We start from the raw sequence: 71,606 nt of genomic DNA, 5'->3' as shown, positions 1-71,606 counted from the left end.
CGGGGCCGCTACTCACCGTGTCCGCCTGCCCTCCCCGCTCGTCCCCCGCCGGGGCGCCTCCTCTCAGGGCCCGGCCCGCGCTGCCGCCGCCGCCGCCGTGATTCCATCCATCTTGAATTTGACGTCATCCCACAACCGAGGGATGAGGTCATCGCGGGGAGCGCTCGTCACGTGCGCGGCGCCGCGATTGGCCGGGCCCGCGTGGGGGGTGGCGGGGGCGAGGGGCGGCGCGGCGGGGGCTGGGGGGTGTGCGGGAGTGCGATGTGAGGGGACGGCGGCGTGAGGGGAGCGGGCTCGGGGTGCGGATCTGCCCGCCCCGAGAGAGGGGAAACTGAGGCAGCAGTCCCGGGACGGGGGACGGGGTGGGTGCAGAGGGGACGAAGGGCAGGTCCCTGCCGTGTGTCCCCCGCCGGTGACAGTGGCGCTGGGGTTCGGGAGGTGCCGCTGTGGTAAAACCCGCACCCCACCGTGGGGGGGGCGAACCCGCGGGCAGCGGCAGTTTGCAATACACCCAGTTTAATCGTACTGGTTGGTGGGGGTTTTTTGGGGGGGTTTTTTGGTGATTCTTTTTGGTTTTTTCTATTTTTTAGGGAAGGAGGGAGGGTGTTAATATTAACTTTAATTTTTTTTTTTTTTTTTTTAAGTGTAAGGGGAAGGTCCAGCGTGGTTTGGAAAGAAGCCCTGTGATGTCCAAGTGGCACAAGTGGCGTCCTCATAAGCCACCCCCTCCCACCCCGTTCCCCTTGAAAGGCACCCACCGACCTCCTCAAGCCACCCACTGAACCCCTCATAAGCCACTCTCTTGCCCCCCTCACAAACCATCCTTCGTCCCTGCCACAAGCCATCCATCGAATCCTTCATAAACCACCTACTGTCCCCCTCACAAATCACCCACCGTCCCCCTTGCAAACCAGCCCACCTTCCTTTACAGGCCACCCACTGAACCCCTCACAAGCCACTCCCTTGCCCCCCTCACAAGCCATCCTTCGTCCCTGCCACATGCCACCCACTGTCCCCCTTGCAAACCAGTCACTGTCCCCCTGACAAGTCACCCACCGTCCCTGACAAGTTCACGCTAGCATCCCTCACAAGCCAGCATCCCCCTGACAAGCAGCCCCCATCCCCTCACAAGACACCCACTGTCCCACTCATAAGCCAGCCCACCTCCCTGCCTTATCATCAGAGAGGCACATGCCCAGATCCTGTTGGGTTTTGGCTCGGACTCTCTGTTAACTGCTGTACTCACTCATCTCGACGCGATTTGAAAAATTATAATGGCCATTATCATTGCTTTAGGCTGGCTTCTCGTTGCAATTATCCGCTTTGAATTAAATACCTGAATAGGGCTTTGTGTGTCAAAATACTACTATTAAAATAGAAATTAGAATTACAAGATTCCTCTTGTTTTTGTTGAAAGCTAATCTGGCACGTTATCTTTTCATTAAGGACAGCTCTGGAGATTAACATCTAATCCTACACATGTTTTCAATGTGCTTTTAGATATCCCACCTAAGTCACAAATACTCCAGAACAGCTACTAGAATCCCTGAAATGCATTTAGTGATGTGTTTAAGCCTTTTTTTTGCCAAGGATTTTTTTGCAAATGGGCTAAACCCAGAGTAAGAAAAATGGCAATGTACCTCACTGGATCCAGCTCCTCTTTCCCCTCTCCAGCTGAATTTTTTTTTTTTTGTCACTGCAGTCTCTTTTGGTGGTTTTGGAAACTTGGGAAGCTTCCTGTGAAAGGAGTGGGTTTTTTCACCCATGGTCTTGTGCCCTGACGTGAGTGTGGCTGTGTGATGAGCCAGAAGGAAAACCGAGCAGGCTGCTTGGTGTCATCTGGAATAATTCCCTGCTCTGGTTTGCCAGACAACGGGTGTGTAGACAACTGCTCTGGCACAAGGGCCTGCTGTGGTGATGGGAACAAACAACTGGGAAAGCAATTGCATCTGTTCCCATAAACCAGTTTGTGCAGTGACGCTGGCTGTGCTGCCAGGGACGGATTTGGGAAACCAACCTGAACTTGGAAATCTAGCAGAGCCTTGTTAACTTTTTTTTTTTTCCCTTCATGTGTACTCAGTTATTTCTCAGCCAGGCAGAAACAAACTGCTCTTGCATAATTTCTCATCCATGCTTCTCCAAAAGAGCCTGTGGCACAGATGGAGGATCTCCGTGCTGGAATTACCCTGCTGATAAAAATTGTATTCTTTAAGGTGTACACACGCGTGTGTGCAAGTATTTATCAGGATTTTTAATTTGTCAGGTTCCTCTGTGAAAGTGCAGCCACTAGAACAGAGCCCACATGGTGGCTTGTATAATTCTGTTGGAGCAAGTCCAGAGGAGGCCATGAAGTTGATAAGAGGACTGGAGCACCTCCCTTAGGAAGGCAGGCTGAGAAAGCTGGGGCTGTTCAGGCTGGAGAAGAGAAGGTTGTGTGGAGACCTCAAAGCAACCTTCCAGTTTCTGGAGGAGCTACAGGGAAGCCAGAGAGGGACTCTTCATCAGGAACTGTAGTGACAGGGCAGGGGGGCATGGGTACAAACCGAAAGAGGGAAAATTTAGGCTAGGTATTAGGAAGAAACTCTTTACTGTGAGAGTGATGAGATACTGGAAGAGGTTGCCCAAGGAGGTTGTGGATGTCCCAACCCTGGAAATGTTCAAGGCCAGGTTGGATAAGGCCTTGAGTAAAGTGTTGTAGTGGAAGGTGTCCCTGCCCATGGCAGGGGGACTGGGACTAGATGATCTTTAAGGTCCCTTCCAACCCAAACCATTCTATGTTTCTCTATAGTTCTTACCTTAAACAGATGATTTGAGAAAATTTTGAATGTAATTCTCCAAGATTTCCTGATTCAAAGGGACATAAGACTCAATCTGACTGCATTTCATTATCAAGTCTGATTGACTTGTTTTTGAAGTTTATGGATGCCTTATTTCCCTGTAAATAATATTTTACTTGATTCTAATGAAATCCAGGCAAAGAATCCAGTTCTGTAGAATTATTTGGGGTTTCAGTTGCCTCTAAGTAGGTTAGTTTTGTCAAAGGTACCAACTCACAATTATTTGAATACATTCTTGTTCTTCAAGAGTAGCTTGTTTATGAACATTTTCCCCAACATTTCTAATTTTAGGTGCTTTGATGGAGGGCTTAGTTTGATGTATTTTTCATCTATGTGTGTGTGGTTGCAGCTGTTATTACCAGATGCATGTTGGTTTAGTATAAGGTTTGTTTTCCATTCAGAGTATCCAGTAACTGCTCAGATTCACTTTGCCAACAAGCTTAATCACTGGGTTTTTGTTAAAAACTGAGTCCCTGCAAAGAATAGAATGTGAAGCAAACTATTTTAAAAAAAAAAGGGTGATTATACATGGACTTTGTATTGGCATGTAAAAACTAAAACACTTGCATTGGTTACACATGTAAGTATGAGAATTACTATTTTATGTAGTGTAAATATTGCACCAAAGGGCACAGTTTTGTACTCTGAATAATTCAGCTTTTTTAATGCTAACATTTGTTTCACTTTAAATATAAAAATACTTGGAATAAAGTAATATCCTGGAGCTAGTCTCTCTTTTTCTAGATCTGTAGTTTCAGCCCTTTTTTGATGTAGAGACCCTACATTTTTTTTCAGTGAAGGCTTGGACCTTGTGTGATTAATTTAAATCTAATGACATCAGGTTATTTTCTTTTAGAGAGGCTTAGAACTATCTCACATGCCCTTAGGCAGTCCTGTATTAGCAGCTGAGAAAGAGTTTTGCAGAGAAGAGCTTGGTTTTGGGGAAGGGAGACTCTAAAGAAAGAAGATTACACCTCTGAAGCTGTTTCACTGTGGTGGGGGAACACTGACAGAGATGTTAAAATTATGATCTTGGTACATTTTATTCAAGTTTTATGTCCATATAGAGAGGTCTTTTCTGTACTTTGGTAGCTTCAAGACAATTTCCTGCTGCAGGACCTCTTCCTCCTAGGCAGTGTGGCTTTTCCAACTCCAAGGTTCTCCTGTAGCTGCTGTAAAAGCAGGAATACAACACCCAGGGACAGGGTTATGCCTTCCTTGTTTCCCACCAGAACCTTTGGAACTATTATTGCCAAGGACATGTTGCAGAGGGAGATAATTAATCTCTCAGAAACTGCCTCCTTGCTCAGCTGGCCCTGAAAATCTTACCAGTGGAGCAAATGCTGATGCTGAGGAGCACATCGTGGCTGTTATCCCATTCCTTCAGATACCACCTTCTATTCCAGAACTTCTGGGATGTGGAGCACTGTTACTTGGGATTGTAGAGGACACTTGAATGAACCCATTCCTTTCAGCCACTGTTGGGTGCAGCAGATGTTTCTGGGAACTCCAGAGCTCTAAGCTTTGCTGATTCCAAATATTCTGCCAAAAATTAACAACTTGCCAAAATACAAACACATAATTTTATACCAGCTCTTCACTGCTGACAGCCGTGCACGGAAAAGGGTGCCTGGATTTTTATGTGTTTGGGTTTTTTTCCTATTTTTAATGTGTTCATATGACATCTCCCATAACAAAGTCTAATAGGTAAAAAGGAATTTTACTTTTTCTTGTTTAAATGTCTCACTTGTCACAAAAGTATGGGCACTTCTCAGTGTTCAGAGAGACAACCAGGCAGTGAGATAAACAATGAGAATACTACAAAAATAACAAGTGTTTCCATTACTGATGTGGTGCAAAGTAGACAGACAAGACTCTTCCTGAAGATTTACATTGCTTACCAGGGAAATAACTATAAAACAGTCGAATGTAAAACTGTCTTCATTCCTGGTATTGCAGTTCCTGAGTGCCAAGTCTTGTGCTTTTTTAGCTGTCACCCTCATTCTTCTGCAAATAGCACAATTTAGTTAATATTTTCCACTTGGAACCCACATGCAACAGCTCCAACAGTTTCAGATAAATTCTGCAAGACAGAGACAAGCTGCATGGTAATATTAATCCAACAATCTGTGAAGTATAAGTAAACCTATTTAAAAATGTGATTTACCTACTTAAAAAGGTGATTGTTCCACAGGTCAGGCAGCGACTCAGAGAAAATAAGGTGGTGTGTTCTCTAGATGGTTCAGATGGTCATGGATACTATGCTTGTTATTTAAAAAAAAAATAAATCTTCATTTCCAACTAATAAGGGGTTTCAAATTCGTGGATACTTCTAAAAAGCATTGTTGATAAAAAGCTGCAGGAGCAACTGAAATAGAAAATCTGTCCCAGCGCAGCAGACAGGGTTAAATTCCATCTTAGTGGTTTTCACAGCTCTGCATAACTTCAGCTGGAGTTTGGTGTCTGTGCCTTCTAAAATTAAAAACCCGGGTATTCTGATTACAGTGGAAGTGTGTAAGAATATTAAAAAGTGGCTTTGGTTTCCTGGTTACAAGTGTGTTCGTCCCGGCTCATTATTTTAGACAAATTGCATGTGAAGAAATTCAGGATGAAGCAAACGGAGAGATGGATGACATGGGAAGCATTTTCTATAATTCTGTCCAGACAATAAGTCCAAGCAAGGAAAAGCAAAGAAAACTGAAGTGTCTGGTGCTTGTTATGAAATAAAAGGAGGCTCATGCTTTTGTTCATGTTCAGCAAAGTTTATTTTCAGGAAGAATAAATGGAATGATACTGCAAAATTTTGCATTAGTACAATAATTGTGTTTATTGTCCTGTTTTCCTGTAAATGTGGCTTTAAGGATCAAGTTTCTCAGCAGAAAGCAGGGCTGCAGCCTCAGTTCTCTAGAATTTTATATAAGTGAATCAGAGAGAGCACCAAAGAGCTGTTAGTGCTATGGTATATTTTAAAAGTGAGCATTAATTCCTCAGTTCAGTGTCAGTCAGGCAGTTTGGCCTCAGAAAACAATCTTCTGGGGTTGGAGATTACACAGAGATGGACAGCAATTTACAGAGTTGCAAGCAAGACCATTTGTGCTTGTGCATGGCTAAGATGCTGGAGAAGTGTGGTGTATGTTGAGGATTATTTTTCTTTTCGAATCTTTCTTTGGATGCAATTGCATCCAAACGTTGGAGGTGATTTGTGGTAAGTTCTCATCAAGTAAAAAGTACAAAAGTTAGGAAGTAAAGCTTTTGACTTGCTGAAAAAAATGGTGTCTGCATTTCTTTGTTTCATCAAATAGTGCCAGAAATGTTTGGTATGGTATTTTTAGTTTAGATGTATTTAGTATTTTATGTTTAGATGGTATTTTTTGGTTTGAGCATGTACTATGCCCAAGGGTGCTGTTGTGTCACCAGGTCATTTCATATATGGTGTTAACATTCTGGTTCTGACACCACAAAATGTGTGTACTGAGGAGAGGTTGCAATTTATAACAACTTTAAACCTATTGTCGTGCCTTTCTGTGCACTATAAAGACATGGCCACAAAGTGCTTTCAGACAGTGAGCACAGAAGTTCTGCCCTGTGACAACTGAGGGTCGGCTTTGTGCCTCTGTGGCCTGTGCAGTCTTACAGATGTCACATCTGCACTGGTTTATTCATTATTGAGTGGAAAGCTCGAGCGGCAAACCAAAAATAACCAAGATACCGAATTAGTGATGTCTTTATATTCAGCCTACTGACTGAATTTATTGTCGATTCTGTGCTGTGAAATCACATTCTTCGCATGATGAGTTCAGACCCACAGCAAGATGGGGATTTATTTAGTAAACGCTGCTCTCAGTTCTGAAGGACAGAAACAGCGCACTGGAAGAGGCCTTTTCGCCTGACCTGCTTTTCTGTCAATTTAACACTCTTTCCCCCCCAGTTCCCTGTGGCACTTCATTATATTGGAGCCAATGATACGTGGACAAGAGAGAGGTTGATTGCCTCTCCAGCAACTAGCATCCTGCTGGGAGCTGGGAGTGGCTTCCATGTGTTATATTCCAGGGATTTGAATGCTGAATGTGAAGAGGCAAAATTTGGCCGTGCCGTTACGCAGTCAGCTTCCCCTCTCTCACTTACACAAACTTTATTTCTCTCCAATGTAATTCTCCTAGTTGTGTTCACAGAGGTCGCAGTTCTTAGATCACATGCGACTGGTACAATCAGAATATGTCCTGGAGAGCCCCAGGACGAGTGTTTGTGTTTGGAAACAACCCTGATGGTAAAATCACACACATGAGCTGCACTGTTCTGTTTGCCAGACTCCTCATGGTCTGATGACTTCTCACAGCATCTCCCTTGGTGTTGTGGTGCACCTTCTTGGGGGGAAAAAAAACCCCACTACTTGGGGGGAAAAAAAAAAAAAAAAAAAGAAAGAAAAGGTCTAATGGATAGAACTTACAAAAAGGATGAATGGGCAAATCTGGCTTTAAGCTTTCTTATTTTTGTACTTTGTGATGTTTGTTTGTGTGAAGTATTACTGCCTGTACTGCACATATGAGAAGACATTGTACTAGCTACGACAGCTGATGGCTCAGAACTAGAGAAATCTTAAGCTGACATTGGACATTGAGGTGAAATTGCCTACAAGGCTGGGCAGGTATATTTTGATGCTGAATTAAAAGGTTATGGCACTTATCTGGCCAATTAATGGCTAATTAAAGCACTGAAAATACTGAGAGTCTCAAAGTGGCACAGAAGGACCCAGCTGTTGCACTTCGGTGCAGTCTCCTCTTATATCCAAAGTAGCGCAAAGTTGTATTAAAATCATCTTTAAATACAAAAAGGAAGTTGGAGAGAACCCAATGAACATTCAAATTTCCCCTTATATGTGGGTGATGGAGGTAGCTGAAGTGGGAAAAGGCCGAAGGTCTCATATGCCAGGATGGCATATCAGGGAATTGCTGCTGGAACCTGACACACAGGAGACATCAGCATTTTCCAGGCATTTACCAGAGTAGCTGAGGAATCTGACCCCTGCAGTCTTGTCAGTGGACCCTGGACTTACTGAAGGGGCATATTTGTTCCCAGAAATCTGCAGAAACCTGTGATGTGGAACAGGAATTCTCCCCTCTCCTCTCTGGCAGGCCACTCAGCTGCCTGGATATGGGGTTTCCCCCCCCCCCACTTTTAGCAGGACAATTTTTCATTTAAATTAGGGCTGTAAATGTTCTGTGAATATGTGAAGTGTCTCTCTGTATCACAAAATGATTCCCCACTGCTTCCCAACTGCTGCAGACCTGTATTGCACCGAGAGCTGGTCTGTTCTCATTTTATTTATTAGGACAACGCTAACCTGGAAGAGAGAAAATGAGAAGGGATTCTGTAATTTGTTACATATTTGACATCTTATTTTAAAAAGCTGATAAAACTGATTTTTAATTTATTTTATATCCTTAACTGGCAGTTCACTCTTGGAGATGGGCTGGCATGTGTGGTACTTTGGTTGTTCCCTGGCTTTTGTGCCTGAGACCTGCAGAAGGGCAGACCTGTCCATTTTAGCTTGTACTAGATAAATTCTCCACTGTACCTGGATAAAGCTGTAACAACCAACACTGTCTTATGGTTTCTGTTGGTGAAACATTTTTGAAAGATTATGCCTGGAATTATTTTGCTGTAAAAGCTAAAATGACACACTTTCTTCCCTTCTATGTTTCATCATTCCCTCTATTTTAGGTCAGATGATTCATCTCTGCATTACTGTTTCTGCATTTCCATTGCCTTAATTGGGTCTTTTGGAGTTATTACAGTCTATATAGAATTGTCAATGCTATTTCTAACAACATACAGATTTGTTACCTCCCTCCTTCTCTTCATTCCTCCCTTACATGCCAGGGAGGGTTGGAACTGTAAGATCTTTAAGGTCCCTTCCAACCCAAACCATTCTGTGATTCTGTGATCCCTCTCTTCCTCCATCTCTCTTCTCTGCTTTCCCTGATTCCCCCTCCCGACCTCCCTCAGTTGCAGGTGGTTTCTTTCTTCCTGTCTTTACTTCACCACAGCTTTTCAGGGAGCGAGCTGGAGGGTTTCTCTCACTCTCCTGCTAAAAGCTGACTTGTTTTCTTTAGGCATGATTTAGCTCAGAGGAAAGTCCTCATGACTTTTCATGATGTTTTAAGGTACAGCCATGTATCTGCAAAAAACCCTTGCAGGTAAAGGATGCCAGGAAATGTCCTGGACCAGCCCATTTATTGAGTATTTCAGATATTACACCAGTGGTTATTAATACTCATTTTTAGCAGCAGGTCCCAGTGCCCAGAGGTTGCTTTTCTTCCCATTATGAACTTTTCCCAACAAGGTGTGTTCAGCCACCAAGCACAGCCCTCACCCAAGTGTGTACCAGCAAAGGACAGCAATTGCTTCTGTGTACAGTGATTAAAAACTGGGCTCAGCCTAATTGCATCTCTGTATGTCAGTGGGGTGCAGCTGGTGAATATGGATTGCTGTAATTAAAAATAATTTAACAGTAGTTTAACAGATTACCACTGGCCACCTCAAACTGAAAAATCTGACTGGAATTTAGCCAGTGGTGAACAAAATAAAGTACTACTTAAGGATGGTGAACATCAAAGTGTTTAATACTTACAAGTGCCATCTATGATGCCCAGTTGTTCCTAGGTTTGTGTTCAAAGATTGTGTGTGCATTTACGGTTTGAAGGAAGCCTTTGAAAAGGAAGCAGTTTGTCATTATTACTTACATGAAAGCTTTCTGTTTGGGATTTTAAAATCCTGACATTAAAGAGGACTATTAATTATAATCATGTAAAACATCTCTGCAGTCAAATAGTACACAAAGCCCTTCATTAACCCTGCACTGAATTTGTAGCTTCTTGTAGAGCTTTGCCTTTTCTGCTCACTTGAAAGTCTTGAACCTTTCAAAATCATCTCCTCTCCAATTAAAACTTAGGAAACCAATGAGCATTTGCTCTGAAAATATTTTAAGAAAAAAAAAAAAAAAAAAGGTAATTAAAGTTTCCAGCTTGGGAGCTGTAACTTCAAGAAAGAAGGAAAAAGAAGGTTATTTTAACAGCAAGGATTGCTGGGTCCCTGTCTGGAGGTTGTGCCACAGCTGGTACATGTGTCCAGTGTGTTCCCACAGGTATGGTGCTGTGTCTAGAACCTGGGGAAAATTTCAGCAGGGAATTTACCCCCACAGATCTTCTTGAAGCTCCAGATGTGGCAACCTGGAGGACAATGGTGAGTGTGCACAGCCAAACTCTTAATTCCTTCTAAGCTGCATCCTGATTGTTGTCACTCAATAGCTAGAGAGTTTAATGGACTACAGAGATCTGAGTTTTTCAAACTGCTGAAATTTCTGGACATCTGTTTAGCTTCAATTGTGGGCTCACTGGAAAAAAACCCAGGCAAAACTTTGCGTTGTGTCACTAACGGTGACCTAAAAATAATAAATTCAGGGCATTCTCTCAAGATATAGCAATAATTTCCTGTTGCCTGGCAATGTCTCCGGCACTGAACACAGAACTGGGAGTTTATTTTATGATGCTGTGCAGAAAAATTTGTTTACAGTTTTCCACTGTGATTCCCCCAAGAGGAAGAACCCGTGGCTCATACAGCGAGAGCAAACATTAATGACACCTTCTATTCATCGTGGCAAATTTATGACCAAGTTTCTGTTCCTCTTTCTGGATTTCCATAAATATTTACTGACAGACTTGTCTCTTCTCAAATTCATCCCACTTATTTTCAGTGGGAATTAGCTTGAACTTGCCCTAAACAGCTTATTATGGTGTAATTTAAATTTTAGTTTGTTTTTAAGTATTTCTTTTTAAATAATCCTACCTTCACATGGCATGCAAAACTCTTTTTGCATTTCTTCAAGGAGGACTGAGGAACTTTCTAATGTATTTCTAGATGACGTTTGATTACCCATACAGTTTGTCTGGTATGGTATAAAGGGAACCTTATACATGCACAATGTGCTGTGCTTGATTAAAGAGTGTGAAGACCCAAACTTCACAGTATCCTTCAGGGGAATAAGCTGCTGCATCCCCTCCTGAACAACAGTATTTGCTATAATTTGTATGACTAAGATATTTCTGTGACTGAATTCAACTCCAGCAATAAAAAGGGCAAGCTGAGTGCTTTTGTTCCCCTGGAATATACTGCTAAGAGCAGGACAGAAATCTCCATGGTTTCGTGGGCTGGGATAAGCTTTTCCTGTGACCTGGGAAAGACCCAGTGTGTGTGCCTTCAGTCTGCATTTTTTGGGGGGAATACATTAAGACTGGAATTAGGCTTGTTTGAACTGGCTCCATGAAGAAGGTCATGAAATAAATCATGCAGAGCCCTTTCAATGGCAGCCACAGTGGACCTATTGCACGTTTAGAAAGCAAATCCATGCTGAAATCACCAGTTTCAAATACTTTGAGTTTCTTCTCTCCACTGGTATTTTAAGACTTGGTCAATCCCTCTGGTAACTGTAAATCCCCAAATCTCCTTTTTTGGTCAATTCATATCAGAGAGGATCCTGCTGATGAAGGGAGAGCTAATCAAAATTAGGCTTAGCTGGTGATGAGCTCAACAGAGCGAGTGAGATTGTGTTCTTGTTTTCCTTTTGTTTACATGGTAACTGTCTCTTTCCTTTTCCTGTACAAATGGATGTCATGTAGCACAGCCGAGATGTGCTGCCCTTTAGTCGCCAGAAGAAGTTTCTCATAATTGAGCCACTTGACTTTTCAAGGCAAACAAATATTAATATGCTGCCAGTTGAACTCTGTGGCATGTCAAGACCACCCTGTCGCTCCCACCTCCTAAAAATACTGAATTCTTTTGTAACTCTAGGAAAGGTGATGAAGTTGTCCAAGTCCTCAAAATTCACTGTTTGAGTCACAGTTGGTTTTTTGTTTGGTTTTTATTTTGGCTTTTTTGTTGTTTGTTTGTTTGTTTGTTTTGTGTGTGTTTTGTTTTGTTTTTAAAGCATCTCTATGGTTTTAAGCATAACCTCAGCAGTAGCTTCTTTTCACAGCACAGGAAAAGTAATTCAGACATGAGACTGGTCCTAACTCAATCTATCAAATGCTTTTTGAAGGGGGTAGATTTTGAACTGATCCTTAAACAGGGGAAAACAAAGTGAGTTTCATTTGTTTTCATAGCAGCTAATTGCATAATGTGATTTAGCTTGAATGCAGAGGGCTGGAATGAATAAACAAGTTAATAAGGTGCTGTGGGACTTGCCTTTATGGTGCACATGTAAAGACTTGTTAAGGATAGAGGCTTAAACTAAACTGATGGATAAAAGCTTCTGGAGGGTGTTTACAACATCCAGCTCAGGCACCCAATGTGTAGGGAGCATTTCTCTCCTCACTGATTGCACTCAGTTGCAAGTTACTGCTTCTATTTCTTTCTTTTTTTTTTTTTCCTTTTTTAAATCCTCTGTCTCATCTACCTGCACCAGAACTGTTCCTTCCTTGTCGCATTTGCTTTCTATCTAAATTGTGATGCTTAAAGAGCGAAATAATCATGGTTGAAAAATGGGGTTTGCAGGATCAAGCTTCGACAGGCTGATACAGTTCCATCATTTTTAATTTAGATATTGACAGTGCTGAATCAAATGCAATTCCACTGGCAGTGGCTGTGTCTTTGCATGAGTGTGTTCATACACTTAAATACGCTTTTTGTACCTGAATGTTTTTGTTTATATATGCAAAACACAAATTTTTGTGTGTGAATATAGACAAGTATGTATATAAAAATAAGTGTATGTAGTGGCAGAGACGTGTTAAGGAACAAACCCAAGCAAAAGATTTGTCTGCATTTAGTATTCAGACCAGTAGAAATGTAAAAGGGGAAAGACAGGAGAGGACCTAAAAGTGAATTAGATGAAAAAGACCTTTCTGTTTAGATAATCTTCAGTGCTCTTTGTAGGAATGCGGAAGAGATTTTCGAAGTGGACACTGAGTTATGTGCATAACCCTTACCCTTTTGGGGAAACAGTCCTCTCAAATCTATTTTTAGACAACTCTAGACTGAAAATCAGACCATTTTGTTAGGGACTAAGTAGTTGCATAATGTAGGCACATGACTCTTCAAAATTTAGATGTTGGCTTTTAAAAAAAGAAGCTGAACTTCCCTTTTTTACTTGGAGCAGCAAAAGGAGAGGGAGCACCAGCACTGGTGGAATTTGCCTTTGCCTCCTCCTGATCACATCTGCCCTGGAGGGTGTTTCGGCAGCATCTTACAAAGCAAGACTGTTCTGACTAATCCTTCTTTTCTCTACCTCAAGGATCAGAGAATTACGCAGAGCCCATTTTTCCAGGTGCGCATCACCCTTTGTTCCAAATTAAACTCCAGGTAATTTGCTGACTCTCTGGCTGCTTCCTGGCACTTGCTGCGGCTCCTCAGAGTGCAAAACTGCCTCAGCCATGCCATTTTTTGACGTGGAAATGCTGCTTTAGTTGTGGATCATGCGGTAAATCCTTCCTTACTGGCCCCTTGTTATCCGTAGAGAAATATTTGTTACCACGAGGACACTTTTCTGTTTCCTTCCACAGCATGAGGTTCCCACCTTGCTGGTAAGGAAACCTACTCACCACATCCTGAGGAAGCCTCAAATTCCAGCACTGACATCAGGGTGATTTTCTCAGACTGATGATTAAGGTTCTACCCATCTGCTGCTGTTTACAAGCCCTTGGGGCTCATCATGTGAACTTTTCCAGTGCCTGAAGTTGTGTTAAGTGTTCTTGTCCCTCTTGCTTCTGGAAGGACAAGGTCTATCAAAACCAGATCTTTTGCAAGCAGGGAATGATGTTGCCCTTCAATGTTTTTTCTCTTGCTTAGAAACACGGGCTCATGGGTAAAGCATTCATCTACTCTTGTCATCAGCTGAGCTTTAGCTTTCTTATTTAAGAAATAAATTGCAGGTGAGGCATGGAAGTTCTGTAGACTGTCCTAAACTCTTCTGTGCCTTTGCCAGTGGGTCCCAGTCCATCCATCCCATGAGATCTCTTGAGAAGAAGAGAATAGTGAACCAAGCAAAAACGTGCTAGATACAACCTTATTTCATTTGCCTCCCACTTTTTAAGACGTGCACACACATTCTCTTATCTCTCATTAAACTGATTTTACTGATGCACGTAATTATATCAGTGGTGCTGCCTTTTGGGGAAGGCTGACACACCCCGGGCTCCCACATTTCCATGGGAATTTGAAGCACTAGATCGGTTTGTGAGCTCCATTTCTCGACTAGGACAACACTGAGTAGTTTTTAGAACATAATAGAAATTAATTGCAAGGATGGAGAGGGATGGAATATGTGTGCTGATATTTATACTTGGCATTTTAGCAATAAATGAATGTTAATCATGCCAAAAACCATGTTCTCATCATCCTGCAGTGGTAGCATTATCATTATTGTATCCATAAACTGAAATTCCTATCTTTTACAGCTGCAAATAACAAAGAAAACCCTCCCTGTCCCAGAGTTTTTGCCGTCCAAATATCACAAAGGACAGGGTTATGTGACTCCTTAACCAAAGCCAGATGTTTGATTTCAAGGAGGGAATTAAAATCTATTTTCACTAGGGATTTTTTCTCATGCAGAGGGTCAGCATGGGAGAAAGCACGCAGGAAGTTTCCCTACTGGCATTTGTGCTAATTAAGGGTGCATAACAGATTCAGTAAATAGCCCACTGTTTTCACAAGCCAGTAAACATTTTGAAAAGCATCTCCTTTTGAGCTTTAAATATCAGCTCCCAATATCTGGCAAAATATCTTTTGTTGTGGTGGGTTCTTTTAATTAAATAGAATGAGATAATTTTTGTTGGGGTTTTTGTGGTCTGAAGACTGGAAGGAGAGGAAGAAATCAAGAAAATTGTTTTCCTCCTTTTTTACAGTGCACATGGCTACATATTCCTCTTCACCTGAGAATGCCAAAACCCCGGTGTGCAATCTCCTTGCAATCCAAACATTGAACCTCCCTGCCAGGCTCTCCCTCCTTTTTTCTGATTAGGTTTGGAAAGAAGATGATCAATCATTTCTTTTATGGATTATCAAGCCAGTGGTGCAATATATAATCTTTATTCCAGAGCATTTGCATTTCTACTTCTCCTTTCAGCACTGTGGTTCCATAAAGGAACTGCCAATGTTTGTGTCAGCAGTTGATGCTATTGGGAGGTGGGAATGATTCTCTTTTCCTGAGCACCTGGATAATCTGACAGTGCTGTCTCACCGAGGCAGGGGCTGCTCATAGGAGAGGGTGTAGAAAGAGCAGCAGTTTTCCTGGCATCAGAAGTGGAAATATCAGTGCTGAGAAACTCCTCAGAGACAGAGCCTGGTTCTTCTCCAGCATAACGAAAAAATCACGTTCTGAGGATGGAGGATTCCTTCTGCCTGCATGGTCCTGTGAGGTGCCCCCGTTGTGGGACACCTGGGGGCTGACATTAGACCTCCCCTCTTCCATTACTTAATTCACAGGTACTGATGGAAGAAGTCCTGCTGGTGTGGTGGAAAACACTGTGCAGGCTGGAGCTCTGCCCTCCTCTGTTTAAGCAAAAGCTTCAACTCAACAGATGCTTCAGATGACAGAAGTCGCTTGGTGGGCGAAGCCATGGCGAATCTGTACGTGTCAAAATGCAGAGTCAGAGCAGGGTTGGAGTAGCCTCCTGCTGCTGAGTAATTCTGGGGGTGGATTAGCCTGGCAGTGCCTTCTGGGCAAGGCTGGATGTTTGTTCAGACTTGGCTTGTTTCTGACAGACACCTGGTGCAGGGGTTCTTACGAGTAGTTTGCAGTCTTTATTTGGGGGAGAGGGTATGAGCCAAGGCATGGAAAACCCAGAGATCCTTTGATTTTAATCACACAGTTGATATATAATCAAATCTCAAAGCAGAAATAATTTTGAAACAGCATTTATGATGCACAGCAGGCCAGGATTTTCTTAAAAAAAAGAAAAAAAAAAGAGAGAAGAAAGAAGGAAAGCATTTCCTCACTGTACACAGTGAGATCACCAGTGAATTTTCTGTTTGTGCAGAATTCCTCAGAGATTTGAGCTCATAACTTGTCTGGTTATTACCATTTTGGCAGAAAGATTAAAATTCTTATTCTTTTCATTGCAGCACAAGCTTCCCTGTACCCCAAATTGCCATTTCATATTGTCTTTAATCTTTTGTTGCTTTAGTCATCCGGAGTTTTTCTGCCCACTTAAGAAGCTCCTTGCCTCCTTTGTATTTAGCAATCCAGTGTTTGTTCTGGGTCGATCACAATTACAGGTATTAAAGAGGAGGAAAAGAGAAACAAAACACCTCCCTAGAACAATTTACTTTGTTCCTTCTTCTAAACAAACCTACTGAAGTGTTTGTACCCTCTAACCAGGTTAAAATGTGCTGGTTTTTTGCACTGATTCCTCCCTCAGTATTCACACAGTAGGAGAGAGGTGCATTCCATACTTTTTCCATATTGGTTGTTCCCTTAGTCTAGTGTTTCTGCTTTGAAAGGCTCCTTCTCCTTCATGAGCTGCTCTGTATTTAATTGAGCTGGCTCAGGAGCCCACAGAAACAAAGTGCCTTTAGGTCCTTCAAAGTGAGAAGCTTCCTGTAAGCATTTAAATTTAATGCATTGGTAAAAGACCTTACACAAATTGTGAAATGCTTTTCTGGGGTTTGGACTGTAGATTTGCTTCTGCAATAATGCAGAAAAATCTCTAATCAGAATCAAGTGCTCGGGTCTGTGTGTGTATATCTCTGCAACTCTTAGCTGGAAGTGAGGGCTAAATCTTACGTTGACTAACAGTGAAAAGTGGGTTGTGTGTTTTGGTTGGTTTTATTTTGTGCTTCAGATCTGGTTAATAGAGGTGGGGTTTGCATCTGTGTGCAAGAGATGGATTCACAAAGGAGAAGTGCCACTTGCCTGCACAGTCTTTTGTCCTTCCCATCCGTATCTCACCCGTGTGTTGGATGGGTTTAGGAGGGATAAAAAAACGTGAAGCCATCCTTTTTCTCCCAGATAAACCTCCGTAGCAAAGGTTTGCCCAGGCTGCTTTCCTTCGAAACCGCCTGGGTTTAGAGCTAAAAACAGGCAGAATGCCGCGAAACGTCTCGGATGGGATTTACTCCCCTGCAGCGCCGCTGAATCACGGATGGGGTGTGATCGAGTCTCACCTGGTACCCAGCTCATGTGTCGGGAATGAGACCCTGCTGTCAAAGCCCTGGAGCGAACAAGAGCTTCTCTGTGCCGGGATTGCACAACCAGCTCCCCATCGGAGGAGCCCGGCCAGCAGAGGTTCAGCATGACCTCCGCCTGACTCATATTTTTTTTTTCCTCCCGTTACCAAGAAGAACTTTTTCCTCATGAGTCACTTTAGAACGGTTTGTGAGTGTTCAGGGAAAGAACAAATCCCAAAGATTTTCCTGAGGAACAGTTTGCTGGTGAGATGGAACAAATCACTGGGCACTGTCAGGGACTGTTTTGCTCGCACAGCTCAGCTAATGAGCTCCTAGGGCTGTAAGTGGATTTTTTACTGTCATTTTTGTGTGCCACTTCATTTTAGTGCCTTTTTCTCTGAAGTGCATCAGTGAAAAACACAAGTGCTACTATTCCACTTTTTGGATATGTGTCTGAAGCTCAGGGAAACAAGGACACTTTAAAAAGTTTGCCAGTTTAGTTGTCCATCCTAACACAGGCCTAGGATACAGTGGCAAATCAGTGCTTTTTCTCTTCTCTCTTCTCTTCTCTTCTCTTCTCTTCTCTTCTCTTCTCTTCTCTTCTCTTCTCTTCTCTTCTCTTCTCTTCTCTTCTCTTCTCTTCTCTTCTCTCTTTTTCCTCAGGTGACATAAGCAAAAGCATAGTTTACAGTACTGTACCTGTGACTCTCACAAGGTCTGAAACACTGAGATTTCTGCAGGGCCAAATTTGACCCGTGTAACTTACCTGTGGCTGCACAAGAGGTCTGTGGCAGTGCCAGGGAGTTCAAGTCCCTGGAATCATGGACTGGCATTTTAACTCTGATAACTGAATAGTTAAGGTTTCTGAGAAGTTCCATTCTCTGCAGGGAGTAGACATTGAGGTGTCCATTATATACATTCATTTTCAGAAGCAGGAAGAAATAAGTTTGTATCCTGATGGCAGGAATGACTTATTTTGTTTTGTGTTTGGCTGCAAAAAGGTCACTTCAGGCTCAGTCAGCCTGTTCCTCTCTCCTAACACCTTTTGGCCCTGCTGACTCATTTAAGCCAGTTTTGACAGATCAGCTGCAGGCTCAGACAATTAATTTTCTGCAGGACTCAAAAAGATCAGGAATGGAGAAGAGGAAAGAAACGTTAGCACTGCCCCTCTAAGGGAAAGGCTGGCTTGAGCTCAGCCCTTGCTAAACATCTGAAATGTCACAGCAGGAGCGGTTTTTAAGAGTGCCTGAGACAAAATTCACTGGGAGCCACAGGCACCAGAGGATGCAGTCAGGTGGCAGAAATCAGATGGAAATCAAGTCTCATATGAATTTCCTGTCACCTTCACTGGCAGCAGGGTTTTGCCTTTGCCTTCCTGACCTGCATTGCTTCATTTCCACAGTCAGATCCTCAGGATTGGTGGCACCTCCATCAACTCCCACGGTCTGCTGTGGCCACAGCCTGGGCTTTGTCAGGTTGACAGGCTGTAATCAGACGGGAACTGTGGGAGCCTGGGCAAGGTATCTGGGAGAAACTTCCTGACAGCTGGTTTTGAAGGGGTTTTGAGTGATCAGCAGGTTGAGGGAGGTGATTCTGCCCTCTGCCCTTGTGAGATCCCCTCCTGCAGTGCTGCCTCCAGCTCTGGGGTCCACAACACAAGCAGGTCCAAAGGACGCCAAGAAAAAGGGAAACTGTGTCAGAATAGGGTTTAGGCATCTGGCAAAGATGATCAGGGGGATGGAACATCCCTCCTACAAGGACAGGTTGAGAAAGGTGGGGCTGTTCAGCCTGGAGAAGAGCAGGGTTTGGGGAGACCTTAAAGCCCGTTCCAGTGCCTAAAGGGGGTTTATAAAAAGGAGGGAGAGGAACATTTTATATGACCCAAATGGTGACAGGACAAGGGGCAATGTTTTTAAACTGAAGAAGGGCAGATTTAATTTAGATATTAGAAATAAACTCTTCCCTGTGAGGGTGGTGAGGCCCTGGCATAGGTTGCCCTGAGAAGCTGTGGCTGCCCCATCCCTGGAAGTGTTCAAGGCCAGGTTGGATGGGCTTGGAGCAACCTGGGATAGTGGAAGGTGTCCTTGCCCATGGCAGGGGGTGGTTGGAACTGGATGATCTTTAAGGTCCCTTCCAACAGAATCCATTCTATGATTCCATGATTGTATGTTAATTGATTTAATGGTTCTCAAGCTTTAGCTCCTATACACCTATGGGAAGGCAAGCTGGCTTCTGAAGCACAGAAGAGTTTTTATTATATTCCCAATGAGCTCAAATCCACAGTTCTGTTCTCCTCATGCAGATCAGTATGTCCTGAAATGTCACGATCGTTTTCCGCATCTGAAATAGTGATTACTTTATAGACAAAATAATACAAAGCAAGAAAGAAATGTTCCAGTAACTGGAACATTCGACCTTTCTGTGTCAAACCCTTGTCTAAAGAAGATCCAGATCTTCTAAGTGACTAATTAAATCAAAAGTGAATCTGTCTAAAGAAATAAATGCCTAAAAAGTATGATGAGAAAGCTGTCAGCCACAATATTTCAATTACTGATAGTACAGTCTCGGAGAGTCAAATCCCATCTCTAAAAATCTACCTCTTGATCCTGTAATGTTATCCACAAATGGATTTTGATGTGGCTTTTATTGGCACAGCCCTTCCTCATATGAATTGCAAACTTTAGATCAATCCAGACACCACAAACCTAACTGCAGCAAGTGAAAAAAACCCAACAGAGCCAGGAGAACTGATCAGCTCAGGATGTCTGTGCCGGGAGGACTGTGATGAGCTCCTTCCACAGTGGAGTCCAGCTCACTTCCAGCACCACGCAGCCAGGGCTTTTATTCCTCTGAACATCTTCTCCATCCCTTCCTCCGTTGTCCATCCTCACCACCAAAGCAGGATTGAGAAAATTTTCACAAAATCATTTAGTTTGGAAAAGCCCTCCCAGCCCATCGAGTCCATCCTGTGTCCCATCCCTACCCTGTCCCCCAGCCCAGAGCACTGAGTGCCACAGCCAGGCCTGCCTTGGACACCTCCAGGGCTGGGCACTCCAAACCTCCCTGGGCAGCCCCTGCCAATTGTTTAACAACCCTTTCAGTGAAAAAACTCCCATGACTTCTGTACCCATTTCTCGCTTGGATTAAACACCCACTGACTTTAATTACATTTTTGTTTGAAAAGGGGGTTCTGCATGTTCTGCATTTAGGAATTGTTTGATTCACTGCTGCCAATGAAGTTGCAACTCCCTGTTGGTTTGCCTCGCCCTGAGCTGGCTGCTGCAGCTGCCAGCCATAAGACTGAGCTGTGAATATGCAAAGTTCTATCCATGTTTTTTCAGAGTCCTAAGGATGAACAGGCAAACCTGAGTCTTTTAGGATGGGGATGTTCATCCTTCACTGCAGTTTAGAAGATCACACTTCAGTCATAGAAATCCTCAGCGATGAACATGATGAAATTTGTTTTAGAACTAACTCTGGAAAGCAGCAACTGCTTAAGACATATGGCAACCCTGTCCAGCAATTTAGGATTGTAAGTGGGAGACTCCAGATGCAATCCAACTCAGATGCCAGTCTGGCATTACCTATATCTGCAATGGGGCAGGACACACGCTTCTTAAAGAAGGTGCCAAGTAATTTCTAAGGGCTAAAGGCTTTTTTTTTTGAGTGCTAGCTGAAAAATTTAAATCAAGATTTTTTTTCCCCCCAGAAAATTTTAAAAAAACCACTAGACCATGAAGAGAATTATTTCTATTTGAACACTGAATTTCACTGTCTTGAGTCTTCTTTTTAATAATTATTTATATATTAGAGGGGTTTTTAAATCAGATGGCATCCTCTGTACAGCCCACAGTGAGAGTCTTCCCTGTGCTTACAGGAGATGTAAGTGGTGCACCTGGGAATACAGCCTGCAAAGACATCCTGGTGCGTGCAGGAGAAGGAGAGCTAAGGTGCATGTTCTCCTTTGACAGAGCAGAAATGTTTCCAAACCAAAATATATTTGGTATTTGGGTATTTTTGGTTTGGTTTTGTGGGGGTTTTGTTTGTTTGGTTGTTTTTTGTTGTTGTTGTTTTGGGGTGTTTTTTTGTTTTTTGGGGGGTTTAGTTTGCTTCCTTGTCTTTCATTTTGTTTGTTTGGTGTTTGGGGTTTTTGTTTGTTTGTTTTTGGGGTTTTTTGTTTGGTTTTTTGATTTGGGGGTGGTTTTTTTTACTTGTTAATTTTTTAATTTAATTAAAAATTCTCCACTAGCCATTTTCCCCTTTTTAAAAGAAAATTTCTGGGCAAGTTTAATTTTCCTTTATTTTTCTTCTTTTTTTTTTTTTTTTCCTTCCTTTTCCCCTGATGAGCTTGATATTTGATTTTTGCAGGGCCCCAGCTCTCCTACATCTTGAGTGTCAACACACTGATGGCCCAGCAGTGTTTTGCAAGAGTGATATTACTGATATTACTGATATTTGGAACATACACAAATGAGAGTCTGTGATTCCAGATCCCTCACACCTGGCTCTTTCATCCTCATAAAATTGTCTGCAGTACTGGGATATGTATTTAAGTGCTGCTCTGCACACATTGCCTCAGCTCTGACATTTGTACCTGTGATTTTTCCATTCTTTAGTGTCAGCTCCTCCAAAAATATCACCCTGTGTTTACTCCTTTTCTTTGCACGAGCCAAGTGACATCGCACTGAAGTTACTGTCGTGCATTGTAAAGCTGGAGGCACATCTATCTTGGGAATGTGCCTTCAAGATTTACACAACAAAAAGAGGAGGATTTTGGTTCCTGAAATCTGATTCGTGCCCTGCTTAATGAGGCTCTTGATTGCCTGGCGTTGCTCTGGTTTATGGGATGCTGAAATTGCAGTGAAATGAGGAGCACAACGAGAGCATCTGGTGAAACAGCTTAAATTCAGGAATAAACGTTGACATAGACATTTGATTTCACTCTTAGTTTGTGTTCAAGGTACAGAATCAGAGACCTTCAAAGTAGAATCACCTGATGTGTGGTCAGAAACTAAATTCCAGATACATATATCTGACGTCTGAGGTATGTCAGTCCTGCTCCTGGCTGTTGGGCGTCCAAGGTGTGAGAGGGAACAAGTGCTCTGAAGGATAAACGTGGGCTAGAACAGCAGTTTTGAAATGCCTTTTTCTCAAAGCCAGGCTGAGGGGGAGCCAAGCTGAACAGGCAGAAGAGGCAGGTTCTCTGGGGAGAGCGTGAAGGAGAGAGAACCAACAAAATTCCCAGCGGATCCTCTTTGTTTCTGTTGCCAGGAGTTATCACCCGCCCGCAAAGGGGAAGAGAACAGAGCACCTTCTTCCCTAATCCAAAAGCCTTACATGTAAGGACAGTCAGGCTCTACCACCTTGGAAACAAAGCCATAAGAAGCATTTATCCAGGATGGGCACTACAGTGGCTGGGATCACCCTTGTTTCTGTTCTCTTCCTCTGGGCAGCCACACAGCAGGGAAGAGGGGATGAGATTACAGGTGAGTGATGCAAAACCTGGTCAGAGGACCACGGCTGTTGTACAGACAACTTAGTTTGGATGTGGGATGGCTCTTTATTTGAAATAAACTGGTCAAGGTCACTCTCTGGAGAGCTGGCAATGTCTCAGCGACCATTTAAGTCTCCCCGATTGATAATTAAACAAAGAAAATCTAACCCAGAGGAAAATACAACCTTTGTCCCCAACTCTTCATCCCTAGGCAAAATCCTTCCCTTCGTGCAAGAAACCAAGGAGTAGAATTTCTGCTTTGTCTTCAATAATGTGCAAATTTTTATGAAAATTGTCTTTAAAATAAACTTTCAGAGGAAATGAGGTAGTAATGTACCTGGCAAATTCCTAGAGGTGCATAAAATGAAGCAAATTATAAAATTAAATAGAAGACATGCTTAACTTTCATCTGTGGTACGGGCTGTAATTTGGAAAAACATAACCCAATTGTTAGGTTGTAACTGCTTAATGAACTCATAATTTGCTCTTCATTTCTGGTTTGGTTTATTTAGATGAGAAAAGATCGTGATTTTTGGCTGCTTTGTGTTGCATATTTTTGCTTAAGTGGTTTAGTGAGTCTCGGTTAAATATAAACCATATTTCTTAGAACCCTGCAGACTTCTCTGTTATTCTGTCCAAGTCACAGCTGAAAAGAGGCTTTTACAGATTAGGGGCCAGCAGAACCCCCATTCCAATACAACTGAAAGTAAATTGTGTTGACTTTAAAAAGAATTTGGGATACGCAGAAAAATCAAGCTCTTGATCCATTTTTCTTCATGTTGTGGAGCCTTTGCCTTTTAAAGCTGAGCTTGAATCTGCCCTCTGGGAACCTTTTCCAGCAGATGACTTTTGAGGTTACATCAAGACAAGAAAAGGGCTTGTCTTTGGCTCTTGCTGTTCTCCAGCAAGAAAAGATTTTGCAGCTCCCAGCTCCCAGTGGCTTTTCTGGCACTTGAGCACTGAAGTTTCCAGAACTGTAGCTGTATCTGTGGCATAAATGCTATCAAGCATTCTTTATTGCTGTTTTTTGACCCTGGTTTCAGTTCTGATCTGGGTTAGACTTTGAGTTATAAGCAGCCTGCTCCTACACAGCCTTTCCTTCCAAGGCTTTATTTGCTTCTATTAATAAAATATTTGCTTTAATTGTTTCTGCCCTTGCTTAATATAAAAAAATTAATGCTTATCCTGACAGTGCTGAAAGCTGGTGGTTTCTGAGACACAAAACTGAAGGCCAGAGATGATAAGTGTAACATAGCCCTACTGACATCAGGTTTCTGCCTTCTCCTGCTTTGGGATTGACTTCAGCTCTGAGTCTCTGGAAACAGCAGCCAGTGCATTTTAATTCCATTTGATTGTGCCATAATCCCATAGATGGGAGTAATGAGAGCAGAAAGCCAATTTGCTAAAGAGCCCAAATTGATCCAAGCCACATTGCTCAGCAGCAAACTGCTGTCAGCAAACAATTGAACTCTCTCAGTGTCAAAGCTTGTTCTAAACTGTATGGAAGTGACGGATGATGCCAAAGTTGGTCGTGCTGCAACTTTCCCTCCCACCTTCAGTCCAGCCTCTTCCAAAGAGGGCATCTTTTTGTACCACCAGAGTCATATCTCAAACCTTCTCTTTTGGCTTTGGCAGCCTCATTCTATATCGTGTCTGTGTATATATATATATATATATATACACACACACACATATATATATACACCTACTATCAATGTTTAAGTCTGAAATATGATTTCGTATCTGCTCTGACAGCTGTAGCTTCTAATTATAAACTGTGTCTAATTCTACAGCATTTTATTCTCAGTTTCATACCTGTGTTTATGTTGCACATTGCTGTAGAGACTAAGCCAGCTCAGCTGACACTGGAATTTTTAGCTTTCCAGTGCCGTGTCCTTGCTGCAGCCTCAGCTCTGCATGGACAACAGGAATCCTCTGTGCTCTCCTTCCTCTGTTGTTCTCTTCCAGTCCCTGCTTTGCTCCAACCGTGCTCTGTGGAAATGGAGGGATCACAGGGATAAGGAGCAAGGCTGAAGCCTTCTTCCTGCTCTCTTCTAACATAACATAATAACAGTCAGGTTCCCTAACACATGAGTTTTTTGATTTTTTTTTCTCATTTTTATAGAATAGAATTTGTCCTGCTCCTTCCACTTTCCCTGGTTACCAATACGTGCTCATGCCCTTTTTCTAGAGAAAGGTTAAAACAAAAATGATTTAGGTCTTCTCTCCATTCTATTCTGATTATTTAGCCATTCATGTCCCAAACTAATGAAGAAAAAAAAAAAGGGCAAAAAAGCTGAAACAAGATTAATTTCCTCCCTCCTCCCACACCTACAAGCCTAGAAGTATTTGCAGGGATAGGTATTCTTGGAGCACTCTTAACACATGGCGAGGGAATGTTTTCTAAAATGCAGTGACAGCTCCCTGTTTCTCATCAGGCACCTGTGCCTCACGTGAAATGTTAATCCATCAAATGCACTGGATAAAAAGCAGCATAAAAATCAGATCTCTGATTTCTGCCCCAGAACCCACATTTGTTTTCTTTTCTGCTTTCTCCCAGTTGGATATCCTAAAGTCATCCAGGGAGGGAGGCCACCTTGCTTTCCCTGGCTCACTTCACCCTCCATTCCCTCCTGCACAGCCACGGCTGGGAATGGGATTTCCTGGTCCTGGTCAGACCTCGATCCCAGCTGCTGGAGTCCTCTCCTGGCTCAGGCAGGGTGTGGGTTTCAGCCTCACAGCTGGGGACAGTCTGGGTGTCTTCCTGCCCCTCAAGACTGTTTCCTTTCACTCTCTTCTTATTTACAAGCCCTGGTGCTTTTTAGGGATGTGAAGACCTTCCAGCTGTTACCTCTGGATCTTGCTTCAGGGGCTGGACCCAGAGGTGCCCTGCTTGAGGCTGGGGAGGAGGAAGAAGCAGGGAGTGGAATTTGCAGCTCTGCCCTTACTGTCAGTATTTTCCTGCTGACCTGCTCTAAGCAGCAGCACAAATTCCCTGGAGCCTGACGGGAGATCTCTTGCTCCCACACGTGCTCCCTGTAGCACAACCTGGCGTCAAACTCTGCCTTTTGCTGCAGAAAAAAGGCACAGAGGGGTTGGGCAGAGCAGGGCTGGACTCCCAGGGGCCATATCTAGGTACCATATCTATCTGCTTTCTTCTGGGCTGTCCCTGTGCTGCAAATGGGTCATCCCATCCAAAGCTTTTCTACCAGTCCTGCTCAAACTGTGCCTGTGTCTTTTGTTTAGCTGGAAAGCTAAATTTGTGATATAAGCACAGATTAATAAGAGCCTGACAATTCCTGAATTGTTTTTACATGTTCCATCTTTTCAGGCAGCAGTGTACAAATAAGAGAAGCTGTAAATATTTTAATTGTATGTCTTTTGTGTATACTGTGCTAGCTTCAGTCTGTCTGTTGGCTGATCCCGGTGCCCTCAGAGCTCTCAGAAAAAAATAACCCTGCTATATTTGAATCTCTGCAGCTAATTCATGTTTATCCTTATTAAAGTTTCTTTTGCTTTGTCTGAAGGATGATGCAGGCATTTTAATTCTATCCGATCGGTCTCCCGAGTGGGACACAGGGTGACTCAGCCCCTCTGGCTCCCATAACATCTCATTAGGAGCCAGCCTGATGTCTGTGACATGACTGTAGGTTGCTCACTGCTAATTCTTAAACTCCATCTGGCTTTGTTGCTGTTGTTTCTCTGTGTTGTTTGGTGTTGGTGTTTTTTTAATCCCTCTTCCTGATCAAGTATTTCAGTTTTAAGTAAAACATGTAACGAGTTCACTCCTCATCACGAATGGTTTCAGAACTCTGCAAAATGAGTCCCATCCCCAGACCTGTGTGAAATGATGTAGTTAATGACCTTATCACTGGCTTTGGTTATACTGAAGTCCATGAACCACTGCAGGTCTCAAGGCCTGATCTAACAAGGTCTGCAACAAGTGCAGAGAGGCAGCACAGGAGCTCCAGGAATACCTTTTGTATCAGATACCTGAAAGTCCTTCCCAATGATGTATGAGTACCCAGTTTTAGCCTGGAGTGATATCTGAAGGATATCTTATTCCAGACATCTACTGTGACTCATCTGCCCATGAGTTCCCCTCGTTCCCATTATAGTCAGAGGACAGCAATGAACACTTTGGCATCATGAGGCTGGAGTGGACATGTGAAGTACTTGGATGACTCTGCCCTGGAAGTGCCTATTTTGTTCTACTGTTTTCCATTAACATTTATTAATTTCTTTTCCATTTTCTTGAGTTAAATTGCCCTTTTTCTGCTTTGTTCCTGAAGGCACCAAGAACTCTTTGACTTTTCTGGCAATCTGCATCCTTTGATGACCAAAATGATGCCTATGACAAGCAGTCACTACTAATTCTTTCTTCTGTCTGTTTTTTTGAAGTGATGTTCTTCTTAACATCAGCTTTCCTGGAAATCATTCATCTCTATTGGTTCTGTCACTGCTTGCTCATAACACTGTTTTCAACCAGATACTCACAGGGAACTGATGCTCCAGGGTGACAAGTTAATGCTGATCCCTTTCTTTCCCGTTTTTTATTTTCCTTCCCCAGAAAAAGGCCTCTCTTTGCTAGGGTACCACCTGTGCAACTACACCCTGACCAAAAACGTGTTTAAAATGGTTGCCTACCAAAAGTCCTACGAGAGAAACACGTCCTGTGGAGGATGGATACCGTGGATGGTGTGTCCCCAGACGTACTATAAAACAGAGTATCGTGGCATTGAAGTCCCTGAAACCATCACTCTCACAGATTGCTGCGAGGGATACGAACAGGTTGGACTCTACTGCTCTCTAGGTAAGTTTTGGTCAGATTAAGAGTTGAAATAAATGCTTCTTGTGGAGGAGTGTTCACCCAGTTCTGGGCCATAGGTTCCTGTTCACTGGAACCAGTGAGTCTGCAAAAATGTAGAGTAAACTTTGTCCAACAAGGTAAGGAGTAGACACGAAAGACTAAAGCTCCTGATTCTTGCTCTTTGCCACAAATTCACTAAAGTTCCAGGGGATCCTGAAGAAGGGAGCCCCTTGCCACCTCCCAAGGGCTCATTACCTGTCCTGGTTCAGACCAATATCCTGGCCAAGTGCAATAACTCCCCTGTGCCTGGTGCAGTGTCTGCTCTGAGCCTGTTTCCATTCACACTGGGAGCTTTCTTCTCAGAAGTCATTCAGGATGCACTTAGGATAATATCTCCTCTGATTTGAGGCAGGCTCTGTTCCCAGAATGCAAACCCAATTTTGGTTTAAATTTGAAACAACCTCAGGGCGAGTCAGTACCAACTGCTTTCCAATCAAAACTACATTAGGGCCCATTTTCTCCTGGTTACCTACAACTCTGGGGGAGGTCTGAAAACTGGTGAACTTTTTGGTGGATCTGATCTAACTTCTGAGAGTTAACAAGGCTCTACTCAGGAAGACTTAACCATCTTTGTCTCAAGGTGGAAGCTTTTTCCCCTTCTCACATCAGGGCTACCAGCTGTCAACAAGAAGTTCCCAGTTTTATTAGAACTTGAGACCTAGATGGAAGAGATTCCCTTTTTTTTTTGGTAGTAGATAAAGTTACATGCTTCTAGGCTGAATGGGCATCTTGGATTAGCTAGGCCAGCACTGAACTGTTCTGTCATGTGAAAAAAGTTCTGTAGGACATAATTTTGTCTCCTATTTTCAGCATGACATCGCATTTTCTCCATGTTCCCTTTTCAGCATGGACCTGGGCATTTACACAGTCACACACTGCGATAGCAGATTGCAAAGGAAAGGTCTTATTGCAGCTCTGGCCCTTGTTTTGGGTCATGAGACTTGGGTGACTCAGATCTGTGGGAATGTCCCCAAACCTGCTCCTGCACCACATCGTATAACGTGGCATGAGCCACATGTCCTGTCATGGGATCTTTCAAGAACCATGTGTTTATCCTACTTTTAAGCTGCTTCAGAGCATTGGGAAAAGAACCTCCCAACAATTTCTTTTTTCCAGGTGTTTTCTCAACAGTAGTAGAATATCATGTCTGGCAGGAGAGTGCTTTTGAAAGAAAGGTGGGAGCGCAGTTGTTGTGTTTTACTTGTTCCTAAAATTGTTTGCTAGAGAAGAGAAATTAAAGCATAATTAGAGAGACATGATTCCTTATTTACTGTATCCTCCCATTGTTTGGCTCTGTGGCTGTTGTGGAGTGCCAGCTGGGGCAAAATTTGGCCTGCAGGTTACTGTGTGTCCAGGCAGTCTTGTCAGACTGGCAAAGGACCCATTGTTGATCATCTGCATTTTCCAAACATCACTTCCACACTGGAGAAGATCTCCACTAATTATTGTTGACAAATTACTTCAGTAAGGCCTTTTTGTTACACACACAAGTGCATTCATGTGTGCATGCATGAGCCAAAGGACAAGACTGAGAGGCAATCAGAGAAAATGGCCTCTTAATTCTGTAGTGCAAGGAAAGAGCTGTGCCAGCTAAATGAGGAAGAGTCACTTGCCAGCTGTGGATATCACAGTTTGCACGAGAAACTCAGGTGTTTTGGAACTCTGAAAATCAAGACCATCTTCTTTTCTGGGGAAAAAAAAAAAAAAAAAAAAGCATCCTGGAAACACTTTAAATATTTTTTTTTCCTAGCATAATTCTGTATCTTTTAAAGGCATCCCTAGGGATATTTTAGACGTGGGAGCTGTTGATGGGTTTGTTTCATCTAACGGGAACAAATCTGTACATCTCCTGTAAACCTTGCAGGATTTCCACTCCGCCCTTACCATGCTGTTGTTGGGCACACTGGGCAGGTTTGTCCATGAAATACTGTGGTCACCTTGACTCTTTTTCCTGTCAAAGTTAATCTTGGAACATTTTAAACCATAGAAGGATTTTGAATGGCTTCTAGGTGATTCCCATGTTTACATTATTCCGGTATCTTTGCTTTTCAGGGCATTAGTCATAAATTCTGTGAATGGTAATGCGCTGTCTAGACACAGTCTTAAATAAATGATGAAAAGAGAAACTGGAACTGCTGAAATTACTGCACAGCACGCTGTTGAACTGCTGTTATTTTTTTCTTGACGTTATCCATGTTGTCACGCTCTTCATCCTGCTAGGAGTGGAAAGGTCTCCATGACCTTTCCCAGCAACCTGCTCCTGGCCACTCCTCACCTTTTCTTCTTAAAGGGAAACATTTACCTCTGCCTGGGATATGGCAGGCCCTGCTTATCTTATTTCTTTAATGTTGGGAAAATATACCTACATTGTTAGTCAAGTGACTTTGTAGTTCTCACTGATTGCCTTTCTGTCCTTTGGGATGGCATTAGAGATGCACACAAAAGTGACTTCGACATTTTTAAATAACAACTGAAAAGTGAATTATCTGAAAGTTAGGACGTGCTAGAATTAATTCCAAAGAATTAATTAAATAAAACAACCTTTGTTTTCTCTCTTTGTGCCCATGAAGATTAATAAACTCTTTCAATTACCTAATCCAGCTCTGCCATGCCCCAAGGACCACATTTCCATGTGGTCCCCAGGGATGCTGGAGCCCCTCTAAGGAGCTCCCCAGCAACATTTCATCTCAACCTCCACATTCAGCTCATGGTGCAGTGCTCTGCTGAGCCTCTCACTGAACAGAGAATTATTTATCACCTCTTAAGGTGAATCCTGGGGGACTCACAGGCAGCAATTTGTCTTCACAAAGACTGTGGGAAGTGAGGGAGGTTCTCTGTCTTTCACAGACTGGCAACTGAGCTGCAGAGATACTGAGATCAATCCATTGTGTGCCCACTCTCAGACACCTTAGGGGCTGTTTTAATTTTTTTTCTAAATTTGCTTTGCTTTTCAGGGTGCTTAGAGCTGCTTTTAGTAACTTCTGTGGTTGGGGCACAGGGATTCACATCCTCAGTGGTGACTTTGAGCAGTCCCATAACTGCTTGGCAGGTTGAGGGCTGCAAGTCAGGCTCATGGACCTACAAAACCCACTGCTCTGAAAGGTTGTTTCACCTTACAAAGCTTTCCCAGAATCTTGCAAGATTGTTTTTTAGGTGGAGACAGGCTAATTTCCAGCTGCTTGAATGGATGGTATAGTTACTTCTCCTGGTGGCTGGCTCCCTGCCCACTTTCCAGCATAAGATGAAACCAGAGAGCTTCTTATCTGCCACCTAACCCAGCTTGATCCCCAGCTAGGGAGGGAAAGAGTGCATCAGCATGCAATGAACCCTGGTTTTTAAGCACACATGTTCTATAAAACACTGTTTTAGTTCAAGTTCCCTAAGCACACTGTTGATCTGTTACCTCCATGAAAAACACCCTGAAATAAGAAGTCCCAGACACCTTTAATCCTGAAGTTGAGAGTGCTTGATTTGCAGTGTTAAGGTCACACTTTAATAAGAGTGTGCTTTGTGTGCATGACTTCCTAAGGTTTTCAGGAAAAACACTGTCAAGTAAAAAATGTTCATTTTTGGTGCCCAGGGAGCTCCTCAGCGGGGCTGGGACCTTTTAGGGCCAGTGTGCAGACATTCCCATGGTGGCTCCAACTGGAGCTGTCCCCTGTGCTTGGCCAGGGAGCCATGGTCTGCTGGTGTCACGTATGGGCAGCGTCACAGCATCAGCCTGGGGTGGGATGGTGCCAAAATGCCCCATGGAACTTCACCCAGGAGCAGGTGTCTCTCCCTGCACTGCATTTTGGGTCCCTTGTGTGCCCTCAGCAGCTGCAGAAATGGGATTATGGGCGTCAGAGTGTCTGTCCCTACCTGTTCCCTGTGGTGTCTGCTTATGGGAATCCTGCCTGGGAATTGCCTTGTCCCTTTCTGAGCCCAATGTCTGCCTCCACAATCCGTTTGGGTAAAGAAATGTGTGCTTTTACCCATTTTATTACTGTGGGCTCTGGTGAAAACCAGCTCTGCTTTCACCTTGCCCCCTGCCTTCAGGATTTTGTAAACCTTGGTCACATCCCCCTCAGCCTTCCCTTCTCCAAGACAAAAGTCCTTGTCTTTTTAGTAGTCTTTTCTTACAAGTCTTTTTTCAAAGGCCATGGTCCCCTCGTTGTCCAACAGCTGCATCCTTGCCAGATTTCAGCCCGTGGCTTCTGAATGTGATAGAATGATAGAGCTTTCCATAGGGAAGGGTGTTAAATATTTGTCAGATGCTGGACCAACGCACAACCCAATTAACCCTTGGAGAAGGAATCAGGATGGAAAACATCCACACGAGCAGGTAAAGCCTACCAGTGCTCAAAGTCCCACAGAACAGGGTCATATGATGAAAACTGCCAGCCTGCCTTTGGAACAGGCTTTGCCAGGAGCTCCTTCTATAATCTCACGGGTTTGTCTCCACCTTCTGAGACCTGAGATGAATGAAGGGTGCTGGTCCCCTCTGGATGAACCCTGTCCCCTGCAGGTGGAAGGAGGGAGAGGGAGGGTATCATGGCTGAGATAATGGTTCCTTCAGCATCAATCTCCAGGGAGATCCCTCCCTCCTGCAGCCACGGCAGGTCCAGTGGCTCTCCAGTGGGCAGGCTGGTGGCTGACCTTTGGTTGCTAAGCACTGGGTGCTGCAGCTCTGTTTCCATACATTTATGTGAATGACAGAGGAGCAAAGCCTGTTCTTCATCCAACTGACAGAGGAGCTGGCTGGCTTGCTCCCCAGTGCTGGCAGTGCCGCTTGGTAGGTGACTGTCCCCAGCGTTATTGAAGTGGAGAGCATAAATTGAATTTTCAAAGTGCATCTGGTACAATTAGGCAGAAATGAGAAGTGAATCCATCCCTGTTTCCGCTGATCCGAAAACGATGACCTTTTGATTTCAGATAAATGGCCAGGGAGGCACTGGGCCAGGATTCAATAGTGTTTTCTGAGATGGCATGTGACTCATTAAGCCGTTTACACTGCAGTTAAACAAACCAAAAAAAAAAAGAAAAAAAAAAAAAAAAAAAAAAAAAAAAAAAAAAAAAAAAAAAAAAAAAAAAAGAAAGACCTAGGTAGAAAAAATGCTGCTTTGAACCTCAAACCTGCTTGAACAGCACCTGAATCTCAGAGCTGGAGGAATTTACATGCTTGGGTCCAGTTTACCAAGATCTACCTGGTTTGGAATAGAAAGGAGACTGGAAATGCCTGGGAGACTCAACTAAGGGCGTCAAAGGCCATATCACACCTTATTGTGGTTTTAGACTGGAAATCAAGAAGAATATTTCTAGGACTAAGATCTGCCTGGGGGAACAACCCATAATGCCAGCCCCAGAGCCAGAAACAGAGGTTCCTGGTCTATACTGGGAAGCAGAAAAGGATTCCTGGGACTTGCTGGACCCAGAAGTAGCTCGAGTGAGATTTCACAGGGTTGATTTTTTTTTCCTCATCCTATGAGACCTATGCCTCAGAGTGAACTTTGGGGGCAGAGTTGGTCCTGTGAGAGACTAAAGGGAGCGAGTGGTCTTGGTTTGCAGGCATGAAGAGGCCCATAATGGGCTGGATTAGTTAACAGGATAAATCCTGCTCCCTTTAGGGCAGCCAGACATTCATTGGGGTTGGGAATAGGGACAGAGTTTCCTAATTTGCTGCCCAGAGCTCCTGTGGGTGTCACAGCAACTCTCTGTGAAAGATGCTCAAAGCCTTGCTAAAGCTTGTGCTCGTTGGCTGTGTGCACACAAAACACACACAGTGGATGAAGTACAGTGCAAAACAGAGTGGGAAGTGCCATCCCATGTGCTCTGCATGCAGGTCTTTAAAAATACATGTGCAAAATAACCTGCATCCTACTGAGACGTCTCAGCTCAGTGTCTTCCCTGTTCCAGCATTTGGATTTTGGAAGGTTTTCCAGTGGAGGTGACTCCCATCATTAAATTATGCCTACTTTTCTTAGTTACCTTTCAGAGACCCTTGACAAGGATACTGTGGGCCCTCAGAAATACACAGATCACTGCTCTTAGAAGTCTAATTCTTTGTGCAAATATCTCTGTATGTCCAGTTGCGTAAATGGCTGAAAACTGCAAATGCTGAGTTTTGCAGGTCGTAGTTTGAGCTCAATCCCTCAACTGTAGATTGAGCTGGGGATCTGGAGTACTGAAAATGAAATCTGTTAGGGAATGTGCTAAAAAGCTGAGGCTCTCTGCTTGCAGTAGCCTCCAGTCTCCCATAGACTGGCAGGAGGTGGTGGTGGTGGGGACCCAGGAATATGCATGTGGCAGCAAGTTACATAGATTTAGTTTAAATCTTGATTAATTGAGATAATTTCCCTGTTTAAGAAGGTTAATTCAGTGAGGCCAAAAGTCCTAGATTCAGTATCCCCTTCTGCTTCTCAGAAACCTCACATCCAGAGTCTTGGGATAACAGAAACTGTAAACCCACAGAACTGATGATTCACGATGGATTTATAGTTTGTTGTGGGCTTTTCACTTTCTATGGTCTTTATTGTGTCAGAAGTGGTTTTTCTGCACCACAGCTATTTCCGTTGCAAGAATCAGGTTCATTTTCCTCCTGGCTGGCTTTAATTGCCCAGTAATTGATCAAAAATCTGTAGGTGCAGGATGAATGGAAAAGAGAAATCTTTCAGGTGGGTTAGAAAGACCAGAGCTGGGCATTACTTGGAGCTGCGTTTTGTAAGGCTTAGAAATGTCTTCTCTTTGGAGAGAAACATGTCCTGGAACTGACCCAGGACCACTGTCTGCCCTTGGCTTGGAGGCAGCAACCTTCTGCCTTAGCTGCCCTCTCTGCAGGGCTCTCTGGCACGGGCTACCAACCTCCTGGAGTGGCCAGCTGGTACAGAGCAGGTGCTGCCAGGCTGCAGCCACGGGCTCAGCTCTGCTCTCCTGCCCTTCTGCGTAACCCACTCCCCTGCACCTGAGAGCCACGTCCTGTCTCTGCTCCCGTGGAGCACCTGCAAGTTACTGTCACCGAAGGTCAGCCTCGTGCCACGAAAATCAGAGTAATTATTAACGGAAAGTAACAAATTCAGAATTTCTGCAGCAGAAATGCCACGAGCGGGAGAAGAACCTGAGAGCGTTTGCGCCCTTGGAGTTAAATAATGGTATTTTAGGCTGTTGTTTTCTCCCCGTGAGAACCTCAGAACAGAACAGACACGCTTCTAAAGTGAGGAGGAGGTGTTTGCTGTAAAGTAAATAGCACAATTTTGTGGAAAGAAATTTTCGTTATTTTTGTTCTCAGAAATGCTTTTGTTACTTAGCACTCGACAGATCCAGTGTATTTGCCTCAAGACCTGGTACTTGTCCAATGGAGAATATGGAAACCTCTGATTACCCTTGCACGTTCGATGCTGAGTGTCCAGGGCTCAAAAAATGCTGCAACTCATCCAAAGGAGCAGGCTGTGTGGACCCAGTGCCAGAGGGTATGTTCCTGATAAATTCAGGACTGCTTCTAATAGAAATATGCTTAATTTTTCCTTCTGAGGGTGGGAGTGGGCAGGAAAACTGTTACCATAGCTCTTCGTAAAACAAATACAGGAATCTGCCTTGGATCAGTTCCAGGATATTCAGCTTCAGTGCTTGCACCCCTGAGCACTGAGCAGTGTGGGGGTGCTGCAGGTCCAGTGGACATTCCTTGGCTTCTTCTCCTTTGCTGGCACCTGCAAAGGAGGTGGCATATGGCAAAGGAGGCAGTAGGTGATGGGCTGTACCTGGGCCCTTCGTATTTGCCAAGTTAAATCCTGCTTTGTTCCCTCAGAGCTCTCCTGTAGCTCAGTTGCTTTCCATAGCATCAGACCTCAGATGACTTGGCTGCTTTGTTTCGTGCACTTCAGGAAGAACGTTCTGGTACAACGTGACAGTGCTTGTGAAAATGGATTTTAATGAACTAATCAGAGTGGATTCCCACCTTCTGAATCATTCCCGCCTTTTGCACTCCGTGGTATGTACAGACACGAACAGATCCCGTGTGCTGCTCGTTGTGTCCTCGTTTCTGTTACTCAGGGGCCACCCCCTGCTCCCCCTCTTTTCTGCCAGATTGATTTTTTTGGCCCTGGTGTATCTCTGATTACTGAATGTCAGCTGCATCATTAAGCAATTCAGGTAATGTAGATTTATCAGCTCCTTTAGTAAATTTTTCAGGTCTCTTCCACGGGAAATTTAAAGACATCCTGAAATATAGGGGTTTTCCTGCTGAAATAGTGATTGCTTTAGCACTGTCTGAGTTCAGTTTTGGGCCAGATGTCAAGACCTTCAAAGTGTGATAAGGAGTGTTGAGTTAAATCTCTCAAAGTTAAAGCTGATCTCTGGCACTGGGACCCACAAGGCAGGTGGACTCGGCAGTGCCAGAAGTTTCACTGTGAAAAAACAGGATTAGGGCACGGGACTGTGTTGGGACAAGGGTGTTTCCTTGTCAATCTTGCCACCAGAATCAGGGCTGGGGCAGGCAGCAGGGTGTTATCTTTGCTGTAGGACCAAGGCTCTGCCTCGGGCATGGATCAGCTGCAGTACCTCTGTCTCTGTCCCCAACACATCAGGTAGGAAGAGTCCCAGGCAACCAAGGAAAACAAAGCCCTGGAAGAGGTGTGAGGCACACTTCCCAAAAGGAGGGTCTGCAGGAGGGACCAGACCACAAACTAAAGCTTGCTCAGACAGGGAGGCTCTTTCTGGTACTTAGGAAATGGATTGATGAACTTGGACCCTTCAAGCCACAAACCCAAGCATTTCCCTAGTACATATCACCATGCCATGGAGAAAAGCAGGCTTGGATATGGCCTTTGTAAAGGCACCCAAGAAGGCAGGTCTCTAATTCTCTACATTTTTATTTCTACTCTTCCCCAGTTTCCAGCTGGGAGTGGGCAAATAGCGAAGGAAACCCATTTGCCATAATCTGCCATCACTGATGGGCAGGAGAATGGAAATGATGGTAGCAACATGGGTGCAGCTCTTCCTCCACCTGAATTACCCCTTCTCATATCCTGAAAAAGCAAGAAATCTTGGTCCTGTCACTGTGCAGTAAGGAACAGAGGGCAAGGATCTAAAAGGACTTTTATGTCTTGGTCTAAAACAAGCTGTGTCAAAGTCAAACACTTGAGAAATAGGGACTATAAACAAGCTGCTATTCAGAGGAATTTCTTCCAGGCCCACCACCATGCCCCTTCTCTCATTCCTGACACTCAGTTGGGGTGACTTGGTCTCTCTGTGGCCCTTAATCCCACCTCTCAGTCTATTGCATATTTCTTTTTCCTTTCTGTTCCCTTTGCCAGCAGTCCTTTTAGCTGTTGAAGGTAAGAAGCGTTGGACAGCTCTTTTACAGATGAATTGTAATAGCATGTGTAATGCAGGTCTATTGAGACTTTGCAAAGCAGGACTTTTCCCACATATTCCTGGATTACATCCTTCTGCCTAAGCGTTTTGAGATCAGCTCCATCCACACCTCCCTCAGCTTGGCATTACTATGATATAAAATTAGTTGTGAAATGTGATAATAAAAGTGCATAAACACAGGCCTAGATGTTACCACTATGCCATGCTTTCTGATTTGGTGCTTTCTGCACTCAGGTTATGATAACAATCGTTGCATAATTTACCCCCCCAGCCGCGCTGAGAAATGAAGGAGGCACTCAGGTGTTTGTTCCCCTGTTTTCCAGATCACTGGTGCGTTGCAGCCCTTGAACGCCTCTGTGCACCACGTCCAGAGCAATCCTGCAGGGATATACGCCGGGACAGTGGCCTCCCAGGTCCTCCTTGGGCTGCACCAGCCGGCCCTGCTGGCTGAGGTCTCTTCTTCCCTGGATGATGTGGTGAAACGGGTGTATGAAGTGATAGACACACAAGTGCAAGGTCATTGATTACAATCCTGTCACAGGGGGGGAAAGCTTTTTTTAGGGGGTTTCATCCCCCTTCTCTTGCATTGTCATTTATATGACTATTAATTTGCTTTCAAGGATTATGTAGCAGATCTTGTAAACTTTGTAAATATGGCCCTGACATTTCCATTAAAGGATGGAGCGGGTTGTAGTTAATAATAATAATAATAATAATTTTAGATTGAATAGTTTGGAAGGGAATGCTCCTGAATGCTCAATTAAATTTATTTTCTCGCAATAGCACAGCCCATTTTCAGATGAAAAAGCAAAGCTGTCCATATTTGTAGTACAATAATTAGTTGTATTAAACAGGCCCTTAAGAAAAGTGTTTTCTTGGGAAGCAGATATACTCTGTTGCCATAGATGTGTTGCTATCAGTAGCTTGCATAAAACAAGTCATATTGATAATCTATTAATTTTTATAAGGTATCACTACCTGCTTTTTAAATATTAGGTAAACATTTCAATATTTTCATTTTAAGTTTTGTGAATCTACTTATGACTGTGTAGCTGTCTGAACATTTTTATTCCTGAAGTGCATCTGTAAGCACCACTTTCAGTGCTTCTTATTCTGTGTTTACTCAGTCCAGCTTTCAGTGGAATCACTTTCAGCAGGTCTCCTTCCTCTTCTGCTTGCATCTCTCAGGTTTGGATGACATCCTGCAGCTGTAAGCAGGTGCTGCCCCTAACTATCCTCTAATTCCAAAGAAATTGAGTAAAATTTGAGAGGGTTGTAACTGCTTTGGGGAAGGGCAGGATTCCAATTTCATTGCATCCATGTACATCCAGGATCACTTTAACACTCACTGCAGATTTACATCGAATTTATCATACCCAGAGCCTGGTTTATACACACTGCAGGTCAGTCTCAATGCTGATATCAGTGTCTGTGCAAGGTGTGTTCCTTCTCCCTAGATGTCAATGAATGTTCCTACGCTGAACTCAACGGTTGTCCTGACAAAAGCAGCTGTGTAAACCTGGAGGGTTATTACAGCTGTGACCCTCATGCCCATGCCATCCCTCAGCAGCTGAGCAGGAGGAAGGAAGGTAAGAAACGCAGATCTCACCTTGGGGGAACACCGAGGAAGTTTCTGCAGGAATTTGCTGTCTGTCACAGGAGTCACCTGCAGGGCAAGGATTTCTGGAGGACTCAGTGCCCCTTCTCCTCCTGCTGGGAGGAGATGCCACATAACCCAGCTGTTACCTATTTCTGGTTGAAATGCAGTGTATTTATTTCAGTCCCTTGCTGTTTGTCCTGTCTCACCCTCAGATGCCCCCACTCATTTGCCAAAACCTCTAATTTCAGACTCTGACTGCTTCTCAGAACATCATTCGCTGTCAGTACACCTCCCCAGCCTCCTGGGAAACAATTAATGATGTTATTTATAAAAATTTTTAGGTTTTTTCCCCCATTTTGACTACAGGAGTGCAGCCCAGACTCAGTGGTTGTGTGATCCCTGCCCTGAGCAGCTCCATTGTCCCTGAGTCCTTTGCTGCAGAGAGCTGGAGTTTGGCACTGAGTGAAATAATACCTTGTGGTACCAGCCCAGCAAAATGTAGAGGCATGTACTTACAGCCCCCAGACATCAATGGGCCTGCTAATAGCCTTTAAGTTAATGAGATGAGTAACTGCTTACAGATTCAATACTTTAGCTAGAGAACAGTTTTACAATCCTTTAATCTCAAAAATTAGGATAATGTATTATTTTATGCTTTTGTGATATGATAATACACTTATTTTCTATTTATGTTACTTCTATTGCTGCTTTCCAGCTGTGGAAAACAGGAATGGTATTATTTGGGATTTGCTTTGTTAGGAATACTCTAACTCTTTGATAATACTATCTTCCCTTAGGCATTGCAGCATCTCCTCCAAGTTCAGCAGTAGATGCCATTAATACCAGCAACAGCTCTCTTTCTATAATGAATTCAAGTCTCATGTCCATAACTAACCAATCTACAGATGCTGGGTGCTGTAAGTAATCTTGTATTTTAAAGAATATTGTCTTGATTTTAATTCAGTCACTCTTAGATCCCTTTCAGATAAGAGTTATCAAAGTCCTTTTAACAACACCCCCTCCTTCTTGTGAGAGGAAACAGCTTTCGGTAGTTTTTTGCTAAATTCAGAGAGACAGGCTGGGTATTCTTGATCTTCATCCACATCTTCATATCCAAGCTGAAGCTAGAGGAATTAAACTGAGGCACCTCTAGTGCAGGGGGTTATGGCTTCAGGGTTGTTTGGCAACCACCTGGCTCAGAGTCCTGGAAAGAATTATGTCCTGTTGAAGCCACTTGCAAACCCAAACTTTCTTCCTTAGTCTAACCATTAGCATGAAAGAATTGAAGCTGTGGTAGCAGAATGACACAGTCTCTGGGTTAGCATGGGGGGTGATGCTCATCTCACCTGACCCCAGCTGTCTGCAGGAGAGGTGATCTCTCTCTAGCTAGTGGAGACAGACTGGCTCTGCTGGAGGGCAATTCATCCTACCCTGCTTAGACACCTTCTCCTTCGAGGAGAGGAATCATCTCTGAAGGGTCCTGTCTTTTCCCACTGGCATGACAGTGATTGCACTGGACTAGAGAGGAATAACAGGTGCAGTGCTGCACACCCTCTGCCCCCAGCCTCTGCAAGATGGGGCCTGTGGGGTTTTCCAGGCATAAATCCAGACAACCTTTGCCTGAAGAGGCGCATTTTGATGATTAAAGTGACAAGAGGCAAAGCAGGTGTCAACACATGTAGAGTACACAGACTCACCCTTCCAAACTTACTGCTGTTGTTTTCACCTGTAGCTCACTGCCTGGTTATTAGTGTTCCTAGGCATTCAGTGGAGATTAGTTTGCCTGGAGAAGCTGTGGCTGCCCCACCCCTGGAAGTGTTCAAGGCCAGGTTGGATGGGGCTTGGAGCAACCTGAGATAGTGAAAGGTGTCCCTGCCCATGGCAGGGGAGTCGGAACTGCATGATCTTTAAGGTCCCTTCCAACCCAAACCATTCCAGGGTTCTATGAGTCAACACAAATACATATAGTAAAGGGAAATGAAAAGAGTAAGCACCAAATTAATCACCCCAGTGGGTTGGTTCATGAGTGAGGGGACCCAGTAGTGTGAGGGGGCAGATTCTGCCCTGACCTAAAGAGGATGTTTAGTCTATTGATTGTCAAAGTGCTTGTCTAGCACTTAGAAGAGCACAGAGGTGAAATGTTGCTCTCTTTGTGCTAACTCTTCCTGGGACTTCAGTAGATCCCTCTGCAGTGACAAACCACCGAATCTTCAGCGTTACCAGCAACAGTTTTGAAATGTCCTGGCATGTCACTTCTCCTCTGAACCACACTTTCCAAGTCCGAGTGTTCAAGGGCAATGAGACTGTCCAAGACCTGAAGACAGAGGAAATGAAAATGGATGTGTCTCAGCTGGAAGCAGGTGTGATGTATTCAGTCGAGGTCAGCTATGAAACCTGTGGAAAAACCATCATCTCCCGTCAAAGTGTTAAAACAGGTAAAGAGACACCTTCAAATATGCATATACTTGAAGATATATTAAAATAGGTATACAGTTTAAAATATATTCCCTCTCTCCTTCCTTCTCTCTCCCTGAAGCTGCTCTCCATTCATCTGCAGTTCAGCAATGATCCATTTGGTCCTCCCTGAACAACATTTCCCATCATCATCCCATTTCATCACTTTTCTTCCCCATCTACCCCAGTATTTACCCAAGCCAGACTATCAAGCATTAGTTGATAAAGCAGTGATGGAGCTGGCTTAAACTATTACAGATATCAGGCTAAGCTAGAATTCTTCTATTTTTCCTTTGGTGCCTGGTGCTGCATTCTGCTGCCTCCCATCTTCCATCAGGCCCCATTTTTCCTGGCTAATGCCTGTGGCCAGTGAGAAATCCAGTCAACTGGTTTGTCAAGGGCTCAGCTGAGCTAACAAAAGTGCCCAGAGGAAGGGCAGATTCAGCTGAATAAAGGATTAAAGGGAATAACAAGAGCTGAGTAAGAAAGCTTACAGACTACCTGCCCAGTTTGGTTCAATTAACCAGTGATGGTGGCTTCCTGAGGCCCTAGTGTGTTGATCAAACATAATTTTGCTTTTCCTTTGACCTTAAATTATTTCCTAAGCCTTCATGCAAATAAAGAAATAAATCTCTCCCCATTTTTTTTTGAAGAGCAGGCAGTGAAGTATTTATTACTGACCACAGTGAGAATGCTGCTGTTCATGTTTATCCATAAGAACCTTCCCTTTGATCCAATGAGGGATGACTCCAGTTTGGGTCAGAGGGAAATTACTCCCTTTGTAGAGGGGAAAGTAGGAGGTCTAGTGGTTATGAAAACAGAGGGCTGAACTTCGGAGTATGAAGCTGGAGCCCTTGAGAAAAAGAAAAGTTTTCCAAAGATCAGTCCAAAGAGTAACAGCCTCAGACTGTTTGTACAGGCTACAGCAGTTACAGGTTCCTTGGCTCTTGGTTTTGGCTCCTGTGCTCCTTATGTTACCTGTCAGGGCTCACCAGAGAAATGCCATGCACTGCTTTTTGTTATATTTTCATTTAAGAATATATTTATTTTCCACACTGCCAAGGCAAGGAAAATAAATAAAAACATTTTGATTGGTGGGCCAAAGATGAACTTACTGGCAATTCAACCCTGGATGTAATTTCAAGTCAGGAGTTATGTCCAGATATGACTATACCCACATACAAAGGTATGTGCATACCCAGTTCTCATGCAGTAGCAATCAGGCACCTCAAAGTCTCTGTGGAGCTGATGTAAGTGCATCTTCTGAATGTGTAGGAAACTTGTAGCAGCCTTTTGGCTGCATTTTCCTTATTTAATACCAAACTCTATCAATTTCATTCTCCCTTCTGTTTCCATCATGTGAGATTTTGGTCTGGGTACATCATCAATTTTCACTGAATCCTTTCCTCTCCTGCTTTCTCAGTGTGTGTTTCAATGTTGTGTCCTACAGAGGCCCAGATATTTGATGTCACTTTGAGGATTCTCGACTACAACTTCACTGATGATTTCCATAATTCCAGCAGCTCAGCGCATGAAGAATTTTCAAGGCTGTTGCTTACAGAGGTAACATTAAAATATCTGTGGGCAATACAATTTTTTTCCATTTAAAATTCATTTAATCTACTAGAGGATTTTATGCCTGGCTGAAATATCCCTCAAAAATCATCATGCTGCTTCCTGTGACCTTTCTTTATAATTAAAACAAAATTCAACTGACTAGACAGATCAAGCCCTTGGCCTTGTTAGCGATGGAGCCAGTGAGAATTTTCCCCTGCGGAAGAGTAAAGGAATTATAAATGCAGGCATGCAACAGGGGCTCCTTTCCTTGGATCTTTAGTTTGGCAATGAACTCACACTAAATTGACTTGAGGCTTTCTAATGGATTATTGAAATGACATTCCTGGCATTCATATCAGCGCTGTCGTCTCAATAAATGTCTGGCTGCTCTCAAAGCTCTTTCTTCTCTTAGGAAAAGTGGCTGGATCAGGCTTTCTTCTCCAGCCACATTCACTGCCTGCACGCTTGTGGCCACTGTCCATGCTCAGGTGTAGTAATCAAACAAAACTTGAGTCATGAAGCCTATTACCAGCTCTCAGCTTCCCTAAAAGGGGAGGGGATTTCAGATGGAGCAATCTCCTATGGTTTTGCTGCAGACAACAGGGCCCATACAGAGGAATTGGGATCTACACCCAAGACGAGACTTTCCCAAAACAAAGGGTGACTCATAAACATAAGCGAAATTAAATCTGAGGGAAAAAAACCCCACCAATAATGGAGCTTTAGTTTCAAAGGCAGCAGGAGTCTCCTTATGAGAAACTGCAGGTTGAACCTCCTGACACGGTTTCATTTCCCACAGCTGCAAATTGTTCACTTTTGTCGTGTGGGAGGATTTTGGTGAGTGAATCTTCTCTGAGACTAATGCAGATCTAATTGGCAGCATGGGGTTGTGAAGGAAAAGGAGCATTTCCCATTTGTGTTGTCTCTGCCTCCCTGGGTGTTTGGGAGCACAACATCCCCCTCTCACTTCCTCTCTCCTCTTTTTCTTGCCTCCTCACCCCGATGTGAGCTTAGACCAGTCAAAGGATCTTGTTTGTAGGAATTTTTTGGAGCAAGCTCTGACTGAATGGGAACAAAGCTGTGCTGATTTATGGCTCTGCAGTGCATGCTCAAAGGCATGCTTTGAGGTGTATGAAGGAACAAAGGCTCAAAAAAGGAGCTGCCTTCTAGAGGTGCAAGGAAAAACTTCCAATTCCTGCACAGCTCTAATATTGACAGCAGTGTGCTGGCCTTAATGTTCAGAGCAATGCCATTTGTTCAGCTGATGTGACTGCTCACCAGGTTGGTAATTAACCATGGTGTAACTGTGATATTGCCTTGAAGCTGGGCTGTCTCAAGCACATTTTATTGAAGTTATCCACCCCCATTTTTCTTGTCTCTCACCCTGAGATTTCTTTATTATTCAACTCGGCTGCAGGATGAACTTGAACTAGCTGAGTTCCAGATAATCCCTCAGAACTATATCTGTGCCCACACTGGTAAATGAAACACTTCCTGAGCCACCCACAGTTGGGTCTCCCAAAACATGGTGGTCACACTGGGATTGCCTGTTGGGACTGGCCCCAGGGTCATTTTAAGAGTCAAACCCTCCCTGGGGGATTCCTGGCTGGTAGTGGTCAAAATCAAGCCAGAGACCAGTCGAGTCAGAGTGGAGATGATCCAGTTCCAGAGTCTGGGAGTGCAGAGGTGAGTACACAGGAGGCTTGGGACAAAACACTTACGTGACATGCAGAGCTAATATGAGTTGGGCCAGTTCAGCTCTGGCCCAGGCAAAGAGGACCAGAGGGAAATCTTCTCCTTTGAGACAACATGGAAGTTTGGTTTGTCAGATGGATACCATTTTCAAAGGGTGCACCAAGGAGACTCACATTACTTTGTGCCTCAATAATCTCTGAAAAGTAAGATTTCTGAAATGCTTTGGGACTTGCTTTACAACATTTTCTATGTCGTGCATACACAGATCTTTAAAGGTGTAGCACCCCAGCTCAGTTTTAAAGGAGGTTTTCCTCTTGGCTTCCTAATTGTCGACGCTTCTCTCCCTTTGCTCAGCTTGAAAATTAATTTCCACCCAACATTTCTGCTTTGTACAAATCTGGGAAGCTGAAAGTGCAGATTGAATCCCTGAAGGCTGGAAGTGTCATTGTCAGGCTCAGAATCACTGTGCAGGATCCCGAGTTTCCAGTCAATGCCTCCACATTTGCCCCAGTGCTTTCCTACCTGCACAACAGTTCCAGGATTGTGGTGGATCAGGAAAACACCGCACCAGGAGGTAATTATTTCTATTATTATTATTATTATTATTATTATTATTATCTTTACAAAGAAGAAAACAGGGTTTTCATTTTAATCACACACAGTATCACCAGCATCCTTCTCAAAATGTACTTTACAGGGAGGCAAAGTATGTGGTTTGTTGGAGGGAAAGCCACGATGTGAGAGCTCCTCCATGAGCTTTATCCACAAGCCTGGAAGGGTCAGACAAAGGAACATTGGCTGTCCCCAGGTACCTGCAGGCACTGCTTCCCTCCACTGTGTTTTAGGAGTTGAGCCCTTAGTTTCCCTATTTATTTTCCTCCCTCTCCTCTCTGTCCCCAGCTGGAAGTTTGCCATATCTTTCTCATGCTGAATTGAAGATAGGATTACTTTGGAATATTTGTAGCCTTTGGATACACATGCCCTCTAGACAGTTTTGTGCTTCAAGACTGTGGGGCTGTATTTGGGCCAGGGTTTAAGAAAAGAAATCTAACATCTTCACTCTGGAAACCCAGCCAGAGGAATTCCCAAATGTCCTTCCTGTAAATAGGACTAAAGAAACACACATGGAATTTATGTTAAATGAGGCCTTTGTTTGATCTTCAGTAATCACCATTTTTATCTTCAAAGGACTAAGTTCTGGCTTCAGGTTTCCCAGCTGGCAGAGACAGCCAGAGTTCAGAAAGTTGCCAAAGCCAACAGAAGGGGTTATTCTTCTCTCCCAGAGTGCTGAGCCCTTAAAAGCTTATTTACTGTGAACAGGGAAAACTCCTTTTGGAGTTTTGAAGGTGCAGGGCATATGGTGGTTGAGGAGAACAGGACAGGAAAAAAACAGAAGAGACAAACTGCACCCAAAACCCACAAATATCAGAGTGGCAGCGGATATTGAATTGCAGGATGCTGATGTGTGCCAAAATACCTTACAACTGTTATTGATCCTGGGACTGAAAGAGCGTGGAGGAGGAAGGCAATAGCTCTGGACTGTCACTTGGATTGCAGAAAACCCAGTGGCTTCCAGTAGCACCACTCTTATCCAGGAGCATGGCCAACTCCTCCACTCCCTCCTTAGGGGCAGAGAAAAGGGGTTTATTTCTTAGCTCTGCCCAAAGGAGCATTTGTTTGACACGAGTTTCCTGAGTCAAATGTGGAAAATAAAGGGTGAAGCCCATGAAGGAAAGATTTGTATAACGGGATGTTTTTTGCCTCCTGACCCCTGAGAGCCCCAGGACGTGACCTTTGGCAGTAAAACCCACGCAGATCCTCTGATCCCTCACTGGGATCCTCTGTGGAGCCTGGCCACCACAAGGCTTTGCTCTTGGTTTAGTGACAGTGAATTCAGCTGTGAAAAGCAGGGATGAGAAGTCAGAAGGGACAGCACAGCTGAAGGGAGTGGAGCAATTGCATCTCTCTTTGAAGACTCATAAATTATTAAGTTTATTGCCAGAATGAATAGAGACAATGAAATCTGTTGTGAGAGGTATGGTAAGAAAAGAGAAAGGAATGTGTGGTGAGTCAGGCCCAATATCACATCCTCAGTAGCAGCCAGGAGCCAATTCCTGGAGAAGTGTAAGAGTACAGCAAGTGAAGGTGATGCCTCTCACCCAATACTCTCTGAGCCACCAACTGTTTTCAGCTCCAGGACTCCCTGAATCCAAAATGATTCCTTTGGGTTTCTCCTCAGTGTGTTCCCTGTGAAATGATGCAGATCTTTAGCATCTGCAACATCATTAGGCAAGGAATTTCACAGATTTCTTACCCATTGCATGTGTCCCTTACAAGTATAATGGGTAATCAGAGTGAAGCCAAAGGTGGGTTTATTTATAATTTTCAGAGTAGGACTGTTGGTTGAGGGGTGTGTGTGTAGGGAAGTGCCAAATGTGAAAGGCCAGAGAGATGCCAAGAGAGCAGAAAGAGAGCTCAGGGCACACCTTGGCTGAGATGTGATGGTTACAGAGGAAAAAAGAGCAGTGTGTGTGTATGTAAATACACGAGTGATGTACTAGTGCCAGTGAGCGCTGAGGTGAGGACAGAAGTGTTTTGGCCTGATGCATGACTGAGTGTGGCCATCAGAGGTGAAGGAATTTGCTTAAAAAGCCGTGCTAAGTGAGGAGGAAGGAAACCCTCAGAGACAATGGAGGCAGGGAATGTAAGTTATTTGCCAATTAGCACGGGAGCATCTCTCAGATGGTGTGTGAAGCCATCAGGAGTCACAATTACTCCACAGCACAGTAAGGAATTAATGAGAGCACTTTCATAGCTGGTGTTTAGTCAATCCTGCACTTTGGTGCATTTCCTCTAAGTGGCTTAGGCTGTGATATAATAAGCAGATGCTGGCCACAGGCACACAAAGTTGTCTAATGGAGGCTATCATGGACACAACAATTAGGTAATGACAAAGAAAGGAAACAGAACTGAAGTATTAGCTGGAAGGAAGTAAAGGGGGAAGGCTGACTGCAAGCAGGAAGAGGAATGCATGTAATGGGCATGCACACAGAATGGGGCATTCCTTTGTTTAGGAGAAATAATCACAGTCATCAATCTCTGCCTGTTTGCAGAACAAGCATTTATGCTAATGTGTTGTTCAAAACAATTTTCTGCCTCTGATTAGAATTATTTGTCCCAAGACACAGTTTTCAGTCTGGTTTGCTGCTCTCCGTCTCTCACAGCCCTGAGGCAGGGAAGGTGTATCCATGAGGGAAGTGCTCACAGAGGAGAGTTCATGTGGGATTCATTGACATTATTCATGTCCAAGGCACTAACTCAGCCTTTGCAGGCTTGCTGGAACAGGGTGTGAGAGGCAACACAAGACTCCAGATATAAATCCCTCCAGAGTGAAGATACTCAGCATTAAAATAGGTCTATAATTGCATGAAAGAAGCATCTCTAACTGATTCACAGCAGCTGAAACCAGACATAAGGGACACCCTTAGAGCATATTCATGCATTGATGAACCAGAAACCATTTTTTGAGACTACCAGAAAGGAGGTCACAGTTTTACAGCATTACATTCGAGAAGAAATCTTGTACAAAAAGAGATTTTGCCCTTAGCTCTTCCTTTGTTAAGAATGGAAGAGTGCTTCCCGTGGGAGTTACTTGCATTTACTTTTTATTTGAAGTGGAAGATTATTTGGATTAAGTCTTTATTTAATGTTCTATCCACTAGTAGCTAGTGGTAACAGATCTATTAATTTCCTGATGTATCTGGAGGTACTGTACACAGAACTTGGTATAGTGTGTGCTTTGATATGGCTACAGCACACACCCACAGTGTTGGTTTTTTTTAATTTCAAGTAAGTTTTTACTTCTAAAAATAATTACTAAAAAACTCTTTACACAGAGAAAATATTTTTCAGAGTACAAGAACAAAACATTTATATCTGAGAGAATAACCACACACAAAGTATGTTGCATCACTCGGCTGACAGATAAATGATGGAAAAGGAAGACCACAGTAATAAACTGAAAAAGGACCACTTCATGGTTATTTCTATCTTAATGCAGCCAGAAGGGAGGTTTTCTGATCCATGTTCCTGTTTTGGTCTACAGACTGGGATGAATGTGCTTCTCACACCGAGAATGACTGCTCTGTGTTTGCAGAGTGTATCAATTTGATGGGCTCCTACATGTGCAGATGCAAGACAACCATGGATACCAATCCATCTAGACCTGGAAGGAACTGTGAGGGTGAGCAAAAGACTGACATGTAGTTTTTCTCTGTCATGAAACGTTGGAATAAGTTGTGGGGTTTTACCTCTGCTTTTATGGCATCTGTTCATGTAATTGCACCTTTGCAGTCTCTAGCTGAAAGACTGTATCTGATCTGTCTTTGAACCTTATATATATATATATATATATATATATATGTCTCTTCAGATGAAATCTCTCTGAAATAACTGACTGATGAGCAACAAGGAGTAATTTTTCCTCTTTTGGTGTGCCTGTGGCTAATTTCCTCTCACTCTAATGGTCCGTGGCCTGGCAAACAGAAGAGGAGACCCAGGAATCAAATCTTCCTCTTTGTGTAGTCACAAGGCAGATTCAGCCCCATAAAACCCCCATATGCTACAGGGTGTTAATGAATAGCCAAGACCTGTTTCTGCAGTGTTCTAACATGTGGTTGAGGAGATTTGGTACCATTTTCAGGTCAGACCCTGGTGCTTCCTCTTCCAGTCTGAGGTCCCATTTAAAGGTGATCCTTGTGTTGCAGGTGAGATTGTGGATCCTCTGTCTGAAACAATGGCTCCTGAAACAAGAAACAGCACAGAGTTTGCTCCTGAAGAAGGAAGCCCTGCAGGCCTTGCGTCTCCTGCTGCCACCGAGACAGCGGCCTCTTCACTGCCCCTGGGTGACAAACAAGTGTCCCACAGTCCCACCAGTGCTCCTTCAGCCCCTTGGACAAAAGGTCTGGCAGCACAGGTGGGCTTTGACAGCCCCAAAGCTCCGGGGACCACAACCAGCAGGGCACTGGCTGTGAGCACAGAGCGCGGGGCGGCCACCGGTCCATCGCGGCAAAGCTCCGTGGGAAAGGCGTCCCCTGGAGCGCCACGGCGAGAGGCAGCTCTCACAAACACACCCACGGGCACAGCTGGGTGAGAGCAACTCAGCCCCACCTCGCTGGTGTTTCCAAATCAAATGGCCTCTGCTACCACCAGAACTCCTGGTGTGCCTCGGGCCAGCTCTGAGGTGGCCCCCGCACAGCTCCGCTGGCCACGGGGAATGCTCTCGGATCAGATGTGGAGGTGGGAAGAGAGAACAGCTCTTGGTCGCAGAAATACACCAGATCCCTGGGCTCTCCAGCTTTTCCAGGTGCCTCTCCAGCTCCCAGCCTGATGCCAGGCCCAGCCATGGATCACAGTGAGTACGGTGGGGATCGACACCCACGGTAATTCGGCTGTGCGAGGAGCAAAGCCTCACTCAGAGTCGGCAAAGATGCACAGCTGGAATCAGAGCTCGGGGGTGGAGGCGTCTGAAACTGGTTTCTCGGTGTCAAAATTGTTTTCCTGCAGGAGTTGGCACTTTTTTTTTTTCCTAAATCAGCTTGTCACAGTGATTTCTCTTCCTGGCAACTTGGCAGTTGGTTTTATCCGTGTTACGCTTCTTCATCTCAAAGAGGAAGAAACACATAATAGAGGAGAAACACATAATAGAGGAGGAAGCACAAATAGGAGGAAGCACTCGGGATGCACCAAACGTGGCTCATCACAGCATTTGCTGCTTGTCCTTCTCCCACACATCTTGGTTTCTCTTGCATCCTCTGGCACCAGGGCCCTGCAGCAGCAGCTGCCTACAGAGTTAACTTAGAGAGCCAGAGAGGAAAACGACCTGCCTTCCTATTCCTCTCACCAGAGGATGATGAGTCAGAGTCCCCCACAAATCCCCTGTGAGGCAGGAGCTGCCTGGAAACCTGTGAGATGTTTTTTCAAGAGCTGTAATTGAGAATAACAAGGCTGCCGGGGAGGGATTAATCTGTTTGGGTTTGGGCAGATGTGTTGCTGCTAATTAGGGGATTTTTCTGTTGATCGGGGCTGAATCATATTTCAAAGTTACAGTCAGATTTGGTCTTTAAAATTACAGCTTTGTTTGGGGTAGGAATGCTGCTGTCTCTGCCCATCACTAAATGTATTTTCTTCTGTAGTGTGTTGCTATTCAGTAGTTATTTCAGATTTCTTTCTGCTTGTCTTTATTCTCTCTCCATGCCCTCCTCATCTTTCTGATCCCAAAACACACTCCCCTCTGCTCTTTGCTCTCTCCCTCCCCTATGATCTGTTTCTGGTGGCCTCCACTCATCCAGCCCCGCTTCTGGTTCTCCCTCATTCCTTTTTTAAACACCAAAATAGCTAGTTTTAACTGACAAAAAAATAGAGGTAATTTTCTTTCAGCTGGAAAACAAATTGAAGAATCCTGTGCAAGTTCAGTTTATAAAAAATCCTGTTTGGGTGTTTTTTTGGTTTTTTGGGTTTTTTTTTTGTTTTTTTGATTTTTTTTTCCTGAAGAATCAAATACTCAGCCAAGTGCCTTTGCTGGGAATGAAGCTTGTGAAGGGATTATGCCTGACGAACAAGAGCAAGAACCACCACGGTGGCACCTCACTAGCCTGGGGCAGGAATTTAGAGGGCAAAAATCCATGTTTGGTGGAGTTTAATATGTAGCTCCTCCTTGTGGCATCATCTCTGACCTGGAGGCTCAACCTCAGCCAACTCTTCATACTCTGTCATGTCTTTTAAATACTGACTTTTTAATTTTTTTTTCATTTGAGAATTATTCAGAACACTTTCTTCTCTCACCTGAGATAACTGAATGTGATTCACCCCTCAGATGCCTATATTCACCTGACAGGACACAAGCCATAGTGAAAATCAAGCCCAAAATCTTGGATCAGACTGCTGGTGGAGGGGGTTCCTTCAGGATCAGAAGTATGCTGGGATAAAGGAAGCCTCCTTCAGTGGCTCACTTCAAGCAGGCATTTCTCCTCTCCCCTGCAAAGCTTTACTTGATTACTGTTTCTTTTTTTCCAGTTTTCCCATCCCAGTTCAAATGATTGTTTTCCCAATGTGACTAGAACCAGCTTTGACGTAAAGTGGCCCACAGAGTTTATGCAGAACCCTGCTTTACAATTCTTGCTGTTTCAAAAATATGGGATATAAAAATATAGGAATCTGACAGTCTCAGAGCTGGAACCTGGTGCCTTATATAGTGTAGGAATGCAGCTGGGTGTGTGCAGGGAGCAAAGCAAGCTGCTACACCAGGAAGTAAAGACTTGTAACTTGATTCACAAACTACCTTAAACTGAATCAGATAATAGAATTCCTGAGGTTTTGGGTGAAGACTCTCCCATGTTTGTATAAACCATTGTAACATTAGATCTTGGTGTGCCAGGGGTGATGACCTGTCAGCAGCTGGGAGGCAGAGGGAGGAAGAGCTGCTGGCAGCGGTCACAGTATTGAGTGATGGCACTCAGCTTGCCTGGCAAGCCACTAAAAGGATGCCAAGAGTACAAAGCTGTGTCTTGAGGAGCCCTTTTATCTGACCTCTGATCACCTCCAGTATCTGTGGTAACAATGCCAAACCCAGAGGTGTTGGGAAAACCAGCGATATCGGGAAACAACCTAAAATGTTTGAGACTGCCTTCATGTGATGTGATTTCAGGGGGAAAGAATACACCCTGTTGGCATTCATCTTATCCCACCACAGCTGTCCCAACTTCAGGCAGCTGCCCAACCTTCCTCTGAGGATGCAGGGAGGACCTTGGTGCTGCAGTGGTTTGCTCTCTGGAGGGACAGGTGGGACAGCTAGCTGAGCATCCCAGGCAGAGCTGGCAGATATAAGACTTACAGGAGGTCAGTGCCCTCTTGAAAGTCATCTGGGGCTCAGACCGGGCAGACTAAGGTGCTGGATGACTTATATGTAGACTTTTGGGGGTTTGGATACCTTTCAGGCTTTTTGCTGTTATGAGTTGATGAATACAGGTATCCAGGTGGCCAGGAATGCTGGAGACTGTCATACCCTTGTCCATGGGCTACAATCCACAGAACATGAATTTAAGCTGTCTTTTTTTTTTCTTACTTTGCAGCTGTCCAGAAGCTTAGTGGCACAGTTCGGATAACAAACGTGGAATACTCCCCAGGCTTTAGCAATACCAGCAGTGAGGAATATCAAGCCTTTGCACAGCTCTTTGTTGATGAAGTAAGTGGTTTATAAGGATGTGACCTGTTACCTGTCTCAAAGAAACCACGTGTATGGTCTTTCTCCCATGAAGGCTCATGTGTGTCCTGTGGCACAGCTGTGAGGTCTGAGTTCCCTCGATGGTCTGAGACTGCAGGATGAGTGTAGACCTGTGTTTTAGAGGGAGATAAGGATTTAGGGGTTCTCTGGTGCCTCCATGTCCTCTGCTTCTCATACCCAGTTGCACTGGATTATTGATTTCCTCCAGGGGTGTGGTGAAAAGTCAATGGAACTTGCAAAGAGCTCTGCTATCTTTGCCCTGCACAGCACTAGATTAATTAACTGTATGATTGCTGTTACCTTTTGTCATAGTACCTCAAGGCTGACAGTTCTTATATTCATCCTTGTTTCTGTAGCCCCGGATCTGGAAAGGGAGTGGTTTCTTGTCGTGTCACCTCTGCCCTCACTTCTGATTAGAGTGCAGGATATCAAAGCACAGCGTGATATCCGCCGCACATTTAACACTCTCAGAACTCTCAGGCATTGCCTTTGACAGTATCACTCTTCTAATTTTGTAGTGAATTTATCAGAAGTTTTGTTCCTTTGGTGCTCGCTCAGACGCACCCGTGCCTGGAAAACCCGCTGGTTATGCTGCACTGCTTTATTGCCTTCCTTATCTCCCCTTTTCTGTCTGTTTATTCAGAGGCCTTGATAACTGTGATGACAAATCCACTGCTGATAATTGTATGAATTTCAAACCCTGCTGAGGCCTCCCTAAATTCCCCGTGTGCAGAGTCACAGCCTGGCACTGAAACGCCGCTGAACGCAGCGGGTGCACCGACAGCAGCGCGTGTTGGGGCAGAGGTCAGGCCAGCGTGGGGTCAGAGACAACTGCAAGGAGGGAGAAGGGTGATCCATTTATCTGTGCGTGGTGTTGTCTTCTTGGATATCAAATCAGCTTCCCGGAGGTCGTTGCTGGCTCGCACCTTTCCGGATGTGTTAGCGCAGCACAGCTTTCGTGGAGCGGCTCTGGCCCTGAGCTGTCACATCAGGAAAGCAGTGACAAAACCAGAGTGACGTGATTAGCAAAGTGAAAAGGGAGCAATTCTCCACTGACCTCACTCTCATTCAGCATCACGTTCTGCCCCGGGGCTGATACAGAACAGCGCAGCGTTGAAGCACACTTAAATTTATGTATTTTCTTTATTCAGTCAGATGCTTTAATCCAGAAAATCACAGCTGCAAGTATGCTTGGAAAAATCATAAAATGATTGCATGAAGGAACAAAAGTAAGTTTTGAGTCAGTTTTACCTGGTTCTCAAGTTTTGAAGCAGAAACTGACTGCTTGCAATTATAAGGAACTAATTCCTTTTTCCAGCGCTCCAGTTTTGTTGGATCAGCTGGCGAGACATGTTAGTGCTGATTCCTTCCCACCTCTGAGCCACTCTGTATAGTCTGTAGTTGCACAGCTACTGGATACGGCAAAAAATATTATAGCAAAATAATATTACAGCAAAATAATACCCAAAATGTTGCATTTTTAGAAACCAAGGAAAATGAAGTTTAGGAGACCAGAAAGATCTGCAGATTTTCTTTTCAGGTTATGGGGACCAGAAATGTATCCTTTAAAGTGAGTTATGAAAGTTCTACGGGTTTTAAAAGCACTATCAGGTTCCAGTTAAATACACTTTGCCAGAGACATTTTTAAAACCTCTTTGGAATCACTATCTACAATTCAGAGGATTTATAAATCCTAATGTGTATAATGTTCTTTAGCCCCAGCACTTAAGTGCCATGCGGTTAAATTGGCAGCACAGCAAATGGAAATAACATCCTTTAAATAATGTGTAGATCAGAAGGAGGTAAAAACTTGATGGGACAACTTGCACTGTCATTGCCCAGGGTAGTTTCACCATCCTCCTTGCAATGCAACTGAAAAACAACATAGCTGAGGGTGAGAGAGTGTTTTAGTCTTCCTGGGGTGTACTCAGCCTGCCTTTGGAAACAGCCAAGAAGAATATCATGGCACTAGGGCTTGTCCTCAAGAAAATGGATCAGGAAAAACAAAAGGTTTGAATTGAAAATATATTCTCTGAGGTGCATTGAATTCCTGAGTGGCTGCTGACGTTTTCCCTGGACCTATGGATGGGTGCTCCCAGAAAACCCACCAAACATGCCACAGCCATCCATGGGGTGAGCTTGGCTGCCTGGGTCTGCCACTTCCCTTTTCCTCAAAAAACCCCCAAACATTGGCCTTTTCCTTCCTGTTAAATAGGGTTTAGTGTGGCTTCCACCTGGCCCTGAAAATGGATTTTACCTGCCTCCTGTTTTTCTTGCCTGAGAAAGGGAGCTGGTGTTAATTTTGCTCATGTTCTCTGCCTTTCTTGTGACTCTTCTGGCATTCTGATTTCTCCTGCTCTGCCACTGCTCAGGTTTCCTTTGTGTGCTACAGAAATTGTAGATACAATGACAGACTCAAAGATAATTTGTCTTATGAGAAACCCCCATACTCAAGGGTATTATATACTGAATATTTCTTTCCAGAAAGCTCTCTTTTTCCCCTTTTCTTCTAGCCCTCCTTCATCAAGCATTGTTTTGATAACTCGGGGTGTGGTACCTGTTGTGAAATCCTGAAGCCTTTTGCATAAAGGGTTTTGTAGTGTCACCTAGTGGCTAAATACAAGTACAGTGAATGTCCCCTGACGCTTCAGGCTGCGAGAGGAAAAATAGGAATAAGGACAGAAACAAAACAAACTCTAGAGAGTGAGTCATATGAGGAGAGGCTGAGGCAGCTGGGGGTGTTTAGCCTGGAGAAAAGGAAGCTCGGGGGGGATCTTCTCACTGTCTGCAACTCCCTGAAAGGAGGTTGTAGCCTGGTGGAAGTCAGGCTCTGCTCCCAGGAAGCACTGATAAGACAAGTGGAAACGGCCTCAAGCTGTGCGAGGGGAGGTTCAAGTTGGACATCGGGAAGAATTTGTTCACTGAAAGGGTTGTTAAGCATTGGAAGGGGCTGCCCAGGGAGATGGTGGAGTCCCCGTTCCTGGAGATGTTCAAGAAACTGGACGTGGCACTCAGTGGCCTGGTCTAGTTGACAAGGTGGGGATTGATCAAAGGTTGGACTCAGTCTTGGAGCTCTTTTCCAACCAAAATGATTCTGTGATTCATTCTGTGAAAAAGAAGAACTGAAAAAATAAAATGTTCAGGTTAGGTAAGGAAAGAGGATGAAATCAGGGTGGGCTAAGAGGATGTCACAAGTGTTTGTATTCAATGTCCAGAAGTTCAGACAAAAACTATGACAGATGAAAATTTAGGGCCATCTCCAGAGCTGGATAATGGATAATGGACAAGTCAGGGCTGGGTAATGCACAGCAGGCAGGGCACACAGGTGTGCAAAAGCTGTTATCACCTGGGATGATGCAGAAGAAAATGCACCGGCTCTGTGCGTGGGTGCAAGAGAAACTGTTGGCTCCCAGCACTGACTCCTGCCTTGCCTCTTCCCAAGGCTTTCCCTGGCAGGAGTCACTGCTGGCACCCCTGATCATTACACCACTGGCATGACCTCTGCCCGAAACTCATGGCTGAAGTCCAACCCTCCTGCTCCAGATATTTCTTGCAGAAGTTACATGGAGGAAGAAGCTGTTGGAGGTGGCTGCAGTGTAGCCACCACCTGGCCCCTTAATTCCCTGGAAATCTGAGCTAGGGAAGGGAAGTGAGTCCTTTAGGTCCTCCTAAAGAGAGGACCTAAAGCAAAGCGAGGTGTGGGGAAGAAGTGACTCTCCTGACAGGGCAGCAGTGCCAGCTCTCACCTGGGCTAGTGCTGCCGTCTGCCCTTACAGTGAGGTTGCCCTGCTGCTCTGTGCCTTCCTCTCCAGGGAGCCTGACAGCCACTGGAGAGGGGAGGCAAAGAGTAAATATGCTGAGAAATCACAAAAATGTCAGGTATTTCTTTGGCTGTTTCCATCTCTCTGTGTCCTGAATTGAAGCTGGTGGCTACTGTGTGTATTCCAGGCTCAGGAGGGTTGATAGGGTCAGCATGAGATTTATCTTTCCTGTGCTGCTGGGAGCTGCTGTCTTGCTGTGGACAGTGTCCCCTCGCACTCTTGACAGCAGTTTCTAAGTGCAATTTTAATACTGATAGCTCAGAACAGCCTGTCCTACCTGCCTGATGCAGGCTTGAAAGTTACATCCCACTTTCTACCTGTAAATGTAAAAAGACTTCCCAGACACACGTGAAGGAGATTAAGAAACTCAGAGGATCAGTGAGCATCTCCTGGAGAGAGGGAGAGAAGAAAATATACAATTCTAATGGAAAAATTCAGGACATTGATGGATGGTATCACACAGTCTGGGCTTACCCAGGCACCTGGTCTTCAGGTATGTGCTCTGCCCATGGTTAGATGGCATGCAGATCTCTGTATGTATCTATGTTGTTCCCTGCTTTCCTTTGGGATGTGCAGATAGGGAGTCCAATGCTGTCTTATCAGGCCCCTTTTCTGGGCAACTAAAGGAAAAGGACTGAGGTGAGAACTTGGGGATGTTTACCAGCTTGTCTTCACAGCGAGTTTCTCAGAAACAGTCTGTATTTCTGTGTCTAATGTTTTCTCAAAATATCCTTTAAAGCTGGATTATTATCAGCCTTGTGTCTGGTCTGGTGTTGCTCCCATGAGGTGATGCCATCTGACCTGTGTCTGCTTCTCCTGTGGCTGGTGCTGGAGATGAAGGGGAATGATGCTGGAAATGCAAATGCTGTTGTACATCCCCCCTGGGCTCCTGCATTAGGCCAGGTGCCCTGTCCCATGGAGTGCTCTCCTGTGTGAAGAGGAGGAGATGTTCCCTTGGTTGGCTGCCCTCCAGAGGTGTCCAGCCTTGGAGGGTGGGAAGGGAAGAGGTTGAGCATAAGCTGCAGTGTGTTTAGCTCTTTGAGAGGGGTTGGTGGCTCCATCTGAGCTGGGCAGTGGCCAGGCTGGGCAGCCAAGTTGATGCAAACCCTCACACAGGGCTGTGCTTTCCCATCCCACAGAAAGCAGTCCATCTTCCTGTCCAGCACGGCAAAGGAGGCAGCTTTTGGAGCTGCCCTGACAAGTCATGACTAAGGCTCACTGCACGTTGAAAAAGGTGGCATTTTATTTTTTAGGCCACCAGTGAAGTTCAAGGTGACTGAGCACACTGTGAGTGTTTATTTTATTGATTTCTCTAGACTGACCTAAATTCAGCAGTGATTTGGTGCTGCAAGACTTGGAGGCTGACTGTTCCTTTTTAAAATAGTGCAGAACCATTTATTAGTCCAGCCCTTGGGCTCTCCAGGAGGATCATGAGTCAGGGCTGTGTGCCCTGATGACAGTCAGAATTTGCAGAAAAAATATGACACTCCTCACAGAAGACTTGATTGAAATATTTCTGAAATCAAATTGAAGACTGGGAGGTTCAGCTGCATGGCAGAGCTGATGAAAAGAAACACCTTTCTGTTTTCTTTACACTGGTCTGGGGGCATTTAAAAAGAAGTGTTATTGGCTTGGCTCTGGTGAGAAATCAGATGTGAAGAAAGGCTTGAGGGTGGTCTGCTGTAAGTTGTAACATGCCTGGGCTGTGGGACCCCTCTGAGAGATATATGCAGCGTGGAGTGTCAAGAGCATCTCCACTTCCTTTGGCAGCTCTTCCTCATTTTGGATTTCCCCCTCTCCCTGGAGGCATTTTGAGAGGCAGAACACAGGAACTCCCCTGCAGCCTCCTCCCTCCCTTTCTGTTACCAGAAGCAAGGACCAGTGCCAAATGACAGATGAGATATTTTAATTGCTTGTCTTGTTTAATATTCATGGTTAAACACACACCACATCCTTCAGCTGCTGTAGAATGAAAATGTTATCAAGCAAAAGGTCAGTTTTCTTCTGCCTCCCTCCAGAGGATGGAGCACAACTGAAATGCATAATGCTCTTCTGGGAGCCTACACAGCCTAAAAATTTAATTGCCCCCATGCGTCCATCTCCACGTGCATTTTGTTTTTATTCCAGGTACATAAATCTCTACCCCTCGATGTTCTCCAGCAGGTGGATGCTGGTGTGATTAAAGTGCTGATAACGAGTATTACCAATGGCAGCACGGTGGTAGGTTTCAGTTTAGTGGTTGCAGAGGATGTGGATGTCCACTGTGTCATCACCACTTTTCGGGATGCCTTGGAACACAGCTCCTCCTTCACCATTGACAAGAGCAGCCTCTCCATAAAGGGTAAGGAGCAGCTTGTATCCCGAGAGTTCTTCAGAACTAGGAAGATGATAAATCTGTATCATCTGAAGTGAAAGTATATGTAAAACAGATGGATGAAAAGCCTTTCTCTCTCCTGATATTGCTCCTGTTTATCCATCCAATAAGGTTTTTCAGTTAACATCAATAGATGACATAGGAAATGAGGTACCACTGATCCAAAAGGACAAAACCAACTGGTCTTTTTGTCTATATCTAGAATCAATTTTATGGAGAAGAAGGTAAGGGTATGTTAGATACAGTGGTCACAAATTTTGGGGTTTATAAACTACCAGTGGAAATAGGTCCCTGTACACAGCCAGAACTAGCTCTGTTTAAAAGAACTGAGGAACACATTGCCCTCTGCTTTGCACTGGTAATTTTGCATGTGGTAGAGACCACAAGAAAGCAATAAATGAACATGTGAATTCTTCTTCACTGGGAGCACATGTTTTCCTCACACACTTGTGGATTGGGAGTTCAGGTGAAAACCCACACTTTGCCAACACCAGCACGATGGCTGATGGTACAACTTCTTTTCCTTTATACATCATTTAAATAAGTAGCAAGAAACATTAGTCTCCCGACTAACAGTTGCTGAATTCTACTCACAAGTTCTCTCTGAAAAAAATACCAAATACAAAATCCTTGACATTTTTCCAAAGGATATTGTTAAAACTCTCAGTTAGAATCTATAGCAAAATTACTTCAGCAACATGTTTATGCTCTGCCCTGTGCATCTTTTTTGGTTGTTACACTCACAGCTGTAAATCTGGAAAGTTACAAATCCTGTTAATTAGTAGGATCACAACTATGTCGTGATGGGGCTTGTGGAGTACCTGTCCCCCTTGAACCTGTGGCTAAAACAAGTGGTTTGTGGCAGGGACAGGTCCCCATAGAGCAGGTTCTGCTTTCTGAGTCCCACCTAAGGTGGTATGTCCTTATTTGGTCTGATTTTTTAGACCTTGGGGAGAGAAAGGGAAGTAAAAGCATATTTTGACTTTCAAAAGTGAAAATTTTGGCCAGGTAAAAATTAAGAAAGCAAACAGAATGCAGTTTGGACCGATCACACAACCTTCCTGCTTCACTCATGCTGGGCATTCCCCAACCACCTCTTCAGGAGTGCAAAATGCAGGAATACCTGAGGAAGCCTCCAGGTTGGGAGCATTCCCTTGGGCTGCTGATCAGTTTAGGAGGACAGGAGCAGTGTGTCTGTGTTTAAGCATCAGCTGAGCATCACTGGCAGCCCAGCTCTTGGAGGGGATTTGTCAGTGCCTTGCAATTTTCCCTCTAGGCTGCGCTTCCAGTATCCCACCTCTCCTGGACCCAGCAGCTGCCTGACACACAGGGGTAGAGTATCACACCTAAGGGGTGTGACCTCATCGTGACACCCTGGTGATTTGACTGGTGATATTCCCCAGTGTCTGAACCATCAGATTTTCGTTTATGCACCCTCCAGCTTTGTCTTTCTTCTGCCTAAGTGTGCCACCCAGCAGATTATGATGAATGCACAGGCAAAGAGGACGACTGCTCCCTGGACGCCTCGTGCCGTAACACGCTGGGCTCCTACCAGTGCAGCTGCAAGGAAGGATTCGTGGATGTGCAGCCAGAGAGGCCTGGAAGAAGCTGTGAAGGCAAAAAAGAATATTCATTGCCTAGTGGCTAACTGAATGCTTAGAGATCTGATCTTTGCTAGGTCGTGGTCACACTTGTCACAGGTCTCGTCGTTTTGCCGGGCATTGCTTTGCCTCTTTGTTTTCAGCTGGATTGGGGAAAGCCCTTTAAGTATTTCTGAATGCAATACTCTATCATGATAGTTTACTAGTGAATATTTAATGCTGTGTTTGCGAGGTCCTTTCAACAGTTCTGTTTCTCATGTTTTCCACAAAATTTAGATGGGGTTGTCAAGACTGTTAGTTATGTTCATTAGTATCAGAGGGGACAGAAGAGATAACAGAGAAGGTAACAGGAAGTACTAGATAGGTGGCTTGACCTCTGTATGGCAGGAGGAAGGAAATGTTGGTATTACAAACTGTCTTTTGGTATGAGGTGATTCATCTGGCCTCTCTTCAAGTCACTTGTTAGCTGGTGGCTTCTTCAGCAATTTATATTTGCTTTTGTAACCACATTGATAAGGAACTCTTTCACTGAAGTCACATCAATTTATCAGCTGATACCAACCAGTTCAGTTTTGTTTAACTAAGATAATAAGATCATATTAAGCTTTTGGGATATCCAGCTCTGAAAGAGCTCAGGCTTTTATTTTTCTCCCCCTGTTGCTCAAATCAGGAACTTATTCATTTGGGGCATTTCTCAAAGCTGGGGAGTTCCAGAAGGAAATTTATATATATATATATATATATATTATATATGTATGTGTGCTTGTTTGTGTGTACAGATTTTATATGTTGCTTGGGAAATAGATGCCATTTGTATGTCCAAGCCACTAAAATTATTTAAGAGAAGTTTTGGGCAATGAGACACAGCCTCTGCGTTTCAGTGCAAATGGAGTTTATTATCTTCATGGTCTCTAAGTCAGTGGTGGATGAATAATTAGGATATTTCTACCAGCAAAGAGCCACAGGGTAACCCCAGAGCCTGTGCTGGATGTTTGGTATTCAACAGGCACATTGATTTCAACCTGTGCTTCCTTTTTCCTTCCTTTTCTCCACTTGCTTTCTTCCTGAAACCATTAAAGGTTGCTACCAACACGTTTGTTCAGCTCCCCACTCTCTCTCAGGACGCCAATGTGCAGTGTGGGTCTGCTACAGGAGGTTTGTCCCACACTTCTCCCAAAATGGGTTTTCCAAGTGCTCAAGGTCATATTTTTTGGGTAGCAACTGGTCACAAATGGGGCCAGGTTATTTTTAACAAACTCTACTCCTGTTTATAACCTCACCCAGAACTGTGGAGTCTCCCACAGTACTAAGCAAAAACATATGAACACTTGCTGAGCCACCAACAGTTGGGGATCTCTTGCAAGCACTGATCTTCCAAAAGCTATATATACATGTTTTACACACTAATTATTGCAGCTGTCAGGAAATAAAGCACTTGAGCTTTACTGACAGCCACTGTATGTGTCTTAAAAAAGCCACAGCTTTGGAAGCAAGTAGAGCAGGTTAAAACAAACAAACAAACAAACAAACAAACAAAGAAGCTAGTTTCCTGCCAGTAACTCTGAGTTTCCTCCTTGGAGTTTGCTTTTGCCTTATGAAATCAATCCAAACCTGTAAATTACAACAGTACCTTTATTTTTTTGGCACCCTTCAGCACTTCCTATCAGCCAGAAGGCAACAGTGACGGATAAGAAACCAGTGCACAACCAAGTTTTATCTGTGACATCTTTGCAAACTTCTTCCTCTGCTTCACTGGACTTCTCTGCTGCTGAGCACAAAGCTCTGGAGGACACCATGTTCTCCAGCACGGTGCTGCCTCCTCTCACCAAGGATCCCGTTTCAACTCCTGATGTTTCCCGTCAAGCATCTCCAGCCTCCCTTGCCAAACCTGCCCAGGAGGGTTCCATTAAAGATGCAGTGAGCGTGGTCTGTGGAATAGAGAAGATCGTCCTGGCCATCCAGAAGAGGTTTTTACAGCAGGAGTCCATCCCAGAAGCCTCCCTGTACCTGGGGCAGCCTCACTGCAATGTGAGCAGGAGCAATGGCACTCACGCTGTGCTGCAGGCAGGATGGAGCGACTGCGGCACCGAGGTGGAGACTGTAAGTCCTCTGAGCCAGGGAATGCAAAGAAACACCTTTGGAGACAGAATACACCTTCCTGTGATGGGAAGTTACCTCTCTGTTTGGGATGGGGGCCAAGCACAAAAGAGATGGGGAGTCTTTGAGGTCAGGCAGCAAAACTCAGAGAATCACAGAATATGCTGAGTTGGAAGGGACCTACAAGGATCATCGAGTCCAACCCTTAGCTCTGCACAGGACCCTCCCCAAGAGTCACACCGTGTGCTCCAGAGTATCATCCAAACAGCTTCTTGAGCTCTGTCAGCCTTGGTGCTGTGCCCACTGCCCTGGGGAGCCTGTTCAGTGCCCAGCCACCCTCTGGGGGAAGAACCCTTTCCTAATATCCAACCTAAACCTCCCTTGACACACCTCCAGGCCATTCCCTCGGGTCCACAGAGCAGAGATCAGTGCCTGCCCCTCCTCTTCCCCTCCCAAGGAGGTTGTAACTGCAGTGAGGTCTCCCCTCAGTCTCCTTTTCTCCAGGCTGAACAGACCAAGTGCCCTTGGCTGCTCCTCACACCCCTTCCCCTCAAGACCCTTCACCAACTTCGTTGTCCTCCTTTGGGAGGGTCTCTCCAAACTGAGAGTCACTTCCCATGGCTCTCCAGGCTCCCTTTGCAACTGCCTGAATTTTCTGAGAAGAACTTTCCTTGTCTCATTTTTACAAATACCTCAATTGCTAGCAATTGTGGGGACAGAGAATGATGGCTATCTCCTTGGATCCCAAACCGAAGGCTATGCTCAGACCAGGCCAAAGTACAGAAATTCCCCTCTGGAGCAATGATCATTGCTAAGGAACAATCATTGTCCCGCCCCTGGAGGTGCTTAAGGCCAAGTTGGATTGGGTTCTGAGCAACCTGGTCTAGTGGAAGGAGTCCCTGCCCATGGCAGGGGGTTGGAATGGGATGATCTTTAAGGTCCCTTCCAACCCAAGTCATTCTGTGATTTTATGATTCTATGACACGATAGGAAAGAAAGTGAGGGAGAGTCGAGGATTTTCATTGTCTCACTGTGCAGCAACAGAGATATTCGAGGTTTATTGTGATTTCTGTAGCCAGGAGAATGGAGAATACCCGAGTATTTGGCACTGGTAAGCCTGTAGCTCTGCTGCATCCCTACAAACACCAATGTTCACAAGCTGTACTTTTTTCCTTCTGCGTTGCAGAACACGACTAATACTGTAGTGAAAACCATCCTTCGGAACGACATTCCTACTCAGGGAATAATCCACCACTTGAAAGTTGCCAGTCCCATTCACTGTGTGTTTCAAAACGATGTCTTGGCTTCCTCTGGGTACACTGCAGAAGGGTAAGTAACAACTCCCTCTGCTTTGAAATGCTGCTGTGTGGCTGAGTGCTGCTGCATTGGGAAGGTCCTCAGGGGCTGCAGCTGTGTCCAGTGAAGGTACTTGCAATGCTGAATAGTCTGCCATCCTGGGAGCCCTGTGCTCAGGGGATTCCTGCTATGTGCTTCTCTCCTACTCCACCTAATTTGCTGTTAGATCCAGCAGCCAAAAAGCTTGAGAGGAAAATAAACCTTCCGGAGCCACTGGTGCAGGTTCAGGAATTCAGAATTCCTCACTTCTCTTTGCCTTCCTGGGCAATCCCCTGTAGCAATAACAGCAATTTCCTGCCTTTGGAACATATCAATCACTAATCTTTTTACCTGATGTGTGCCTGCAGACTCCTCTGTGGGTTCTGAGAATGGCAATTTTTAACCCCCACAAATCCTGATTTGGTCAACTTGGAAAAAGAGGAGACACCTAATGCAAATCATGGGTTTTTTTATGGAAGGGCCCATCTTCAAGTTAAATGTAATCAAATCCACACTTCACAGAAGATCAAGCCCATGATCACAGAAAATGTGGCAGCACAAGCTTTGCTCTGATGGGGAATGTTCTCCCTCCATACAAATGCACTTCCCCTCTCTTTCCTGCCACCGTGCTTAAACTATTGGCACCAAATCCACTTTCTGCTTCCTAACCCTGTCCAGACATTGTATTTTCCTTTCTATTCCCCTGCAAAGTCTTTGTCAGGCTCCTTCTCTCTGAGCTCTGTAATTTTCTCATGCCCCTCCCTTACTGTTCAGATTTGTCCCTTATAATTTCTTCTGGCTCTTCTCTTCTGCACTAAGCTTTTACTGTCCTTATTTTGAACTTTCAGAGAACTCGTGGTCTTGTTCCCCTTCTGCTCCACTCAAACCACTCTCTTTGCCCTGTTTGTGTTGCAGGGACATTCTACCCTTTGGATTTTCCCACTTGTGTTTCTGTGCTCTCTGCCTTCCCAACTGGATGCATTTTCCTCCTTTCCCTTTGAACAGTGTCCTGACACCTTGGACTGCAGATAACTCTTCACTGTTTATTTGTTCAAGAGGTGGACAAGCAGCCACTAATTTATGACTTAGAGAAACAGACAGTAAAATCTGTGGTCTTTAAAGGAGGCTCATTGATTTTTCAGGCTTTACACCATCTTTGAGGATTTGCACGGATCCGGACACTTCAGAACAGAAATGCAGCTGTTCATTGGGAACTCCCCATACCAAAAAACTTCAGTGTCTCTGCCAGTGACGATGTGCTGATCGAAGTGGGGATCCAGAGAGGGGACAGCAAGCTCAAGGTGGTTCTCTCTGACTGCTGGGCAACTCCAACTAATAATTCAGTGGATCCCCTCTCATTTGTTTTTATCAGCAACAGGTACAGCAGTGCCACTCACAAATAGCACCTGCCGTGCCTTAGATCTTCCACTGGCACTGACTACTCATGTGTTACATTTTAAATGCCTTTTATGTGTGTTCTCCTCATTCTTATACATGTTCACTTTCCATTTGGACTGGTCACACCTTTGAACAAGAATAGTGGGTGTGAAAAGAGTTCTCAAAAGAACCATGTCATAGCTGTTTGAGCTTCATTGTCTTCCCTATAGTTTTGTCAAGGAATTGTACTTTTGACCCGAGGGTGATTTTGGCAGTCAGCAGTGAAAGAGCATTTGAAAAGTGTGTGCTTTATCTATTTCTCTTTGGTTCAGAGGTTTCTCTGTGGTTTCAGCTTTACCAAGAGCTTATGTGACTTTCATCAATGAAGAAATAGGTCAGTTAATCCCTCACACATGATATTAATGCAGCCTCTGGTAAAAGAGGAGCTTTGTTCCTGTCTGGATCACTAATGTCACCCCAATGTTATACTCCTTGGGCTCACCTGCCATCTTAAAATACAGAATAATCCTTTTGCTGAGTAACAAAACAGATTCCTTTTAACGTGATGATTTTTCAGTCTGTGTTTGGTGAAGCCAAGTTTGGATCCTTCTTTCTGCTACTCTTTCCCTTGTTTTCCAACCCTCCAACCACTTCTCAAATCTATTCTTCTATTTGTTTTCTGTGATAATAAGCAGCAAACACCCCCTTACCATCACTGCCTTGCCAGAGCTGCTTGATGAAGGGTCTGGCTGTGACTTCCTAAAGGAAGGAAAGGCCTTACAACCCAATTCATGTGCTATAACCACAACCTGCCTTCTCTAGCCCTATCTGCTATGCCTGGTTTTTCTCTTCCTTTTCAGCTGTCCCATCCCAAATACATACACCACACTGCTAGAGAATGGGAATTCAAGCAAAGCCCAATTTAAGATGAAAATTTTTTCCTTTGTCAACAATTCTGTGGTTTACTTACACTGCAGAATTCGTATCTGCATGGAGACACCGGGAAGAACCTGCAGGACAGGACAGTAAGTGCTTTGCTATTTTTCTCCCCCCAAAAAATATATTTTTCTCAGTGCCTTATGCTGTCCTGAAATGGAACAGAAGGAGTAATGTTTCAAAACAGGGTTTAAATAGCTCTTGAAGTTTCCTTCATTCTCTGCCGGGAGCAGAGAGGAGTGGGGAAGGACTAAAATGGTATGGAAGCCTCTGCCTTTCTTCCTGTTCCTCCTGCTCATAGTTAAAAAGCTTGCACAGAACTGGGGAACCTGAGAATTGCACCTTCCTCCTCTGAGTAGGGGTGGCTGGAAGGCAATGAAATTAGACTGTTCAGGAAAGTATCAGCTCAGATGGACGTGACACAAAAAAAATGAGCACCCATATTGACAGTGTCAGCAGGAAAAATCAGAGTAAATTGGTTCAGGAAGGCTTTCTGTCCTTTTTTTTTTGATTTTCACCTGGAGATGTGGTGCTTCAGCTGAGACTTTAGGTGCCAGGACAGGAAGCTCAGTGGCATTAAGTTTCTAGGTCTGTGACTCCAATAGAATTTATTAGGGCTTTTTAAAGCCTGATTGCTTTTTAAAGCAATAAACAAAGCAATGTTGTGATAAGAACCGCAGTTTCTAGTTCTCTGTGCTACAAAGCATTGCTTGTTTGACTTCCAAGTAAGTGATACACAGCTTTACCTAAAAATGTGTTGCTACTGTAGAAATAAGAAAAAAAAATGTTTTGCTGATGGCTTTTTTTTTTTTCTCCTTAATAGCAGACAATTGGGAATTCTATTCTTCTGCCAACCTTCCTGGCTCTTTTTCTATGAAGGATGTTTTCATTAGCAGTTTGGTGCTCCTCCATTGTTTACCACTTTCCTCTAGCTCCAAATAACACAGTTTCAGCCCATTATAAAGCAAACAATCTCTTCCTGAGAGATTAAAAATGGCTGCCAGGAGATGCTTGTTTCCTTTCTCTAAGTATAAAGCTTCCTCCAGGTTTAATAAATAAATAATAAATAAATAAAGTAGGGACAGGAAACAAGACTAACAGTGGTAAGATGGCTCCAGTTTTTGCAGTTCAATATGAATATACACGTTAAAAATCAGTGGTTCAGCAACCCCCAGCCTATGCCTTCCTTTGCAGAAGGTGGTGCCCTCCCTGAGTTCACTGTGCCCTGCACAGCTGAGGAGGAATATATCTATATATCTGTACGTCTATGTACATTTTGCTTTCTCCTATGCAAAATTTGCCCCCTTAGACTGAGACCAAACTGTGATGTGGAGAAGACAATCATTAGGCATCTCTACGCAGAGTGACCTTTTTCTTTTACACAGAAAGGAGTGGGAGCTGCAGGAGGTGCAAAGATCAAGGAAAACTGGAGCAAGACGGTGTATTTGGAAATAGTGTAAGAAGGCTGGAAAAGTGTCCAGGGTCTGGGATCTGATCCTCTGATCTGTTACTCTGGAGAGCACTGACTGGCTTCAGGTCAGGTTTGCTTCAGCTCTTTACCCACAGAATTGGGAGTAACGTGTTGTATTATTTCTTCTTACTCAGTCTTTTTTTCCCCCCTTGTTTTCTCAGTGGAAGAGAGGGAGGTGCTCTCGAGTTTGGAGTAAAAAGAAGTAGGCTGGGGTGAAGTGTAGTAAGAAATGAGTCAGAAACATGACTTTGAAAGAGGAGTGGTGTCTGGTGGAACGTGGCTGCTCCGTGGCCATGTGGAACCACAAAATCACTGCCATCAGGGAGCAGCTACATAACCATGTTCTGTAATGGATCCACCCAGCTGGGAGAGCTATTTGAGAGTAGACCAAAGTCACAGACAGATGAGTATTTTTCTGGGGAATGACCCAGTTAAAGACACTGTTTCTGGCATTGGACTGTAGAGGATTTTCAGTGTAACAGGTGGGAACAGGTTCTTGTGTAGACTCTCTTTTATGTGCACTTCCAGGAGAGCCACAGTACTTTTTTAGTAACTCCAGTATGCTTCAGTTCCCATCAGAGAGACCTTTAGGCTGCAACTTAAACCAAAAAGGTGGCAAACAAAGTGAATAGTGCTGTCAAGGAAGTGTGCAGAGGATGAGTGTGCTGAAGCAGCTGCTTCCCAACATTTCACAGGGCGGGGCTTTCAAATTAGTAGTTCCCAGATTATTAATTCACATGTCACTGAAGCTGTGTGTAGCTCCAAAATGACACATGGCTTGGCAGGGGCCTGAAAGTTGCCGCTGCTTTTGGTGGTGATGGTTTTAGCATCTGCTGTGCCTGCCATGTTTGCAAAAACCCTGGCATGTGGAAATAGTGATAAGTTTATTCTCCCATAAGGTTTCTCTAAAACAAACAGAAAGTTAACAAAAAGAAAGGCATTGCCTGTGTGAAATGTCTGGTCACAGCAGTGTTTTCCAGTGTGACTAATTACAGATTTCATACTGATGCCATTCCCTTTGACCTTCCTTTTGGTGCTAATTTCACTTTAACAAAGCACGACATTAAGAAACAAAAAACCCCAGTGAGTGAGAAGAGCACTGGGCCTTCACATGCTCATCAGAAAGCTTTGTATTTTTGGTTAAGTAAGCCCCATTACTTGTTGGAGTTTGATTGATTGATTGTTGCAGAGATGCCACGCCATGGTTCGGTTCCTGAGGGCTGGAGAAGTCGTTGCCACACACAGAACATCCTGGGGACCCCTGTGTAGAGCAGCTGGTGAGTTCTGAGCAGATGCTTGCAAAAAGGGGGGCACACCACAACTATCATTTCAAGATCATTTTTTACCGGCAGAGGAACCTGAAGACCTGTGATTCAAGGTTTTCACGCCCCTCTGCACGTATTCCTGAGGATCAGGTGTTCTTGCTGAAGCCACGTGGCAGTGGGGAGAACCCCGTGCCCTCCGGGGTGAAGTGACTGTCAGGTTGTCAAGGGAATGCAGAAAGGAAGATAAAGTGCTTTGTGCAGCTGTTTGCACAGGGCAGCAAGTGCAGCAACCACGAAATCAAACAGCTATTTCAATTGTGAAGTGTGAAAGCAGCTTCAATCTTTTAGATTGCAATCAGTTTTCCAAGTGTTTACACTGCTGTTAGTCTGCAATTGTACTGAGCTCTGAAGTCCAATATCAGAGGATGTAAGAGATTTTGTTGTTGTGTTTCCTTTGTGTTTCCCTGGCACTGGCTTTGCCACCACGAGAGGAAGTGGCAGAGAGCTCTGCCGATGCACAGCATGTTGGAGGAGAGGTGCAGTACAGGTTAATAGAGAGCAAACAACAGCATTATGTACAAGCAAGGTCTAATTTGTTACGCACCTGCCTCTTCTGCATTTAACCTGAGTGATGTTTTCAAGGGCACCTGTGGTCTGTAATGTTTTCAGTCACCAGGCCTCCTCCAGCCATTTGCATTCGTAACTTATTAATCTAAAACACTCTATGAGAGTATTTGGGCTCGCCAATATCAGAGTTTCAACATGTGGCTGCTGTGAATAGAGAGTTCACAATGTTCTTTTGGACCTAGAAATGGACTCTGACTTAGCATACTGTATTTTTCTTCCTTTACATGCAAATATTGGTCTGATTGAATAGGCCTACAGTGTTCATTTCCGAACCAGTTCTTGTTTTTAAAAAAAACTTAGCAATTAATGCAGCTTGTTTTGTTCTTCAGCTCTTACAACAAGCAGCTCTCCCTCTCCTTTTCCCAGGAGACTTCAATGCTTTTCTAATACTGAAAAAATGACCACTTCCCCAAATGGCCTCTGGTGAGGGGAGCTTGATTTGGGTTGTGCTGCACTGATTCCTAGGCAAAGGTGGCACTACTGGATGTTGTCTCCTATTTCCAGCTTGAACACTCACAAATCATTTCAAGTGTGAGGATAGACCTAGACAGTGATCTACATCTCTGTGTTGAAGGGGACAACATGAATTATGATGCCAGGTAATAACAGATGTAGCTTGTGCAGCAAAACACCAGATAAGCTTTCACTGCTCTGCCTGCACTTGGCCACATCCCCCAGCAAAGGCCACTGCTGCATGTCCTCAGGAAGGCCTGTTCTGTCTGTACCTGGATACAGGCTGCCACTTCCACTGTGCATCTTCTTCTTTATTCCCATGTTTCATACTGAAATTCAGAAATAAGACCGAATATATTACACAGCACTGCTTTGACCTGCCTTTGGAGTGATGCCCTGGGTGTTATGTAGCTTGGACACAGCCATTACACACCTCTGTGGCTGCCAACAGCGCCCTTTGGCCAAAAATCTTGTCTGTAATTGCAGGCATGAATGCAGGAGTATTTATTTGCCTTCTGTGTACCTCAGGTACCACGTAAGTGCTTGGCTAAATAATTGCTGTCCTGAAAATGTAAGCACACAAATAGATGTTTTTGTAGGTGCATCAAACCTTTACAAGTATGAACTGTAAGTACAGGTACAGACACAAAGAGAGGCAGGATTAAGATGGGAGAATGCTTCACCTTCTGAAAGGAAGGCAGCATTTCAAAGAGTCACAAGTGTTAATTCTTTAATTCTTATTTTACTGAAAATCACACTTACGTCTGCAGGGACACCACACTTATATGCAAAAGGGAGAACATGGACTGTCCTCATGACATTTCCGTGAGAATCACCCTCCCCAAAAAGGCTGATACCCTTCTGCATCACAGTTCTGTGCTGGCACGCTGGCTAATTTGTAGGAAAGGCTTATTTCTTCCCCCAGTAAAATATTTAAGAATTTCAAAGCTTTTTTCCTTGCACCTCTTGGTTTTTCATTTTTTTCGTTGGGTTTTTGGTTTTTTCAGCACCTCACTTGAAGAGAGAAAAGGAGGCTGGGATGGGAGTTGGATACATCATCCTCATTGCCCTCGCTGTGGTTGGGTTTGTGCTGGGACTTGTGAGCCTTCTCATTTTCCAGTACCAGCGAAAGATGGGAAGATACAACTTCAGAATCAAGTCTGACAACTTCAGCTACCAAGTGTTCTACGATTAGAGATCCTCAGGTTACCCTGTGTGAGTACTGAATTATGACCAGTTACTTTTTTTTACCTGTTTATCTCCTTCCTGAAATGGTGAAATACTTGTAGATGACCATCCTCTATTTGAGAGGATTTGAACCTGCTGTCCTTTTGGCTGTGGGTGAAGGCCACAGAAGTAAGAAAGAAATTCCTACTGTTCTTGCCTGTTTTCAAAGGCTGCAGGACTACAGAGGGGGAAGACAGCATTGTGTTCTTCATCTTCCTTCTCAGGCAGAGTAAATGACACACCACTTGAAAAGAGCAGTAATAACCATTTCCATAAAAGAAGCACATCACACTTGTTTTTGGACCATGGATTAGCAAAATGAAGGAGAGAAACTTTAGCACTCTCTTTGTAAATTTGCTTCAGAAGTTTTGCCTTTCTGCAATAGTTTGTGTGTGTGGTTTTGTTTGTTTGTTTGTTTGTTTGTTTGTGTGGTTTTTTGATGTGGGTTTTTTTTTTTAGGAAATATTTTTCAAGAAAATAGTGGGATGTTAAACATAAAGAGCTGGAAATATTGATGATGCATAAATGGTGCTCACAAGTGCCTGCAGAGAGTCTGAAAAGATAGCTCTGAGGAGACTTAACCACTGTAGCACATTCTGTCTCTGCAACTTGGGAATTTAACACTTTCCCAGGATACCGTAGGGTTCATCACTTTTTCTGTAAAAATGGGTGTGTTCTAGGAGCTCACCACCATTTGGTTTGCTTGCCTCTTTAAGAGGAGGAGAG

The 71,606-nt window shown here is 44.2% G+C and overlaps 1 protein-coding gene across 1 annotated transcript; it reads left to right on the top strand.

Annotated features, from left to right (window-relative positions):
• Nucleotides 1-34,362: 34,362 nt before the first annotated feature.
• Nucleotides 34,363-70,853, top strand: UMODL1 (uromodulin like 1). Its single transcript, XM_050332204.1, is given in 22 exon segments — nucleotides 34,363-34,403; nucleotides 34,645-34,806; nucleotides 35,218-35,324; nucleotides 37,033-37,225; nucleotides 38,167-38,298; nucleotides 39,107-39,226; nucleotides 40,490-40,744; nucleotides 42,214-42,326; nucleotides 44,370-44,589; nucleotides 48,121-48,258; nucleotides 48,782-48,919; nucleotides 52,145-52,257; nucleotides 58,245-58,458; nucleotides 59,955-60,107; nucleotides 61,747-62,192; nucleotides 63,376-63,518; nucleotides 64,667-64,737; nucleotides 64,740-64,902; nucleotides 65,762-65,926; nucleotides 67,837-67,846; nucleotides 68,498-68,585; nucleotides 70,661-70,853. Coding segments are annotated over 21 exon segments (3,285 nt in total). The 5' UTR covers nucleotides 34,363-34,403; nucleotides 34,645-34,691; the 3' UTR covers nucleotides 70,849-70,853.
• The last annotated feature ends 753 nt before the right edge of the window (nucleotides 70,854-71,606 follow it).

This window comes from Myiozetetes cayanensis, unplaced genomic scaffold, assembly GCF_022539395.1.
Source record: "Myiozetetes cayanensis isolate MyiCay16 unplaced genomic scaffold, myiCay2020 scf5-8, whole genome shotgun sequence".
NCBI classification, from domain to species: domain Eukaryota; kingdom Metazoa; phylum Chordata; class Aves; order Passeriformes; family Tyrannidae; genus Myiozetetes; species Myiozetetes cayanensis.
This window is presented reverse-complemented; position numbering and strand designations above follow the sequence as displayed.